The sequence below is a fragment of the Chenopodium quinoa genome, unplaced genomic scaffold (genome assembly GCF_001683475.1).
Source record: "Chenopodium quinoa cultivar QQ74 unplaced genomic scaffold, ASM168347v1, whole genome shotgun sequence".
Taxonomy (NCBI): Eukaryota; Viridiplantae; Streptophyta; class Magnoliopsida; order Caryophyllales; family Amaranthaceae; genus Chenopodium; species Chenopodium quinoa.
Window position 1 is genome coordinate 4,646,589 of NW_018742484.1, and position 72,089 is coordinate 4,718,677.

Here is a 72,089-nt window from a genome sequence, read left to right on the forward strand (position 1 = left end):
AAGACCGACATCCTCCTACATATCACCCAAAAGGTACCCCTCTTTTCACTTCCCAAATTTTTTCTTGCTTCTCCCAATTTCTTAACTGCCATTTTCCCCCCATGCGCAATTAATAATGGTATCTCCGATCCCATTTCCCTGTTACCAAGTCCAACCAACTCCACTCCCTTTCTTGGGCACAGTAATTTGTTAATAAGATTAGTTAATCCTAACCACCCAACTACTCATAATTACCGTGCTAAACCTCCCTATTTAAACTGGTTTAACCTTAATCAAATCACACCAAATCTATTCTCTCTAAACCTTTCCTCTTCTGGCAATCATACCATTTTTAGTAATTAAATCTCCTCCTTTGTCCCGATGGAAAACAAGCCAAAATCAAAAGATACCCTCCTAGATAGGCCACCACCATGAATCTGCTTTTCCCATCAACCTGAACGAGTGGGTCGTACTAAAAAAATATGACAAACTCCTCATGCCAAACAACCTACCTTCTGACCCCTTTAAGCCTCAAACCAAACTTCCAAACTTACCAAGACAGGCTAACCCAACATAGAAAGGAAAAGAGGTATTGATTGTTTCTTCAGAAAGCTCTGATATAGACACTGATGGCACTGGCCATTCGATCCAAATAGCTTGTTCTTTTCCCCCTCTAAGCCTCTACCCCTTCCGTGCCTTGACCAAGACTTCTCGAACTCTCTGTTCAACTCTGATATGCTCATCTCAAATCCCCCAAACTCCCCTACTTCAGAAGAAGAATTCCTCTCATCCATCTCTGATTTCCCTCTCGAAGATGCTTTAGATTTAGACCTGAATAAACCACCAAAATGAGACTTCAACCTCAATTTCCCACCACCTAGAACCAGCTAGATGAAGAGAGGGAATAAAGTGGCGCGAAAACTCTTGAAAGAAAGGAAGGTTAGGGTGCTTCTTAATAAAATTGCTGGTCTGCTATGCGTGACATCCTTGATGAAGAAGGATAATCTAGCCCGGACTATGAAATTTCTAGAACAAGGAAGAAAATTCGAAAGAACTTCCATGGTGCAAGGAAATGTAGCTTCGGTTACTCTGTGATGATGAACCTGACAATGTATTCTCTTTTGACTCTAAGGGCGTGGTGGCTGGCCCTAATCATCCCCCGACTGAAGGATGAGGTACCTGGCGTGGAATTGTAGGGGACTAGCTGCCGCCAACCCCCCTGCAATTCCCTTCCTCAAATGGTTGGTGGACTGCTCGAATTTAGACATCCTGTTTCTGTCAGAAACTAAATCATCTACAATGCATCTAGACCCAATTTTCCATTCATGGGGCTATCAGCATAGTAGTAGTGTAGATTCTCTAGATTCTAAGGGGGGAATTTATCTTTTTTGGAATAAAAATGTAGATGTCAAAGTCTTGTTTCAGGATGTCAACTATTTCTTTTGCTCTATTAATGATGAATTTAAACAGTTTTCTTATGCCTTGTTTGTCTATGGCTCACCTTATATAAATGAAAGACAATATGTTTGGCTTAATTTGAGAGCTATTATCTAGGCTCACCCGGGAAATATCCTGGCAGCAGGGGATTTCAATCAAACCGAAAATTCGAGCCAAAAACTGTGAGGCAATAAAACAGCTATTCATTTTATGAAATGGAAACGTGAGTGTGGACTTTCAGATCTCCCTTCCCATGGGGTGAGATATACTTGACAAACAACAGGGAAAACAATGCTACTATTCTTGAAACCTTAGCTTGGACAGGTCCTATGGGAATGATAATTGGAGAACCCTGTACCCTAATGCTTTCACGCTCAATCTCCCTATCCTTATCTCTTATCACAACCCCATCATCATATCCACTTCTCAAATAGCTACCAAGATAAAGAGACCCTATAAAATAGAAGCCTGGTGCCTCAATTTCAAAGAAATCGAAGATGAGATTGAGGTAAAATGGAAAAAACCCCAGAATGGTTCTGCTATATTTTCTCTCCAACGAAAACTCCAAGCATCCTTTCATTTATCACAATTCAATTCAAACTCTTTTACTAAAGTTGGCTCTTGCTTATGAACTTTTCTAATTACAATATTTACTACAACATTTAGGCTAGTGTATAGTTTTACACACATCACATTCTCCTCCTCAAGTGATTACTAACATAATACACTTGCTTAATCAATAAAATTACTCATACTCCATAAAATATAATATCAACATGACATTTATATTGATTTGCAAACCAAGTTACATTTTTATAATTAAATGAACAAAAGTACTCATATACAGTCTGGATCCTAATACTGCTTAATCAATATGACAATAGCCATAAATAGATATATATAGTAAAAAAAACACATTAAAATATGAAACAACATGCAAGTGTAATTTTACACCCGAGTAAAGATAGGATCTTCTCCCCTCTTCACCATATAGGTCATTATCCATTACATAAAACGCGATTAAGACATGGTTATATACATAAATAATTGTTACAAAATTCATAGAAACACAGGACAAATTAGCTGGGATTTGATCAATTTTAAGTCAATCACAACACAACCTCTTCAAACTCTCTCACTTTCTCTCTCCTCTCTTCTCTCCCAATTTCTCCCCTGTAAGAGTAACTTCACCGACTCGCATCAAATTCAATTCAATACCCACCCAATCACCAACAGCCACTTCATCTTCTTCCTCATATATCAACCACTCTCAATTCTTCTTCAATCCACCGTTAAAATTTAGAGAGAGAAAATCCATCAAACAATCAATTAATTAAACATGGGTAGTAGAGATCCAGAGAAGAGCAGAAATGTTAACGTGAATAACATTAATTACTCAAATCAGTCGAATTACCCAGTTGCAGCATCTGCGTATCTCATTGAATCTTCTGCAAGACAATGGACATCTTGGTTGGTACCCATGATTGTTGTTGCAAATGTTGCCATGTTTATAATTGTTATGTTCGTCAACAATTGCCCTAAAAATAATTTTGGGTTTAATTCTTGTGTTGCTCGATTTCTGGGTCGCTTCTCTTTTCAACCTCTTAATGAGAATCCTCTTCTCGGCCCTTCTTCTAACACGTAATTTTCTACCCCCTTTTTTTTTGGGTTGATTTTAGTTGTTTTTATCTGGGTTTTTGATCTATTGATGTTTTTTCTTGTGATATTGCCTTCTTTTAGCTGATTTATACTGAGTTTAGCTTGTTTTTGGGCTTTTATTGTGATTTTGTTCTTCTTTCAAGCTGATTTAGTGTAGGTTTATGATGAATTTAGCTTTTCTTTTGGACTTTTATTGTGATTTTGTTCTTCTTTTCAGCTAATTTAGTGTAAGTATATATAATAAATGTTATTAGATTGAATTTAGTCAGTTTTTAGCTTGAATTTAGTTTATTTAGTATGTGGTTTTACAGAATTGTTGTGGGGTTTCTTGTTATTGCTCAATCTTTGTAAATTTAATGTGGGTTTCTTATTAATTGATTTGGGGTTTTAAATTTTTTAGTGATTGGTGTGGTTAGTAATCTCAAAGTATTTGCTTTTGCTTGATTTTTACTGCTAAAGTATATGTTCACGAACTTTTGTTTGATTAGGTGTTTGGGAGTATGATTATTAATTCATGGTATGAAGCTGTCACCTTCAAACAGTCTTTATTGATTCAATCATGGGATTGATCCTCAATTTTATGCTTTCATTCCATATTAAAAAGCAAAAAAATCAGCTTTGATTTGTTTTTGACTCGTATATGTGATGACTGGGTTTATTTGCAAATAGAAAACCATTTTGAATATGTCTTGCTTGCTTTTTTGGTTGATATTGTTGCATGTACTTGGTGAATGGTGAGCATTACATAAGTATTATATTGCTTACATATCTATGGACTTTTTTTTTTTTGTTTGAATATTTCTTCCTTGTATGCATACCATTATGTCATTGTGCTTGGCTGGATAATGGAAAAGTTTACTATTGTAAGTCAAGATACTTTTAACGGAAGAAGTGTGTGTTTGTGAAAAGCTTTACTAATTTGAACTGTCAAGTGACTGTAGCATGTACTAATAAGTTAGCTTGTGGGTTAAAATTAATTTCCGTACTCTCTCAACTCCTTGATAATCATAATTTGATTGTTACAACTATAAAGGAGTATAATATTAATATCTATTTTGAAACAATAATAATGATGGCGTAGTCTCAAGGGAAATGAATGAGAAGTTTTAATCAAAAACTCAAAGTATATAACCGAAGTACCAAACTTAGCCGTTGTCATAAACTCTCAACTTAATATCAGTTTGGGATACTTATTAGTCCTTATACTTATCAGTCCTTTTATTCATAGCCCTAACGGCTATAATTAGCAAAAAAAAACTTTAAACAATACTTTGGCATTATAGGTGTTAGTTACCAGTAAAGATGATTGTTTTGATGTGCATTAGTTAACTAAATAGGATCTCACTATGGGTTGTACTGAATATGACTTAGAATGACATTATGGGGTAGCTGTAGTGTATGAGTATTGTATGTTTAATTTGAGAATTCTAGTTTATGTTGGGTTTAACATTGATTTTCTGGAGAATTGTTTTTGAGATGGGAAAGAATATATTATTAATGAGCATTAGAAAGTTTTTGTGAATTTTTATTGTGTTGTATGAAAATTTCTCCTTGGAATTCCATAGCATAGCAGTATTATCAAACTAGTCAACACTCACACAAAACCATTTCTTTGTTACCCTAAAAATGTCCTTATTTTGATTGGTGCGTAATTGACTCCTGCAGATTAGTGAAACTGGGGGCTCTTAAATGGGATAAGGTGGTACATCAGCATGAAGGCTGGAGACTCATTACATGTATCTGGTTGCATGCTGGTGTAATCCATCTCCTTGTGAATATGTTGAGTTTGGTTTTCATTGGTATCCGCCTTGAACAACAATTTGGATTTGGTATGGTCTCTCTTCTATAATCATAAAACCTATTTTATATCCTCTATGTGTGGCTGACTAAATGTAAAAGTACACTATTGGGCACTCAATTTGTTTTTTATTTTACCCGTGGCAGTGCGAATTGGAATATTATACCTGTGTACAGGTATTGGTGGATCTGTATTGTCTTCACTTTTTCTCCAACAACAAATTTCTGTTGGAGCCTCTGGTGCTTTGTTTGGACTACTTGGTGCAATGCTTTCCGAGCTCTTTACTAATTGGACAATCTATGCAAACAAGGTAACAAATTCTCCGTTTCTATGATCCTTTTTTTTTTTTGACTAACCGTTTCTATGATCTTACTGACAAAGTAAAATTGAACAAGGGTTTTTATATTTGTGTGCTTATTTGATACCTAGTTGATCCAGTCTGGGAGTGTAGCTGATTACTAGCGCTTCAATATTAAACCCTATAGAATCAACTAATTTTTGTTATTGTTTTTTTAGCTATTAACATAACAGTATGTTATAAACACCAATAATTGTAGAATACCTAAAATATGTTGAAGTACACCTCAAGTTTATAAGTCTCTGAGTTTCTTTGCATTTTTGTAGGCCGCTGCGTTGTTCACACTTATAATCATGATCGCAATCAACTTGGCAGTCGGGATCCTTCCTCATGTTGACAACTTTGCACACATTGGAGGATTTATATCAGGATTCCTATTTGGGTTTGTATTACTCTTACGTCCTCGATTTGGGTGGCTGGAGCGTCACGAAATGCCAGAACATGCACGTGTGAAATCCAAATACATGGCATATCAGTTGGTGTTATTCGCTATTGCCGCAGCGCTGCTTGTAGCTGGGTAAGCCTTTTCACTATGATGAAACTCTGCTGGATTTTTGTTCTAGAAGTGTTTTCCTTTGGGATCATACATCTTACATACATACTCCCCGTTTATATGAGCCAACCCGCGGTACCCCCCCGACTCCTTGAGAGATCATACATCATACAGAAATTTGTGTTTGCTGCTCATATTTAATGTTTATTGACCCTTATCCAAACCTAAAGCACCACACTGGTCCTTGGTTAACTGTTGTCAATCATCTTCTCATTTGACTGCACACTGTATGTTCTGTTTCATGTTGTTGGTAGATTGATCAAATAATCATCATATGTGTTGTTTGTCACAGATTTACTGTTGGATTGGTAATGCTCTTCCAAGGGAAGAATGGAAATGACCATTGCAAATGGTGCCGTTACCTGAGCTGTGTGCCAACTTCAAAATGGAAGTGTGGAAACTGAGAAGAAAATGTCAGATTCTCTAATCCCCTTCTTTTCTATGCGTTAATATATGTTCGCTTCCACGTTAGTTTCATGTTTTTTTTTTCCTTCTTTCTCCGCTTTCGGTTTTGGTTTTTATAGATGGATATCGGTTATCATTGTACATGGAGTAGTAGATAGTGATACGTATACCTGTTTTTTTTTTTCCTTTTCTTTTTAATCGGTGTGTTTATAGAATGATTTATTAAATGGAAAGGTGTGTAATTGTTGTCTTATATCACTTATATGTTGTGAATCAGCAACAGTGTAACATCTTTTTTATTCCTTTGTTTGTTTGGTTTTTTTTTTTTTTTTTTTCCGTTTCGACTTTGCAATACTTTCGACGGGCTTTGACTTCCCCCATAGAATAAGTGTTAAGACTCTCTTAAATAGTACGAGTACGTGCAGTAATATACTACAATACACGATTTCAATTTAGTATTTCAAGCATAGGAGTTAAGTCTTTCACGTCAATGCTGATTGAGTCCATTATTCACATCAACATTAAATTTGAATGGGCTAGGTCAATTTCAGTTTGGATCAAAATCTTGTAATAGAGTATAATTTAAGATGTTATTTATGTTTAGGTTTTAGTGAGCTCTAGACGGAAAATAACAGGTGACAAACAGCTAAATAAACAGCATTAAAATTCTTAACCAATCAATCCTAATAAAGAAAATGATGTCCTTTTCGCCCGTCCGAAGAAGAAAATGATGTGTGTGGCTTTCTCTTGTACAATATCAATCATAAATAAAAAATAAATAAATAAAAAAAATAAAATCAGTTAGTTAATTTAAATTACATGGTATAAAATTGCTGAATATACTCCCTTCGTTTTTAAATACTTGCTCCATTTCTCCATGCACGGAGTTTTAGGAGAAATTAGAGAAAGTAATAAAATAGGGAAGTAGTGGAGTAGATGGAAGAATAAAAAATTGTAAAAAACAAAAGTAGTTGAAAGAATTGGAGGAGAGAGAATATGAAATTAATAAAATATGATTTATGGTGGGTCCACTAGTTGTGATAAATGAATTAAATATTGTAAAAGCTTTTCAAATAAGGAAATAGAGCAAGTATTTAACAACAGCCGGAAATGAAAAATAGAGTAAGTATTTAAAAATGGAGGGAGTACTCAAATGATCCCATGAAAATAGGAAAGTATTAGGTAAGAAAAGATGTAGCTGGAGTAGTGGAAGTCTTCATCAGTTGATGTTGGGAAATTTGGAAATTTAGGACCTCATTGTTTGCCACTTTGCTGTCCAATCCTCATCATTTCCTTATAATTTTTAAAAAATACCCCATGATGGTGAATGAAAGCCTATGGAATTAATGCAACGCGTACAATTAGCAATGTTCATGTGGGTGAAGTGGTACTTGTTAAGCAACAATACTATTAAGTGAATAACAAACATTACCATAAAATCACAAGCATTTAAGATGGGGTTGTATACAGCTTGGCTACATGGGTTAATGTGACCGTACCCTGACCGGCACTGTGTTGCCAATAATGATTACCACCACCACCGACAACTAACCTTATTGGAATCCTACCTTACTATTATTTGTAACACTTCAATATTATTATAACTATACACAATCTCAACCAACTTCATCTTGGGATTTATAATGTTCCTTCATTCATATACATTTCTAGGGACCACACTCATATCTTGGTCATTTGTGTATTGTACTTCTTTTTATATTACATTAAATAAGATAACATTAGTTAATAAGTAATAATAATAATGACAATCTATGTTCAACAATACTGAATATGAAGCATTAGCTTCCTTCTTTTGGGTTAGCCATATGAGTGGTATAACACTTGATTAATAAAAAGTGAAAACAAACACTAATCCTAAGAAGAAGTTAGACTAATTAGAATAAGAAATTTAAACAAAACAAACTCTGTCCTAGTTGAGATACCCGCTGTAGTAAACTACTGTACTGTCCCTCACTGGCATGCCGAGCCTATCCAATCGACCTGACCCGGGGTAAGCCTTGCTTGTGAAACTTGCATGCATAGCAGAAGCCCTTTGTGCATTTGATCTTGGGTGGTGCTCGCCAAGGCCGTGAATTGAGTACCTTTTAGTCGAACTTGTTCTTTCGTACTGAGGCCTTTGCTTTGGCGCGCTAAGGGATCTCATTTTTGCCTTAGCTGATTCAGTGTAAGCCATGTAGCTAGGACAGTCCGAGTACCCACTAAAACAACCGTCGCTCTTAGTAGGAGTGAATGTCCTTGAACTGTTGCCTCCCTGAGAGGCAGCTGAGCAGTATTGTGGGCTGTTTTCTGCTGTGCAATATGAGTTCTTTTCTTCGATGAAGTCTTGTGGAAGTAAAAGAGGTTTTAGGGATTGAACTACTTCACATGACACGGGGCTTTGGACTGTGTGGTGAGTTGTCGAGTCCTTTGAGGTAGTCTGGCTGTGGCTTAGTTGCTCTGAAGTTAATAAGCCTGAGTGAGAGGACTCAAAGAGGCTTCTCCTTCTAAAGGTGTAATGGGGTTTCCCTGTGTCTATTTCGAGGATTTTATCTGCTCGATCATCGTCTGTTAGGCATGTTCTTGAGGAGGCTGTAGCTCGTGAGTCCCACATTGGGTCAACCATTCGAGGGTCTGACCAGGACGAGCCCAAGTTTATTTTATCCTGGTTCATGGAGTTCATTCGGCTGCCTGACTTTGAACTATTCCTCTGAGGCAAGAAAAAAGAATTGAAGTCAATGCATGTTGCTTAACTATTAGAAAAGAAAAGATTGAAGGCTGAGACTAATTAACTAGATCATAGCACGACTTTTAATTTCTCCGAAGCTTACCCTTAACTCTTTGGCACTGTGGTTCATTAGACAGACAAAACTAATAATAAGCTATTTAGAGTACATGTACCTTAATGTTTGGTGAATGATCCTGCTTTATGCTTTTCGCTCGAACAACTAGCTCAGGTTTATCAGGTGTTGGGGGTCCCTATGAGACAGAATTCATACACATAAGATCACCAACACAATCAAGTTTAGACTACAATCTACATCATAATATTCATCAAGAAGCAGGGAGAATTCTAATGTACTGCCATAGTTTCATGGTCAACAATGATTAGATTTTGATACTACTTCATGCATCTTTAAGATCAATAATGAATCAGGTTAACAATCTATCAGTACGAAAGATCGAGGCTTTGTACATTGTCAAAGCTAAAGCTAACGAAAAAGACTAATGCTAAAATCAGATTTTACATACATCAGATTTACCCATAATAATGAAATTTGGCTAACCAACTGATAAAATGGTCAAACTAAACCTGCAGAACCAAATTGTAAGCAAAAGCAGCTACCAAAAACATGATTGGCCAAGTCTTTCTAGCTCAATCATAAAAATTTCAACTCCAACCACCCCTTTTCTACCTACTAAACAACTGATTATTTTCCAAAAAAAATGAATAAAGAAACAAATCCACACTGCCACCAATCGCACCATTGACTTGAGTAGAAAAATAATGCAAATTGGTCATATTTTTGTCAACATTCCTAAGAAAAATAACTCAAAGAAGCTTCCTACAAATTCAACTTTATAAAGAATAATGCTTACTGGGTGAAGAAGAATTGGGCAAGATTTGGTAGATGAGAAAGGAGATTCAGGGATATAAGCACGGACCGATCTGGCCCGTGCTTGAGCCCGTAGCATAGCTTGCATGCAACGCATCGTTTCGGTGGTTTTTCGTCTCATAATGTGTCCCCTGACAAGAGCCTGTAGTTTTACCAGCCCTTTCAATGCTCGCAATGCTCTCCTGGCCTGCATGTATGATTAACATAACAAGTTGATTAATCATTCAATGTTTTCTGAGCCAACTAAAAACATTACAACCAACATTTCATTTCAATTCAATCAATTAGTTACATGTACAAATTTTTTGGCGCCAAAGAGTAATGCATAAAATAACATGATTTTTTTATTGAAAAAAAAAAGGCAACTAAGAGCCAAAAGAGAAGTTTTTTGTGCACAATTTCCCTGAAAATAAGGGAAAGGACAAAATATTCAAGAAAGACGGAGACAATTCAACTAATACAGAGTTCAGATCTGCAGGCGCCTAAAAAATAACATAGGTCTGACTATAATCCAAACATAAACAGTATTCATGCAATTACTTTACTCTAAATTTGTTCTTTAGTACCAGAGTTAGATCCCATAATCTCAAGGGTCAACACCCTAAATATGAATGTTAAAACAATGTTTACTCACTTTAACCCTAAATAGAAATCTCACTTAATTTAAAGACAAAATTTTATACTCCATATTAAGTAAGACTTTTATTTGGAAACAGAGAGACTATAACGCTTAATAGTGTATACTGTATACACTATGCGATAGAATACAAATGTCTTGTGTAATTGTTACAAGACTAATTACTTTTCACCATTGGAAATGGTGATTCAGAGGCTCCCTTTCACATTTCTCACAAAAAAAAATGTGGGGACTTTGGAGAGAGTCCCCAATATCCCATAAAGCTGAAGAGCTAGAACAAAAGGGATGACAAAAGCCAAAAGGACAGTTTGCCAACTCCATGTTAAAATCAAGAAGAAAAGTAAAATGATCCAATGTATGCATGTTTGTTTTGTCAAAGTCCCTATTTGTCCTTTGGTTATTACCAATGGACAGTAGTTGCCACTAAAGTTTAAGTAACAAGAATAATCACCATTGGATAAAGTTTCTCTATCACTTGTTATATCAATGGAGTACAGAATAATACAAAACAATAATCGTACGTCTATTAGTGATGAGTACGGAGTAAATTATTATGGTTTAATAAAATGACAAGCGATAGAGAAAAGGAGAGATTATTAGTTGAATTAGGAAAAAAGTTACTACGTAAATAACTTTGGTTCTTAAATTGTTAGATATCTTAAAATACGAAGGTAAAGACTTGTTAATAAGTTCGAGTCTTATGAATCAAATCTAAATCACTTGCTCATTATTATCACAATACCTCTACAAGTTTAAACCACACTCAAACTTCTAACAAGTGTAGGATTTTGACCAAAGTATAATAACTCAATTATACACATGACACACCCTTATGAACTATGATTAGTTGATTACACAAACTTCGTGTGTATCATTCATTGTCGGTCCAGAATTATTAAAATCACAACGCACACATTAAAAAATGCATTGTTATCATCAACTAGCATTAATTAATCAGCAATCATGTGGTTTTCGAGGGTCAGCAAGTCCAAAATGTCCAGCTTAAACCCCACAACCAAAAACCAGATGACATTGAGACAAAGAAGTGTTCAATAGAAGTTGACCAATTAGACTATATGTCTCATTTTGCATCTAATTCTCGCCAATTATGACACCACTTTAATCCAAAAACTTACATGTGTTTAGTGATGAGAAGTTGGTTGATCAAATGAACATTAAAACAAAAAAAAAAAAAAAAACATATTTGTCCAAATTTAATTGTCACATTACTAATTGAAATGAAGAGGATGAAGAGGACGAGTAAAACACAAAATGGGGCCGACAAAATCCGTATAGGTACAACGAAAGCACGTACAACAGCAATTGCTGGGTACTTGCTTAGTTGCTTGAGGGTAACAAGAAACAACCCATGAGCTGTATTTTTGCCAAATCCATGTATTGGCAATATCAGCCATTAAACCACCAACTTACAATATACTCCTATTTCTTCCTATATTCATACAACTACTATAGGAGTTCTATTAAATATACTTGTACCACAATATTATCAATGTCCATACATAGATAATTACCAATATATCCCCTATAATTGGAAAGAGCATACCGAACATATAATACTACATATAACATATGCATAATTCTCCTAAATCTCAGTTAATTATTCCCAAATCCCGATTATTTGTCTTCTTTCCAAGTTTTAATAATAATTTAGTACATGAACCAAGCATTAAATAGACTTGTAAAGCAAACCTAATAAATCAATCAAACAATTCAAGACTTGATTTTTATGGAGTATGATCCAACCCTAATATCGAATTTTGTCTATACACCCTAACACCACAGATTAAATCTCGTCTATATCATTACTCCTTGTCAGAGTTGTGACTTTCCATTATACTCTATAGAAAACACCCTAACCCCTAATATGGAACCTTGCGAACAAAACTCCTCTTACTAATATCAATTCTCGTCTATACCACTGCTCCCGTACAAAAAAAATACGTAAAAATGGATAAGTTGGCAAAGCTAGCACAAAATGACTAAATAGCCACTAATAATGAGTTCCCACAAAAATAAAAGCTCTTAAAATTGCACATGCTACTATCCCTACCTTTCCAAACTAACAGTCTACACTCTCACACTCACTCTATTCTCTAAGTGGGGGAATGTGGGTTACCAATTTCCCGCGTTTGGTAGCGTCGAAAACCATTTACTCATACCGACGAAATACATCACGACTTCAAACCAGCTCACTCAATCACTCACAAACAAACAAACACACGGTACGACACCGTTTTATTTTAAAAAATAAAAAAGAAAAAAGAAAATAAACTAACCAAATAACCGCGAAAGTGGGACTGGATGACGACAGCAGCAGAACTCGATTGCTCTCTGCTTTCCTGCGCTGATAGTGCACCACCTTTGTCATTAAAATTATAATTATTACTATTACTATTACACCTTCCGCTGTTAGTCAGCCGGACAACCGCAGCAGCAGCTTGTGCGGCTGCAACAGCGGCTTCCGCTACGGCTGCAGTGGCTGCTGCTACGGCAATTGCGTGTTTATTCGCGTCATCTTCTCCGCTGATTGCAGTCGTAGTTTCGGACAAGGGAGGAGGGGGTTTAGTGGAGGATTTATCACGGTATGATTTGACGAAGCTCCACCTGCGCTTGTCTTTGGGTTGTTTTTTCCGGGTTGGATTCGGGTCGGGTTGTTTTAAGCCCAATAGGGCCCGGAACCATCTTGAAGCTTTGCCCATAAGAGGGGCATTTGAGTTGAAGAGAAAGTTTTACTTGGAGGAGAGAGAAAATGAAGAGGAGATATATAAATGGAATGGAAGGAGAAAAATGGGGTGTAGTCTGTAGTGTAGTGTACTTGAATTGAATAATTGGGAGTAATTAGTGTTTTAATATAATCTTGTAAAGTGGGAGTATGTGAAAGTGACGATTCTATGTCTCTTTCTTACTTCCCACGTGGACCGTCTTATTCATTCTATTATTATGTTATTAATGGAGTTGTTAATCTTCTTTTTGAAGGACTAATCATAATCTAATTGGGTATTTAATTTGCAAGTAACTATGCTACTCGCGACTGTTTATATCCTACGTAGTGTCTTCCTCTCGTCTCTTCAAGTCAAATCTTGATTAGAATTGTATTGTCGGTAATTGTTAAAGTTTGTTTTATTCGACTTTTTGTATAAACTAATCTATCCAAATTTAATAAATTTGGTTGATGTAAAATTATAATGTGGACGGTAAATAGTGATAGTCTATGTAGTTGATGGAAGGCAATAGGTGGGTGTTTCGGCGTTTTTTGGAGCCCCTCGGGATACTTACAATTCCAAAAATATCTGTCGACCGTATGTGCATGCAAAATCACGAAGACTCCGGTTGGGTGGAGTTCCGCCTCCAACGATCAAATTAGAATTTGCACGGATGTATAAAAGTGCGGAATGTAAAGGTTTTTCTCCCAGATTCCAAGAGAATTCTGCAATTAATATTGCTCAGGTTTTGTGAATATATTTCTGAATATCCAATAAATGATGATTTTCCTCTATTTATAGCGTTTGGGGATCAGTTTCCCTTTTATGGGTTGGACTACCGCGTGTCATCAGAGGGTTGGTTCTTCCAGAACCTCTCTGAGGCTGACACATGTCAGCATGCTATTGAGCCACTTGGACTGGATATTTTTACCTTAAACAGTGAGAATAGTAGAGATAGTGATTGGTGACCTGGTGAAATGGTAAGTGTAGTGGTGGTGTGAGAGCCAACTTAGGGTTTGGAAGAATCAAGATCACAAATGATAGGGCAAATATGGGGAAATAAAACATACTTTGTAAAAGTATATACTAATCCAATTTTTTGCACCAAAACTAATATACTAAGCCAATTAGCCAACTAATATGAGAAAGGAGAAATATTAGTCAATTAGTCAATTCCCTCTCCATTTCTCATAGTAAATAGAACATCCTTTCATATGAATAATAAGTTGTAGTTATAAAACTTATAATGCTATATTATCCTTCCTGTTCTGATTTAAACCTTGCTTGGATTGGGGGTTGTTATAACGGATGCAAGAAAGAACAAATATTGAATGTAAAATTGACAAGAAAAACACACACAGATTTACGTGGTTCACCAACAATGTGTTGACTACGTCCACCGGCAGACGAGAGTAATAGTTTTATTGATCTTGGGAAAACAAAATACAGATTCAGAACACATTTGAGACCAATCACAGAATACAGATTGATTGTCTATCAAATTTGTAATGTTATATATCTCAGATCTCATAGATGAGAAATACACACAAGACTCTCAGATTTCTAAATAATCACTCAACTTATTCGGCTAAGAGTAACCCTAAGGGGTATTTTAAAAACTCTCCAAAACATAAACTGATTTTGGGCCAAAACCCAATTAATAATCACACGGACCAAAACCACACGATCGTGTGACATGTCTTGTAGTAGCGGAACTACATGACTATGTGTCGTGAACTACATGGCCGTGTACATTGAAGAGTACATGAAAACACTGACTACACAATCGTGTACAATGGACTACATGATCGCGTACCTACTCGGTCACCGATTCAAGACATATTCCTTACAGAGGTAATATATTAAGGGGGTAATAATAAAAGTTAAACTTGAAAAAACATAAGTAATTAGAGGTGTTGTTGTAGTAGGCATGATGTTTACAAATGAAATAAGGTAATTGTGCCATGAGGAAAAGAGAGAGATGGAGGAATTATTACCCTCATAATGAGATTAATAGTTACCCACCCTCCCCCTAGTGTAACTATTACCCCCAAAATGAGGATATTAGTTCATTTTTTTTCAGCTCATACCACACCATCACTACATAATTTTCTTAATAATCACACCATTATTATCTTCTCCTTTCCTATTTTCACTTTCATTTTGCTTAATTTGACTTTTATTATCCTATTAATACATTTCCCCAAATCCAAGCATGCCCTAAATGTTTCATTTATGTCTGCTAATGGGCTGGATATGTTACAAAATTTGGACCCTATTTCACATTAGATGGAGCTGTTTGAATTAACAAAAAAAACATGCACACTTTAATAAAACTTGTTGACCAACATATTAGCGAATTTCTTCATTTCTGAGCTTTGCGCACTTGAAAACTCATCGTTTTAGTTATTCTAGAAGCCAAAAAACAATATACCCCCGTCTCTTTGTAAGGCCCTCGTGCACACTAGTCAATACCTTTACGGGAGGTTATTTTGTATTTGCTTTAGGATTCTAGATTTTAGGAATATATTTTGGATGGTTTTCATTTGAAAAATATCTATCATATTATTTTAATAATATATAATATAATTGGTTCATTTTTTCACGTTATAAAATGAATATAATTAGTCTTATAATATCTATAATGTAAATATAAATTTTGAAAATTTTAATCCAACATAAAATAAATATTTTTTGAGAAACTATAAAATAAGAATAAAAACTACATAAATGAAACTAAAAATTTGATAAATAAAAAAAATATTGATAATACTATTTAGTACCATTAATAAAGTAATATAACTAATTACTTGGAAAAAATATGTCAATTATGAACCATATAATCATTAAAACATTATGGTAGTCATATTTCAAACAACTAATGTAAAATTTTCAATATATTTTAGGATATATTTTTGGTGGGTAAGATATATATATATTGTTTTCTAATCCTAGATTTACCAAAAAGATTGAGAGTTCTTCTAGAGTTAGAATTTTATAGTTTTCATGGGTCTGTACTCGTATCATATATTAGGATGATGAATTAATGAGAAGGTAAGACAAAGTTTGTAGAAATTATACAAAACTGATTATGTTACTAACCTATCTCATTATATAATCTGTATAATCCCAAGTATCAATAAAATTGTCTTGTCATGTTCGAACATAGCTAACATATTGTTAATAAACTACGTAAATCAGTGTATGTTTTGATTTGTTTTTTCAGATTAATCCTTTTTATTTAACAAAGACAATCAATACTTTGTACTCCGTATTTTTATAATATGGGACTTTTCCAAAAGATTACAAAAGCAAAATGTCCTAATCTAAGACTATAGAGATATCCAAACTCGAGTACTATGAGTAGTGTTGTAGCAGTAGTAGCTGTATCCAAACCTATATAGTTAGGCTCATGCCAAACCCCTAAATTCAGAATATACAAAAATGACAAAAATTTAGGACCAATAAATGTGATAGTCACATTCTTTTTACTCTTTTTCCTATAAAGATCATTGATCCAAACTTAAGCATATCTGCATTCTGCACATTAAACAGTGTTAAAACAGAGAAAATAAAAAATTGGCAAAGTTCTTTAACAATTCCGTGATTCTCTTTGTATTGTTTTAATGCACTTTTTACTGAATTGATATTGATATACACTTTAACAAGACAAGACTAATGATGTTTTGAGAATCTGTACTAGGCATTATTGATTCTTCTTACAAAACAGAAAACGCCCTTCTCTTTTTAGCTAGGAGTGTAGGAGCCTAGGAAAAGTTCATATTTTTGTTAGATAGAACAAGGAGACAATGTAGTACAATTGTACAAATGCTAATACTGAAAGTCACTTCTTAACAGAGGCGTGGCTACAAATGCTAATACTGAAAGTGGCCCGATGCAAATTTGTTAAATTGGGATCTAAAATCAATTTTTTAAGGAAAAGTATGTTACTAAATTAAAAAAATCGGGGCCCTTTTATAGTAGTTTCACTTAGGGGCCCTGTGCGGTCGACCATCCAGCACATGCTCAGAACCACCCCTGCTTCTTAATCATATTGCATAATGTGTAGAAACATTAGCCTAAAATAATAGTATTGTAATTATTTTGTGATTTTTCAAAATAAATTATGCTACTCCGTACTGTTTAACAATACTTGAGAGTTGTAGTGGAAGAGGTACAAAAGAATTGAAAATGAATGTTACTATTGTGCGTCTACAAAATGAAATTGCTTGCGTTTATAGGGTGAATTACCCAATCTTGGCATGAACCAACATGAACACAACTACATGAACCATCACAAAAGGCATGGTACAGCCCAGTGTAGGCATAACCGATTAACCGCATAACACCTTTTGGAACTTCGATATGACATGAGACAACACGTAGCTCATGGGCTGGGCCTAGCCAACTCACATTGGTTCATATTTAAGCTAAAGTTATACGGAGTAGCAAGACATGGCATGACCAAGTCAATTACTAAAGGAGGCCAAGATTGTCAACTAAGCACAGCTAGTGGGCTTTCAAGTTTAATTTTTTCTAGTTACGAGGGGTGCCTTAGAATAATAGAATTTAACATGATAATTTATGTAATCAGGAAATTTACATACTCACTCTGTGTTTTAATAAGTGTTATACTTTATTTTTTGATAAAAAACTATATTTTGATATTATTTCTTTCTCCTTTCACGGTCTCCACCCAAACCCACCATTGTTATTAAAATCCCGATTTAAATCTTAGAATCTTACGATTTTACGATTCATGTATTTTACACGGTTCGATTTACGATTCTATCCGATTATACATATTTCTCTTAACTAACGATATCCTTACAAGTTTAAAACATGCCTATATAGTTATTTATAAATATATATTGTCAATTATTGGTTGCTTAATGGGTAAACAACTATTTTCAATCAATAATCAGGTTTCAAACTCATAATATAAATATATTTAATTAAATTTAGATATGACGTCTTGATTACGCATGTTGGTACAATCTTACGATTCTACGATTCGATTTTACGATTTGATGAGAAATTATATGTCGGTTAAAGTGTAACACTTATTAAAATATGGAGGGAGTAAGCAGTTTTGGAAAGCTCTAGTTCAAAATTTCTCATTTTGATACAACTTCCATGGCTCCATCCAACAAGAAATGTCAAAAAACATAGAATACATTTGTCTCACTAGATTTGTCAACTAGAGCTTTCTGAAGCTAATCAAAGAACTCTATCAGTGAAAATTATGTTGACTCTTGAATAAAATTAAAGCATAGTACTCCGTATTTTCTTGTAATTTTCAAAATCTAACAACTTCAAACAATTATTAAAGTTAATGAAATTTCACACAAAAAAAAGATAAGACTTGTCAATTGAAATTTCAATGTGGATGAAGATAAGGGGTATATAATTGAAATGACCCTTAAAAGTTAATTGTGTTTAGGCCCAGCCCGTTGAACGCCCGTCCAATCGCTTTCTTTCTTTCAAAAACATCACATTGGCCCCCTTGAAGTAATATCATGGTCTCATGGATATCAATCATATCATAATAAATTATTTAATACAAATAATAACTTAATTAATATGCGGTGGTATGCAATTATGCAAAATGCATACTATTAGTATTGCTGACTTTCTGTGCATAACATAAAAAGCATCTTGCTAACATCGCTCTTGAGAAATTAGACAATAATTTAAAATTTTTCTTAAGATTTTAATTTAAGAATGTAGGATAAAGTGTTCATCAGTATAATTAATGTTTATTTTAATTTAAAATTTATTTGTAGTTATCTTATCCCAATACCCCAAGGCGTTTGTTAGCTTTTGCCAACATAAAATACGAAGTATGAGGTAGAAAGGTATTTAAAATAAAGAGACTAGAATCTTCAAATCATAAGACAAATGTGTAACAATCATACTTAAACACTTAGCAATGTAGTCATTGACCCTCCTAACTTCACCCACCCTTACAAATTCAACTACATATTCAATCTACCTGCCGTCCTGCCGACGTTTGACCTTGTGTTTCTATATTTTTTAATTTTAGTTTATCCTCCTCTTTCTTGTATCGAATACTCACAATTTCTAATGATGAGAAGGGACATATTGGAGTAATGATGATATCTTTTACGAAATTAGTAGTGAAGTTGATGTACGTATGATGTGTATTAACATTACAATGTTTAAATTTGGATGGAGAGTTTTTTTTTTTTTTTTTTTTTCTTTCTTAAATAATACTGTTTCTAATCCATTACTTAATCACAATATTGTTTATCATGGAAAACTATGAAAACAATGGCATGAAAAAGGAATGTTAAGACAAGCACAAGTAAGATTAATTAAGAACAAATGAAAATACATGCACAAATTTACATGATTCACTAATAATGTGTTAGCTATTACATAAGCAAGCGAGAGGAAATTTTAAAAAGCTATTCTCAGCTAAAGACTTGTTTAGCATCAATTATGATGGTTAAGTGGTTAACAGATTCATTTGACTGCTTCATAAAAGTTGTTTGAGCAGCTGTTTAACATAAGCTGCCTGTTCAAAAAGATTTTTTAGCCTATTTACGGAGTATTCAACTCTTTTTTTTTTTTTTTTTCATTTACTCAAATACATTCCCTAACTGTTGAAAGTTTGGATCGATCCCCGGACAATGGGGCATAACGTACAATTGCTCCCCGGCCTATGCATATATCCACAATGGACTGAAACGGATACAAAAAATTGCTTCTACATGGAAAGACAAGAAAGAAAACACAAGCAGAAATTCTTCCTAATCGATGATTATAGGGGATGATAATTTAACCAAACAATCAACTAATTATATATTGTAACAAGGACTAGAAACCATAGTCCCCAAAAAAAAATCATCAAAAAATTAAGGAAAAAGAAGGGGAGCAACAGATATTATAATCCCCTAAGAAATCTGCTATAACCTTCTCAACAAATGCCCGCCAATTCTAGGACTATTTTCTGCTATATATGGCACATTTAGTAGGTAGCGAGTGGTTTCCAGTATTTGCACAAGTAATACAGCAGTAATGTGGTATCTGAAGCACAATTTACCACTATATACACTACCACTCCCATCAATCAAATTGTAGCTCAACAACAGCCATAAACAAGATATACACTATGGCAGATTTCGGCTGCAGTAGACAAATACAGTCCTGAACTCCTTTGTAGTAAAGCTCTTGCATTGTGATGTGTGTACTTCTATGGTGGTAATGAAAAACTTTTCCGAACAGGAGGGGTTGCTGAAGATGGAGTGATTTGAACTATTCTGGTCATTTTCTGTATGATGTTTTCAAATGAAGGACGCAGTTCTGGCTTGCTGCTCATTGATTATTGCACAATAGCATTAGCATTGTATAATATTGTCTTTTGCTACTTGCATATATGTTAATAATAATAATAACTAATACAGATAAACTGATATTTTATCAAAAACAACTGATTTTATTGTGATCTACTAGAGTTGGTCGTAGACAGTTATTAATCATAATTTATACTTAAAAAAAAATAAAAAAATTAGAACTTAATTAATGGATCAAGAATGATTCGATCTGAAATTTAAGTTGAAGAGATACAGACACATAGTGTCTTACTAAGTAAAGCAAAACACCTGAAAAGAGTAAAAAAATTTACCTTAGCCAGCATTCCTTTATGATGGATGCAATGTGAGGATCAAGGCCTTCCGGTAAGTCTAACCTTCTATCCATGAATCCTACTACACCAACAACCTTTCAAAATGAAAACAGATGGTCAACAAAAAAATAGTTGAAGTTTTTTTTTCTAATGATTGCATCTGTGTATATATAGCTTCTTCTAGACAAAAGCATATGGAACGAAAGAAGAGAGCAAGAACCTGCAAAGCATTTAGATTATCCCAAGGGATTTTTACAGTTACCAGTTCCCATAGGATGACACCAAAACTGAACACATCTGACCTGTCAAAAATAAGCATGAAGAAAATACTTCAGTATAGAATATAGATAGATACAGATACGTGTTCGGCCAGAGAATATTACAAGAGTAGAGAACAGCCACAAAATATTTTTTGTTTCACCATCTATAAGATGTCAAAATTATCTTTTTCCAAATCACAAATAAAGATAAAAGTTATAAATCAACACCCAAATAAGGGACCTAAATTGGAGAGGAGTCAGAAGGTTAAGTATATGATGGAGAGACTCGCTTTATGTGAACTTGTAGCATACTGGAAAAGTTTAAATGGACTGCTCAAGGAGACTGTATCTAAAGTTAGACCATCCCTGGAAACAACTCAACAAGGGTAGCTAAATCACGTAAATATATTTTCAGTGACTTATTGAAGAAAATTATATATGGTGTGAGCTGTTAAATGGCATGAAGGGCTTATGGTAGTGTATTTCAACAAGCATATACCATAATGAACATAAAAAAGAGTTTTTAAGAATCAAGAATTTACTTTTCATTGGAGGGGTCATTCCGGAGTATTTCTGGTGCCATCCACTGAGGCTGCATGACAATTATAGGCGAATCAGTATACAAACAAATAAGATAGTGAGCTAACCATACACAGGAATAATTACACTAAATAAAACCACCAAATCCTATTATACAGTCAGTGTTCATAGTGGACAACTGGACATAGAGCTGAACTTTGACTTGACGAATATCTTACAGTTCCTCCTCCAGACTTTGCTGTTAAGAAGGTTGCGTGCTTCAATTTCGATAGCCCAAAGTCACCAACCTAAAACAAGAGCTTTAGCGTGAGCGATGTTGACACTTAAATGCTACACTACAATGGAAGGAAGAAGAGATAAGTTGCTTTGATTCTCAATAGATACCTTCACGTTCCAGTTCTTGTCAACCAGCAAGTTTGAAGACTTCAAGTCTCGATGAACTATAGGAGGATTTCTGTGATGCAAATAATTCATGCCCCTAGCCTGCAGCCATACAAAGTGTTTGAGCCATACTTTTCAAGCTGCAAAACAAGAATGAGCAACAAAAATCTAATGTTTTATCTGAGGAGAATCATACGACATCAAGGGCCATCCTCAAACGCCGCTTGAGATCCAAAACCTGATTGCTCCTGTGAAGTATCTTAAAAAGACTTCCCCTATAAAATAAACAAATTTGAATATAAGTAGCACATTTCTTGCATCATCTAAGTAAAAAAATAATTATGGAAGTAATATCAAGGGAGTTACAACTCAAAATTTTAATGCCTGTATTAACATATTAAACATTTCAGCTTTCTCTCACCCAGGCAATATCATTGTTATAATAAATTAACAAGCTATATCTTTAATAGACAGGAAAGAAAGGGCCCAAAAAATCTGCATGCTTTAACATTTCAGTATTACCTTGGAAGAAACTCGGTTACAATAGCAAGTCGTTCCTGTGAATAACATGCTCCCATGAAGAGCAAGACATTTGGATGCCTCAATTTTCTCATTATACAAATCTGCAATGTCATACAATAGGATATTGTAAGTGAGCTCGTTTCGAGTTTCAACTAATGATTCAGGAGTATTTAAAATCCAAACACCCTCACCTCTTTTTTGTAATCTAGTAGAGTTCCTTCATTGTAATCTTTTCCAAAGAAAACTTTGATAGCAACATCCTGCACGACTTGTGTAAAAAAATCAGTTCTTATACTTGGAAGTACCTTTGTTTTTTACACTAATACATTAGTTTGACATTCTAATTTCTAGATTGAAAAATTACTTACCGATCCATTCCAAAGTCCATGATATACAACAGCATATGAGCCTGTACAATGGAACCGGAAGTGAATACTAATAAAATTACACAAAGGTCTATTAATGATGACACTTCAGCGCAAGATTTTAAACTACTGTACCATAAAAAAAAATGGATGAGATGTAGAAATAAATAATACTCCGTATGATCTAGACATCTAGTTACCTTGACCAATCTCCTCACCCAACTGAAGGTCCTCCCATAGAATATCAGAATCAACCATTGAACGACTTGACTCACTGTCACCTTTGCTTGAAGAGCTACCAGGACTTCCAGACAAGTTATCCCCTGAGCCTGAAGAACTTTTGGCTCCTGCTTGACGTGAAGCAGCATCTTCTACTTCTGTAGCTTTAGGCTTTTCCAATAGAGGGTTGGCATCTTTATCATGCAAACCTAATGTTGGCACAACAAAGTTGATTGATTAGGCTATTTAGAATATTCATGGCATACTCAAATTTTCTAATCATAGAACTTCATATTTTCATTCACATGTCCATTACCAGGAAAAGGAAAAAGTCTGACATCATAAGTAGAATTATCTGATGTAATATATTTTGAACCTTCGGTAGAACATGACTCATCATCAGTTTTTTTCGATAGGCTGTTAGGTACAGGGATTTTATCACTTTTTTCAGCATTATTGCCACTGTTCTTTCGGAATCTCGCCAAAAGTTTAGCTGCCTGCATTAATTTAGCATAGGCTACTGATTAGAAGACTTATAGTATTCGGATCAAATACTAACTTTCACCTTAGTACTCATAAAGATTAATTTGTACTTGTAGTAAATGAAATCCCATTTATCACAACACACAGAAATCCATTGAATTACCCATATCATTGCTAGTTGTTAATGACATAAATAGACCTGCCTTACACAAACTCGAAATTTAACCAAACAGTCTACTCAGGCTGTAACACTACTTCCCTGAAAAAATAATTATCACTAAGGAAAACTTTTAGAAAATAAAGAACATATGGTTTTGATACCACACAAAATATTCACATCTAACTTCTTTATCAAGCCAAACATAACAGAGGTTACAGTCAAAGCATAAGTATTGGTTTATTGAAGAACAAGGACCAAGGGAGCGGAGCACAATCATAAACACAAGGGTTCATACTGTGCATCCCCTAGATATTTGTAATGTTTGCATAATAGATTAGACTTGTAGAAGTGAAGTTTCTGACATTTGCAAAAACACTGAAAAAATTCACACATGAACCAGGAATAAGTTCCTAAAGTTGGAAGGCCAATACGTTGCATAACACTGTTAAACTAATACTCTAGTGGCTATAATATGTATATACACGGATTATATGAAAAAGGGCAGGGGTATACCATTTTTGCAGGTTGAGCCATCACAGATTCCTCTTCATGAGAGCTATTACCTTCGCCTGTATTCTTAGCTATCTGCAAGCAAGAATCACCGCTAAAAGCTTAGCACAAAATGTATTTATACATATAAGCATCATCATTATAGACATAGGATATTGACAAGACAAGTACGCATACATCAGCTTCCTTCTTATCTTGATTCATATCTTCAGCTTCCGAAACAACTCCCTCTCCATCTCTGGAAGTGTCATCTCCGCGCATACGCCCAAGGACCTTCGAGGCCTAATTAGTCACATCATCACTCTTTCAGCAACTGGAACAAGAGAAAACAAGGAATGAAGAAAAGCGGTATGTACTATGTTGTAGTAACATATAAGCACCAGATCCGTAATAGATGAAGCCATCTGTGGCACTGATGCAATCTGTGGTCTTTGTTGCCACTGAATCTTTTTCATGTTACCCCGTGGTACCCTAGGCTGGTTTGATCTAATGCTATTAAAAACAGCTGCATCACTTGAAACAGTAACAACGCCAACAAGCTCCCCATCCTCATATAACGGGCTCTCAGTCACTAGTGCCATAAAAACTTCACCGGACCTCTTCTTAAAAGGGAACTGACCTGACCATGAATGGCCAAAGCGCAACTTTTCCCTGATTTTCTCGATGTATGGAACATACTCTACTTCTATAATAAGCTCCGAAAAACGTCTCCCTGTTGCTTCATAGTCCTTCCATCCATAAAGCTTCTCTGCAGCATGGTTCCTGTTACACATTATTGCAGGTCTATATGACACAAATTTATGAAACCATTAAAAAGTACATTATATTTTATGAACAAAAGACTGGTGGTAGTCAAAGTAGAAGAATTTCAGCTGCTGCAGTGCTTTTTGAAACAATATACACATATAAGCACCTTTATTCGCATTAGATAAATTTGTTCCCCTTAGCCAGGAACACGAGTAGCACAACACATTTATGTATTACTCATATAACAGTTAACTGAAATGCCATTGCCAAAGACTTAAGGCTTGAAAAGTATTGAGCCCCTTGAATTCTTCCTTCAACTAGTAGCTAGCACTCCTTAACTTGGCAAAAATTGTCCAAAACCTTATGTACTAAAATCATATATGTCAAATCTCAAATCTAATACTTCCTTCCTTCAATTAGTAACTAGCACTCCTCATCCTTGTGTTCTAAAATCATATCTTAGTGAGAGTACAATCGGAAAACTCGAAAAATCGATCCTTGTTAGTTTTTGACACCAATAAAAGCAATAACATTAATCAGCTACATCAAAGATGTATAGTTATCGCCAAGCTGAAACCTCAAAAACAACATCTCCAAATCACCATGTAATTGAAGTCGTTGAGTACAAAAATATTCATTTCTAGCCCTGAAAATCTGAAATTAATCCTTCATAATATGATTTCGCCATTTCGACATACTACTACAAGAATACAACACAAATATAGAAACAACAAATCACTAATACAATAATCTATATATAGAAATTACCTAATTTCAAACAATACCCAAATTTAGAAACACCAAAAAAAATTCAAACATTCACACTCCAATCGTCGTGTTATATTACCATTATCCAAATCATAAACCAAGTTAACCCACCAAAAAATAAAAACAACATATTAAAACAAAAAAAAAAAAAAGTCAATCCAAATACCAGAAAATGATCTCCCCTGAAGTAGGCGAAGTCACGTGAACAGCATGATTAATCGACTGAAGCACGTGATTATACGGATTACTATCTCTGAAGTTGCCAGGAAACGTCATCCCGCCGGCAAATGACGTCACACCGTGTTTACTTCCCGGAATATTACTATTCTTAATATTAGAATAATTACTAATATCATGTTTAACGACTTCGTGAAGCTTTGATCTGAGACTGGTTTGACCGGCTTCTAACTCGGCACATTTGTTGACAAGAATTCTGAGTAAAGCCGGGTTTGACTCGTCGGAGCCCATATTTTCTCTCTCCTCGCCGGAATATCTTTTACCGGTGATGGTAGTTGTGAAAATGCAGGGAAATTTCTGGGCATAATGACCTCTCTTTTTTTTCACTCTCTTCTATGCAACTTGCAAAAAAATGGGACTTATTTTTTTATGAATAAATAATTTATTTTTAAATAATAATTGTGTTTAATAAATCAAATTGCTTGTTGGATGAGTTGAGAAAATTAAGTGAGACGTACAAATTTAATGTTGTTAAATTTTAGAAGTACATCAACTTGTACTAAAATAAATTGTTTGAGTAGGGAGCCAATTAGAGATTTACGTGTGGCATGCGATACCTAAAAACAAACAAGCAATTCGGATGGGGATGGCCGGATGGATTCATATGGAGTAGATTTAACCTTAAAGGCGGCAAGGTTTGGGAATATTATTATTGTATTTCTACTTTTAACTTTTTTTTTTTTTTTTTTTTTTTTTTTTTAAAGGTAAGGGGGATCTGATCAGACCTCAATGCTCACGGATTTTTGGGAATCCTTACCCCATGTACTCTCACTTGGTAGGATTCGAACCCCACACTTCTAATATCTAAGGTAAAAATCTTACCAAATGAGCTAACACTTTGTTGGTTTTTATGGACTTTGGTTAGGAGTTTTTTTGTTCTACTTCTAAAGTAGATGTTATGTTAGAGGTATTAATATAACAAATTAAAGTCTTTTTGGGTCATTATTTCTCTATTTGAATTCTTTTTATATACAATTAATGTAATTTTAGATGTATTCATATAAACAAAAATAAAGTGAATTAGAACTTACCATTAAGATTTTTAGCAAAAGATGAAACCGACATGATCAAATACTCTCTTAGTTTCTTTTGTTAACCGTGTTTCATGTTTTAAAGTTTCTGCATGTGTACATGTTTTTCTAACATATCTACTAAAAAAAAAACCCACATGAGTCCTTACCTTTAAAAAAATTTGAGATCACTATTATGAACAATGTTGGACAATTATACTCAAAAGGTTCATTCACTTGCTACGCATTTGCCTTCATCGATAATTCTTTCATCAATGCCGCTAACAACTAAATATGTAACATAACTAGATAGATATGACGAATGTTGCGCGTGTTAATTGTACTAATTTCATAATTATGGAGTATTTAAAACCAATTCAACAAAATGAAATGAATGGTGTAGGTTATGTTAGGGTCATTTGAGCTCAGTAATTGCGGGCCAAATACAAGTCATAACACCCACGGAGTACGAGATTGGAATCCAGCTCTCAAGTTGAACCTATCAAACAAACACCAACCATAAGTGGCTGTGAGGCCACTCATATATCAACTTCGGTGTCTCCTAAGTACACGGTTGGCGGCCCTTAATTAAAATGCATCATTCACTTTTTTTTTTCTTTTAATTTGAATCTTACTACTCCTAAAGCGCTTTTGTGCCCTACTCGTATTATATTCACTTCTCAAGACACCTTTTCTTGGTCATGAAGAGTCAAACACTTTTTCACCTCACCTTTTTCATTTTAAAATCTAAAAACCCACAAAATTTTATTATAAAAAATTGTGATTAAGATTAATTTGTTCCTCTTTACTTGTATTTACCCAATAAAGATTGTGCGAGAATTCCAAAGGCTCACACATGTGATCTCTCCCTTACAGAGTACTAATAAGGGAGAAAATAGTTTGTACAATTGTAAGGAGTATTTTTAACGGGAGTAAAGAGACACCAATGGAAAGTTCTACACCAAGCAAACAAAATGAAATAGACTCCTCCTTTAGTCATTGAAAGATTGATTTATTTCACTTTATTTCCATGGTCTTATTAGAATGGGTTCTAAACTTGTATCTTATGATTTATTTCACTTTATTTATGGTTTGATCGTAAGATGTGAAGATGTCTCACGTTGTTACTTTAAAGATTACATTGTAGTGCTACATAAATTGTGTGGATGTGTGATCAGTTTAGGGTTTTTTTTGTGTTTTTTTTGGTGTTTTTTTTTTTTGGAATTATCTTGAAGGATTTTGTTTATTTTAGCTTAATTAGTGTGTTGTACCATCCAAGGGTAGCACTATTCAATTCGTAATATATTTTAAGTAATTTTCATCGAAAATCACACTCAACATTACTTTATACTACTTACAAAATATCAACATACTTTGTAATCCAACAACATTCAACTACCATTGCTTTATGAACCAAAAAAAATGTTATTTTTATGACATAGTCCTCGTTCCCTCAAATTATTAAAATGTGTTTCTATAATTATGAATTATTTTTTAAAAAAGAAAGAAAAAGTAAAATTCAAAGGATTTCAGCAAAATAAGAATACCAAGTATATATTATTATAAAATAGATAGTTAGATACTATAAATTATAAAATTATACTTATCTCAAGTTCTCAACCAAACCAACAAAACCATAATCAATACTCATTAGAGTCAATAAATTAAAGAGTAAAGTATTACGAAAGTATAAAATTATCAAATGAAGATTGGATTTGTGTTGTCATTAGGGATGTCAATGGGGCGGGACGGGGCGGATTTCGGCCTTCCCATCCCCATCTAAAATTTTCATACCCATCCCCATCCCCGCGGCGGGTCTAAAATTCATCCCCATCCCCGCCCCGGCGGGTACAATTCCAAAACCATCCCCGCCCCAACCCCCACTTAGATATCCACCCCCACCTAATCCCCACCTAAGACCCGCCTGATCCCCGCCTCCCAAATGCACAATCCTTCACAATTAATAAAGATTGCAAAAAGAAAAAAATCATTGTTAATAAAACACATTTTTTTGTTTATAATATAAGTGTATTACAAAGTATTATAATATACTATTTTATTTTACATAATTTTTTTTTATAAAATAGTATAAAAGTATATAATTTTGTTTTTAAAAATACATGGATGTGGGGATGGGGCGGGTACAAAGTGGGGTGGATGGGGATGGGGCGGGTACGAAGTGGGGCGGGTAGGGGTGGGGCGGGTACGAAGTAGGGCGGGGCGGGGATGGGGCGGGTACAACCTAAAATCCACCCCCGCCCCATCACCCATTGCGGGTATGATTTTTTTCCCCATCCCCGCCCCATCACCCGCCAAACCAAGACCCATCCCCACCTCGTTGGGGCAGGGATGGGGCGGGTCTCCTATTTAACCCGTCCCATTGACATCCCTAGTTGTCATTCACATTGTCGGCCTCTAAAAGTTATGTCCCATATTATAATTTTACTTCATTAAAGATTGGACAAAATTATACACATTGTCAAAGTTGTGCACACAAGAATAAGAATAAAAGAAAGCAATTAGAAAAACATGCTACCATGTACTTCGTACAGGAGAGATAAAATAAATATGAGATAAATATAATATAATACACACCCAAAATAAATAGGACAATATTTAAGGAACGAAGAAAAAGAATAAACATGTCTTGACCAATTATACTCCGTATAATTGTATACAACTATACAAGTATTGGATAGCTAGTTTAAGAAATAGTAATTTCAATTTTCCAAATAGGGAGTACCTTTTAGGCATTAAGGCATCTTTCATATACAACTACTTTAACAATTTTTACCATTTTGCTGCATACCAAGGTTTCTATTTTCAACTTCCAACGGAAATACAAAGTTTTCATGACTTAGCATATCCTAGCTAGAAGTATTTCCCTTGCTTTTAATAGTACTAGTATATAGAACTAGGGTCTAGGAGTGTTAAATACAGGTCTAGCCGCAACCGTAATTCAGGAGAGAGAGTCCACTTCACAAGTCTAAAAGAAATTCCATCCCAAAACTATATGACAATAGGAGGAGTAACCCCTTAACCTTATAAAGTGATTAACTTTCTTATATTCAACTAACGTGAAACACTTACATGTGGTGATTTTTAAGAGGTCTATTCTTCATCAAGGAGTATTACTAAAAAAATATTTCCTTTGATATGATGTGTGTGAAAATCTATATATAGCCATAAAACATACATTATCCAATACCGACTTTACAATAATATCCGAAAAGAAATTGGACCTAAGGCATAAAGTGGACTTGGTAATCCTCCCACCTCCTCAATTCCTCATACTATTGTTTGCCCAAATTTCATTTTCTCATTTAGCTATCAACTTTAGTTCACTAATTTAAGACGGACGGAGTAATTAATACGTGCTTTCATAATCATCAATCCGCTTAAACTCCTATAGTAAAGTTGAAATTAAGATGTACGTGTTTGTTTCTTTCAATCACCCCTACCCCAACTTAAAACAAACCAAACACTTGAACCATAGACAACGACGATAATCAAAGTAAAGTTTGTAAATAGTACTAACCAGAAAATGATATTTCCCGTCGAAATAGAGCTAACAAGTAAAGCATGACCCAACGATTGTAACACACGACCATAAGCATTATCAAAGTTCCCCGTAAACGCAGGACCCCAAAGCCACTCCGCTCGATCCTCTCTTCTCGAATCATTCTTCTTCTTCGAGGAACACCTCAACTCTTGAGCTAACTCGTAAAATTGGCCTTCAAGCTAGCATGATTCGCTTCGAGTTTCGACAACCTCTTTATGATAACCCGGCGCGTCTGGCTCGTTCGACTCGGACCTCTTCTTCTTGCCTTCTCTCCCTCTTCTGTTGTTATTAGTATTATCAGAGGCGGTCTTCATTGATGCAAATGGGTTTTCTGGAGTATCGGAGTTAATTGTTGTTATTTAAGCAACTTTGTATTACGTGGGTAATGATGAATAATTTTGTATTCCGAGTATATTGTATAGTATATAGTTTTTTATTTGAGTGGTGAAGTTTTATTTAGTTGGTTTACCTAAAATTAAGTATGAGTACGTTGCCCAACAAAAATGTGAGGAGTATATTTTAGAGTGGATTGGAGGGTGTATGACGGTTTGAGGACGCACCGCTTAGTCGCTCTCCACATGTCAAAACCGGCATGGAAGGGTAACTTACAGAGTTACAGGATTGACGTGTGTTTTATAAATTTTTATTATTTATTTTTTATTTTTTTTGTAACTAAGGAGAGAATCCTAATAGGCTGGAATCTCAATTGGTCTAGTCTGAATTTGCGAGATAGGAAGGTATTGCGAAAGTAAGCCTTATTAGTAAACTATTTATAAATATAGACTCGTGGCCAAACTATTTACGAAAATAAGCTTCTGAGGTAAAACGCTGACTCGGTCAGCGTTTTACTCTTGTTATTTTTTTTAAAAAAAAAAATTCGTATTTTGTTAAAACACAAATTTTTAAAAAAAAAATGGAAATACACAAAAACACTGCCTCAGTTAGCGTTTTTGTGTTAGGCCATAACATCCCTTAAAACGCTGACTGAGGCAGCGTTTTATGCTTTAGTATAAAACAGAATAAAACGCTGCCTCAGTCAGCGTTTTATCTGCTGGCTGAAGGCAGCAGCAGCAGCCCCAACAGCAGCAGCCTTCTGTGATACCTTCCACATCCACCACCACCACCTCCACCACCCTCCTCCTCCACATGCACCACCACCACCTCCACCACCCTCCTCCTCCACATCCACCACCCTCCTCCTCCACATCCACCACCTCCACCACCACCATCCTCCTCCACATCCACCACCTCCGCCTCCACCACCCTCCTCCACATCCACCACCTCCACCACCCTCCTCCTCCACATCCACCACCTCCACCACCACCCTCCTCCTCCACATCCACCACCTCCGCCTCCACCACCCTCCTCCACATCCACCACCACCACCACCCTCCTCCTCCACATCCACCACCTCCACCACCACCCTCCTCCACATCCACCACCTCCGCCCTCCTCCTCCACATCCACCACCACCCTCCTCCTCCACATCTACCACCTCCACCACCCTCCTCCACATCCACCACCCTCCTCCTCCACATCCACCACCTCCACCACCCTCCTCCTCCATATCCACCACCCTCCTCCTCCACATCCACCACTACCACATCCACAATTTATTTTGAACGAAATGAGTCAAATGTGGACAAATAAGGAATTTGAAATTCAAACAAGACATAAATTCATTCAAATAATTATTAAAATAATAATGTAATGTAAGTGTTATGTGCAACAAACTAGAGAAGGTCATTACAGCAAATAAATCAGATAATTCTATCCTATTCTGACTCATCAATTTGGTGTAACGGCTCTGTATCCTGTATGTGCACTCTCGGCCTTTGACGACGGCTGTAGTGACGGACCATGGTAAATGGGTTCGGGCGTACTGGCGGAGTCAGCTGGCTGGGCGATGGGTCATCAGGATGACGTAGGGGCGCGGAACTGCGAACGTCGTACTCCTCTGCGCCCGTGGATGACGCGGGATCACCTCCACAGCTACTCTGGCCAGCCTCGAACTGTGAGTGACTAGAGTGGCCGCCATGATCGTCCCGGGGGTGGACGAGATAGGCGTGACCATATCTCTGCAAGGTAGCCATGCCCATATCTCGGACCCGCTCGACCTGTGCTCTGGGCGTCTCAGGTATGCCTGGAAGGACGTCCGACAGTGCGTCAACCATCCCCGTCATATCCAACGCCTGCATTAATTATGGATAAGTTAGTTGAATGATATACAAATTTAAAATTGATAAAAATAAGTTAATCAAATACACTTACATATCCCCTGATCACGTCAAAGGATGGATGGTAATGTGCGGATGGCGGTGTGTAGCTGGGGTTGATGAAACGTCGTGTAATCTGCATGTACCACTCCATGTATGGATCGTATGGATCCATAACGCCGTGGATGGGGTCACCAGTGACGACGAACTCTAACCGTCGATGCCACACGTCAATGTATTGAGCATGCTCCGTCCGCCAGTTCCTGTCGCTCTTTCTCCGACGGTCAATGCGGTGCAGCCGGGCACTAGTGTCACACTGCTGGGGGACAGTCTGGCGTAGTCCAAACTGTCGCATGACTCGATCCGATAGGTGACCCTCGACGACCTCAAAACAGATCAGGGGGACTCTAGAACGCCACTGCGCCTGATGATCTAGCAGATGTGGAGGCATGGCAGCAACTAAATCAGCTTCATACGGGTCCCATGTCATCTGCGATAACACATACAAAGTATTATAATAAACAGGTTAGTGCATATTAAATATGTTAAGAGTATACATAATAAATAACTGTTTACTAAATAAATTAAAGTTTTCACCTGATCCTCGGTGAGTCGATCAAGGGCGTCTTGGTAGTACGGAAGGCCCCTCGCCGCATGTGCATATGTCAGCTTGGGGACCGCCCATTTGCAACCGTACGCCTCGTCAGCGGAAGGCCGTGGTGGAGGAATGTACCTCTTATACTGCTGGTCCTGATCCTGCTGCCCCTGACGATGTATAGCAGGCCTACCTGGCCTGCCTACATGGATGTGCTCCCAAGACCAATACTGGACATCAAACACACAAAACTAGGTTAATTGTAAACTAAGTAAGAACTTTCCGAATTAAATTGTTAACAAATAGGTAGGTTACCTGAAGCAAAAATAACAGACCCGCTGATCTCACGAGAACCCCGACGGGATGCTCTACACAGATGGCGATACAACATCGCCAGACAAGCACTGCCCCAGCTGTAGCCACGAATATGCTCCCAGTCGTGGTCTAACAGCTGCAGGTAAATGATTTGTAAATGGCTGCCACTCTTACCACCGAACAACACACCCGAGATGAGCAGAAAAAGGTATGCTCGAGCATGTCTCGCAACAGTGGCCTCATCGGCACCATCAGGCAACACACGAAAAGTGTCGCGTATCCAGCCGGTCCTCAATTCGCCGCCCCTGATATCGTCCGGGCTTGGCTGAACCCTGAGAACTTGAGCTACATAACCGGGGGGATCGACCAGCGCAGATCCAGACACCGGACTCCCATGAATGGGAATCCGTGTGAGTATCGCCACGTCTCGCAACGTTACAGTCGCCTCCCCAACAGGTAGATGGAAGGAGTGCGTCTCCTGTCTCCATCTCTCCACAAGCGCAGTAACAAGCGCTGGGTCGACTTCTCTGAACGCCATCCGATGTATACCCATGAAGCCAGCGTACTCCACGAAAGGCAGAATGCGGGGATCGATAACCCAATCGCCAAGGAACGCGACAGTGTAGTGCCTGCATGTCAGTATGACCGCCGGATCAACCGACTGACTCCAAATGTCAACGCTACGATGTGTGTCCTGTAGTGTAAGGACAAAAGGGTCGGTGGGTCCGGGTGTCCTATCTCGGGTGTCCATGGTATCTGTTCATAAACAGTTATAATCCAACAATTAAAGAGTAAAAATTACATATAAGCGCTAATAAAATACAGAATTTCAAATCTCATACTTCAATCTAAAAATCCAACTGTTACAATCATTTGAAATGTAGAAATACAATCACCGTACTATTCTACTACATCACTCTAGATAACAGAAAAAAAAACTTAGTGCCCGGTCGATCTAGAGGGACACGATCTCTTGTTGTGACTCTGCTGGTGACAGAGGCCGCATTTGCTCGCGGGACGGTTGGACTCATCCATTTCATTGCGTATGCGCCTTGACTTAGGGCGACCTTGTCCTCGTACCATGCTGTTGTCGGGAATGAGTTTAGGCCCTCCATACTCTCTCCATGCCGTCTCACAAGGGATAGGCCAGAATTGGGGAGCGTATGTGTTTGCGTAGGCCTCTGATTGCAGTACCCGGTCCACCCATGGCCGCTCTGATATCGAATACTTCGCACAAACTTCTAGAACATGAGAATATGGGAGGTGGAAGATCCGTGGTTTATTGCATGTGCACATTCTTAACTGAAAGTTAACAGTATGTCTATGGCCTCCTTTTCTACCAGTTCTATCTCCCCTCTTTGTTTCAACTTGATATATATGCAGTCGACGGTTATACGCTTCCACTTTGTGATATCTAGCCTTTACAATGTTTTTCTCCATAATGGAAGTGACTTTGGGGGAGTATGCAAGTCCCTGTTCAGATCTAGCCTAAGATAATTCCCTTCTATCAGTGAAATACTTATTGACTCTGTGGAATGTTAATTCAACAAGGGACTTGATAGGTAGAAATCGAGCACCCTTCAACACATTGTTAAATGTTTCTGAGAAGTTCGTAGTACATATCCCATATCTGCGACCAGCATCGTGAAACAAAGACCACATAGGCAAGGGCACTTGGACAATATACTGTATGGCCTTGGTACATGCCTGACCGATCAAACTCATATCAGCTACCAGTTTTCTTTCCTGCCTTTGGTACGCAACAGCCTTGAACACATCTCTCATGTCGTTTCTTTGCACGTGACTCTTCAAGTTAGAAGCCAAGTGCCGAACACAAAACCTGTGATAGGCTCGCTGCTCGGTGAATACAACGTTAGGGTCATTCATTGCTGCAATGATCCCAACATGTCGATCAGATATAACACAGAGGCCATCCCGTTGAGTGACATGAACCCGAATGCAGCCCAGAAACCAAGACCAGCTGGAAATGTTTTCCCCTTCGACTAACGCAAATGCAAGCGGAAATACTTGAAAGTTTGCATCCACACTTGTAGCAACCAACAATGTTCCTTTAAATTTCCCGTACAAATGCGTCCCATCGATACAGATGACAGAGATACAATGTTTAAAACCTTCAACACAAGAGCCGAAGGCCCAAAATACTCGTTCAAACACTTCCATGTTGTTGTAATAAACACCGTCTACCAGAGCTTTGTGTTTCCATACAACAACGGTTCCCGGGTTTGACTGTTTGAATGATTCCATGAAGTGCGGAAGTCGGCCATAAGAACTCTCCCAATCTCCAAATACTTCAGCTATGGCTTTCTCCCTAGCATACCATGCTCTTCGATAAGTAACGTCGAACTGAAAAGGCTTGGATATGAATTCCTGTATAAATTCAACTTTCAAGCATGGATCTTTCTACACAAAAGACTTCACAAAATCGGAAATTATGGATGAATCCAAGTGTGCATGATCTGTAGATAACACTTCAGTGACACAGGTGTCCTGGTGCGGGCCTTTGTATGTGACTATGGTAAAGCCGTCTGAGTGCTCACTTTTTTTAGTGCCTCGTAGCGACCAACCACAATTCTTCTTGCACCGCAGATGAAGGACCTTCTCATTCGAGGTCACTGTGGTGTAGAATTGGTTCCTTTGTATAGAATACTTCTTCACCATTTCCTGAAGCAGTTTCTTAGATTCAAAGAACATACCCTTCTCAAACTCCCTCCCGATCACAAATGTTGTATGACTACCTGATTCGGCCCAATATTGATCAACCTCATAATTCTCATTTACTTGACTTAACCAAGGAATAGGAGTTCTAGCCATGGCCTCCCCACCTTCCATGTCTGTAGAATCAACATCCATGTTATCCAGTCCATGTTCCTCCTCTTCGCTCTCAGCCTCATCATTTGTTTCCCGGAGCGCATCATACAGAGACAACTCGTTATTCACCATATGTTGTAGATTTTCAAGATGATTCACCAATGGTTGAGACGGTGATGTATGATCATCATGCTGCGTAGGTGAATAACTTTGGAGTTGCATGGGAGAAGATATAACTGTGTTCGATGTGGAAGGCCCAGATTGGCCAAACATTGTCGTAGATGTTCCACCATATACAGGTGAAGCTATATGTGAACTCAACGGCATTTGGAACCGATCGTCATGAAGCAGTCTGCTGAAGGACCCCATCCCATATTCAGTGGATGGAATGTCTTGTGAGGGCATTCGGAAGGACTATGTGTAACCGGAAAAATAGGTAGTTTGTTGATCTGGTCGAGTACTTTGTTGCGTACACGTAGACATTATTTCTACATATATCTCATGTGGATAACCCCTCATTAAAACAACTCTCCTCAAAGCTTTCAAATGTCTATCGTTAGAACAAGGTAACACTTGAACCGCATTATTAGTCTCAAACCTCATTTGAATGTTAAGTTGTACATTCATTCGGTTTAAGCCAATAATGCTATGAACCTCGTTCATCAGATCGTTGAAAGTCATGTCTGGTCCAAGTGGCAATGGTTCCATATTTCCACCACTATACTGGACATTCGGTCCATCAGACACAAATTCACCCCCTATCGGCATAACAAAGCTGCGTTTTGTGCAGCCATATTCTATACAACAACCAAAAAAACATCTTAATTGCATGCAATCTCCACCAATTCGCACAATAACAACCAACAAATTCACACTACAAACATAATTAACCATCATTGTTCCAATTCACATAACAACCAAAACAAAGTACACAACGAACATATTCACACTATAACAACCAATGTATTCTACATAACATAATTTTCGTAATTAAACAACAATGTAGGCTATTTTATCAAATTAAAACAACAATTTCATCAACAATATCAACAATTTCATCAACATTTTCAACATTTTTACCAAACATTTTCACAATTTCATCATAAACTTTCTTACTAAACTAACATCAATTTAGGGATTTTATACTAAACTATTATCAAATTACAACAAAGTAACTTAGAATTATCAATTTACATCAAACTAACTTAGAATAATCAACAACATTATCAAATTAAAACAATGTACTATATAATTATCAAACTAACCTAGGTTTTAAAATTTTAAAAACAAAGAGAAGTACCAACAATGTCATTAAATGAAGAGGAAAGTTTGAGAGAGAGTACCAACAAGGCGGCGACGGCGGCGACAGCAGCACACATCCCGGCGGCGGGGAGGCCAAGTACAACGAGGGAATATCCGTTTTAGAGAGTTTGAGCAAGTTTGATAGAGTTTGAAGTAGAGTGAATACTGTGATGTCGCGGTTTTCCGTGGCAATATACCAACGAAAACCGCTGACCGAGGCAGCGTCTTTTCCTTGTTAATGAAACGCTGCCTCAAGCAGCGTTTTAGGACCTACCTAAAAACGCTGCCTCAGTCAGCGTTTCATTGTATTTCATGTTTTTTTTTTAATTTGGCATTTTAAAATACGAAATTTTGAAAATTAAAAATAAAAAGGAATAAAACGCTGACCGAGTCAGCGTTTTACCTCTGAAGCTCAGTTTCGTAAATAGTTTTGGCACGCGTCTATTTTCGTAAATTGTTTTTCAATTAGGCTCAGTTTCGTAAAAAATCCTTCATAGGCTCTTTCCAAGCAGGGGGAAGGGCAAGGGACAGAAAATAATCCCCGTCCCAAAGTTTTGACATGTACATGTGTATAATGCATGAGGGTTTCATTGGGTTAAGTTTGCTTTTATACTTCTTCCGTTTTTTAATATTCACGGTATACACTTTTTTCAAGGTATTCAAGAAAAATGAGTCTCACTTAATTTAACACAAATTGAGGAGTTTATTTAAATAAGTCATGCACATTAAATAAGGGTAAAAGAAAAGCTTTCTAACTATAGTGTGTTGCAACCTACAATTATTGTGACACTAAGGTGGCTAACGCGCACGCCATATCTTGTAATATTCAGGAATTTCTCTTGATTATACCTTACGTCACAATTTTAGTTGTTAGTAACAAATGAGTGATAATAAGTAAACAAATATTTTTAGGGATATAAATGTCCGCACACTATATTTTTAAGAGTTTGAAAAAGATTTAATTAACATTAATGGGGGTATTAAGTAAATAAACATTTTTTTCAAAAAAAAAGTAGATAAACATTTTAGAGGGTATAATTGTCCAAACACTATTCATAAGAGTTATCTCATACACTGTTTAAAATGTAGGGATTTTCATTTTAAAGAAATATTGTAAATATTAAAAAGCCGGAGGAAATGTCACAATACTTGCAACACTTTAAAGAAGCTTTGATGTGGCTCCACCACTTCTACTCAAAAATCCCTTTCACCTTAGAAGTTTTGCTTAGCTACTAGGCTATGTTTTCATCACCTTTTTCTTAATACTTACTATGTTTTACTTATTCTTATTAAAATCAAGTAATCATATCAAACCAGATCAAATCAACAAAATTCAATCCAACATGTATATATCATACCAAAACTAAAGAAATTCACATCAGAGCACCTTAAATAAGGTGAAGAGAACATACATAACCTTATTTCAGATAGTACTTATTACTTATTCTTATCAATTAGAATCAAATCAGACTGAAAACATTCAAATTGAACAAAGCCATATCCAAAATTATAATTCTCATTTACTTATTGGCTTATTGCTAAATATCTATAATTGTGTATTAAAAAATTGTGAAAATAACATATTTGAAAAGTACATAATGGTAAGACAAATATAACAAGATGCACTTTGATAAGTTATTTTCTTATAAATTAATGTAAAAATATAGTCAATATTTAGTTAAATTGATACATCAAATTAAACCAGATTAAACTTTATTAAATTCAAATCAAATCACCTTAAAAAATTCTGACTAGATCACCATAGAAACATCCTTATTTAAACCCCGGCCACATGACCCATTTAGCTGCCTCAAATATTAAGTAAACTCATGTAAATAAACTAATAATAAGGTTGGTGGGATTTCACACTATACATGACTGTTTTTGGTAAAAAGTAAGTAGATATACATTAACTTTTAAAAGTAGCACATCTAATAATGAGGAACAAAATAGGGAAAGAACTTTGTACTCTAGCACATGAATTACAATACGTTTATCTATTTATTTATGTAGTTTTGTGGGCAATATTAAAGCACGTGAAATAGTGTCTATCCTAAGATTTGCATGTCGTAACTCGCTACCTTCAAAGCTATTCAAAAAAGAATACTCCAACATTTATTAAAATGACGATTGAACAAGTGAAAAGCAATGAGTTATTAAATAATGATTTGACTTCGTTACATATCTTACTACTTTCATTACCTATTAGTTAGTTATAACTTTGGGAAATTATTTATGAGACATGAAATATTTCAAAAATATGTAACTGAGGTAGTACATATAAAAAGTTAAACTTAAAAGTGGAGATAAAAAGCATCAAATTAAGCATTGATGAGATGATGACTGATTAAACGTTTACTGATCATAATTTTTTGTGTTAAGGAATTGAACTACACATATACTGTAGTTAATTCAAGTTCAATATAAATATAAATGGAGAAAAAGCGTTATGGGTACTCCTAAATTATGGTGGGCAATATAATGATCTCATGATCTAAGAGCATATGAGGGTAGAATTTTGGATTTGAACGGCTGAACATGAAATTTGGAAAACTTTTTTGTGTTTTATTTAATTTGTTTTTCCTTTGAGCTCATCCATAAAGTACGAGTCAATTAATATAATAAGACTATAAGAGTAGTGATTTATATATTATATTCAAAATCACACAAAAAAGAGTTGATGTAATTTTTTAATTTCCATTTGTTTCAATGTCACTATAACAGATTAAAGACAATTAGTATTTTGAAACTTTCAAATATTTATAAAACAAAACTAAATAATTTTTTTTTTTTTGAACATTTATACCAACATAGCCAACATGTATGATGTAATACGAAGTACTTCATAATATACAAAAATATATACCTAAAGGTAATATTGGATAAAAGTTTTGTTCTTTACTTTTAAAATTCTCTTAATATAGTATATGAACTTACGAATATTCAACTTTGACTTAGAACCTAAAACTTTAAATTTTTGATAGCCCTAATCGGCCTAAACATAACTAAGAAGTGTTGATATGTTCATTAGGTTTAAATTTTACAAGTTTATCATAGCTTTTTAGCGCAAAACTTACGGTCGCTTTGGTTAGCTGATTCATTAAGTTAAGTTAAAAAGACAAGATCAATTAGAGCGTCCTCATGCAACACTCGCTCACCTCCATTTAAAGCAACTTTTGAGCTTCCCTCCATTAAAGCAGCTTTTGATGCATGGCCTGGTCTGTTATAATTTCTCAATATAGGGTTTAAATCCAGGGGCAGAACCTAAGGGGATAGGGTGGGCCATGGCCTCTCCCTTGATTTTGGTTATCTATTAAATGTTGGTATAAAATTATATTGATTGATTTATAGTTGAATTGATTTTGGGTAAAAGTTAAGTTCTTTAGGTCCCAAGTTCAAATCTTCCCCTTAACACGGAAGAAGATAGGGGACACAGTGAATTTTGTGGTGGGATTTTTTTTAATTGTCTATAGAAGAGTAATATGATTGCTTCTAAAAGTTGGAGTTTGCCTTCTAACTTCACGAATTGGATTTCTACTTACTATTTTTGTGGTTTTGAGTTTGGGTTTCAAGCTCACATTCTCTTTACAATAAGCCCATTTTACTTATCTAAGGATTATATATTTGCGTAGATATTTTAGAAAAAAATTTCTTAGCCATTTATATATACTCAATACTTGAAACTTTGAGAGTAAGGGATAATTCAAGTGGTTAGAGGTTTTCTGATCTCTCGGTTCCAAGAGATGATCTTGGGATTGATTCTCATCACCTGCTCTTGAGGCTCTCTAAACACCAAAAGATATATATACTTAATATTTTTTAATTACTTAATATATTTTTGTAGTCAAACCATCTAAAATCATCAAGGAAATCCAAGTTACTCAATAAGTAACAAAATATGTTTCTCAAAGGGGTATTATTGTCTTTTCTATACTACCATTCAACTTTCTCTCTCCTCACTCCTCTTCAACCTCGAGTACTCAACCATGGCGCCGCACCCCGACCTCACTTCTTCACCACCACAACCACCATTTCTTCGCCAAACACATCACAATAGCCACCATCATCATCACTTCTTCGCGCATCATAAAAAATTAAGCTCAATTGAGGGAGCTTCAATGGAGGATATGGTCACCCCTTCCCTTTGGGGTTGACCATGCCCTTAATTTCACCCTTCATTCATAGGGTTTTCGTTTTGTTCCGATGTGGGTGGAGATCGGGGGAGGTGGGTGGAGATAGGGGAAGGTGAAGATGGAGAAGCTTGAGTTTTGTTCCACCGCGACGTTGTGGGATTGAGAAAGGACGAAGAAGAGGAGGTCAACTGGGGAAGAAGAAGATCGGAGATCAAGGTTTGAGAAAGGACGGAGGTCGACGGGAAGAAGAAGATCGGCTTGAGAGATGGTGACTGTATTCGGCGGAGAGATGGTGGCTGTGATGATGGTGGTGGCTGTGGTGATGGGAAATTGGGAAGAAAGAAGGAGTCAGCAATAAAAATAATAAAATATTGTCAAATTTACAATTATTTATAATTTTTGCCATTTGAGTAACAAATGTTGTTACTCAAAATGAGTAACTAGGGTTAGCCCAAAATCATCCGCCTGTCAAATAAGAGAATGTAAAACACTAAAACTTAGCTATGAAAACTAGCAGTTAAAGAGAATGTACATCATATTCTATGTTGGTGTCAAAACTTCGTGCAAAAAGTTACAACATATCCTAAAGTTGGTGTCAATTAGTGTAATTTTGATATGCAACCTTGCAACTAAAGATAATGTAAATTTTAGCTGATGTTAGTTTTTAAACTTATGAAAAAATATTACTCAATGTACATCTTCCGTTTCTTTTAAGTTGCATCACTTTTCTATAACAGAAGTTTTAATTTAGTTGCATCATTTTTCTTTTTATTCCGTGGTTAGTATACGTTTTTCATCTCTTTTCTATCACGGGAGGTGATACATTTACACTAAGTGTACAAAAGGATCTTGCACACTCCTTTGTGATTGGGTGAAATAACATCTATTTTTCGTGGGCCCAAATATTTTTCATTCAAAATCAAATGAAAATTCCTGAAAATTTTGAAAGGGATTTAATTCAAATTTCAAACTGAACTTGAACTTCCAACCAACTAATTAAATGATAATTTTCCTTAAACCAATCCCCACCCTGTTATATGCCGGAATTTTTTTTAATATTCACCGGAATACTTCCAGCTATAGTCCCTTGTTCTCCGTCAGCGTGTTTCCATGTTGTTTAAATCTTCAGTTGCTGGCGATGTGGGTATTAAATGCGGATTCAGTAGCAGATTAATGATCCTGAATTTATTAACACCTTGAATTCAGATTTGGTAGAGTGGCTGGAAAATTTTCGTGTTGTTGCATTTGGTAAAATAATCACCACCGTGAGAGCGTCTGGTGGAGGGTTTCTTTAAAATTTGTACCGTTCAAATCTGAAACGTTAGTTGAGCTAAGTTTGGTTGACGATCTCACCCCTTCATACATCACAATTGACCCTATGCTCGATCCCTTTGTGCAAGTCAATTACTATGTAATTTTTTTTTATTTTAAAAAAACCCAGTGTTGTTAATTAGTTTACAACATTATTTTTTTGATTTTAGTATTGAAAAAGTCGACCCATACCCATTATTTCTTGTGATAAATAAATTTGTTTTATTAAAATGTGCGTGATGATACCCCTATCTAATTGGTAATGATAGTGGTCTTCGTTTCCCTTGTGCTCGGTTCAATCCCTGGATTTGGAGAAAGTTTTTACAATTTTTAAAGTATTGTTCTTATCCCGCGTGCTGGGTTAGAGTCCTGGTGCGGGGTGTAAATTTTTGTTTTACAAATACATCCCAAATGGGCTTAAACAATGTGTTCCTCAGATAGCCCAAATTACAGGGCCCTATACTGTGAATTTTGAATTGTAATTATTTTTGTTCTTCCCCTGACAAATGTACACTGATGCATTGCATCACTGTGCTCCACTTAATTTTTTTCAGTTTTTGATTTGTTTATAATTTAATTTAAGCTGGTAGTTGGTTTATTTTCAACAATGGTATTCAAATTTTTCAATTGAATTGAAACAACTTCAATTTCAATTTTTTCTGTAAATGTTCAATTATTGGTCGATATAGTCAGTGAATTTGAGGTGTAGATGGGTGAAGTGACTAGTGCAGTATTTAGAGTCTGTCATGGGGGTAAGCTTATATTTCATTCAAAACTGCGTTACAAACATTGTGAATCCTTCACCGTTGAATTGATTGAAAATGAGTTCGCGGTTGAGTGATTGAAGGCATTAATTGATGGGTGTGGGTATGATGTTTAAGGCATAAAATATGGTCCCCTGAACTGTAATTCTGTCGATTTGCTGGATCTTGTGGATGGTGACGGTTTCAACAAATTAAAAGAGGTGGCATTCACCAGAGGAATGGTTAATGTATTTATCATACATAAACAACCATTGAAGGCGGAGGTTCATAGAACGAAGACGCACGTGCCCTTTCGTAAAAGGCCAAAACATGTGGTAGTAAATCAAATACAAGAACACTCGGAAGCTAATGCCGTAGCATTGCCAAAGGTAATCCATGTTAAATTGCTTTGTATGAAATTTGTTAATTGCAATTTTTATGGTATGTATGTGGAAAAGGGTTATTTAATAGTTTTTTTAATACTGTAAATTTTATTTTCATCATATTATTAATAATCTGATTCTATTAATAAATTTTTGATCCTAGTCATTTGATACTATAAATTGTGTTATGATTTCATCAAATAGTTTTAGTTCATTAATTTAATTAAACATGCTACTTGTGACAGCCTGCTGGTGTCCACAAGAACCTTAGTTCGTTTGTTAAACTAATTGAAAAGTTGAATGAGGATCAAAGAAAGTGGGTTGTGGAAATGGGTTTTGGCAATTTGCTTTATCTCTCCGTTACAAATATTGATCAATCCTTTATTAGTTGGATTGCTTCAAGGTTTGATCTTGTAACCCGTTCACTTAAAATAAGGGAGGACTTGACAACTGTTTTAGATAGTGAAATGGTCGGATAGGTTTTAGGAGTTCTGGGTGGAGACATTTGTTTAATTCAGAAAAAGCTTATTATGAAGAATTTAAACAATTGAAAAAGTTGTACAAGAAGAATTCACTGCGTGGTGCCATCAAACGGTCTAAGGTGTATTAGAAACTACGTTCATATAACAAGTCAATGCTCAGCAACACTTTCTACTTTACACACTAGGTGTACTGCTCTGTCCAATGGATACTAGAACCTGGATAAGTTCTTCCCATGTATATTGTTTGCATAACGCTAGTAATGCGTATGATTATAATAGGGGTAAGTACATGTTGGACTAGCTTACCAAGTATAATGATAATTGGGAGGGTCTAGGTTGCGGAGCACTTTTACTCGCGGTAAGTTTCCTTAACAAAGATATCTTGTACAATGATTGTTCTAAACAAGATACAACAGAAAATTTCTTTTTGTTATTTGTTGCAGCTTATTTACCTAGACCGGATAAGGCATGCAAGTACCGTAGAGTGGAATGCTAATGGATGCAGGATTTGCGAATGGAGACAAGACAATGTTGATACGACAAAAAATCTGACCAAAGTCACCAAGGTTGTTATGGAAAAGCAATGGTATTAACAAGATTATTGCAACCCTATTACATTACCAAATAAAGTTATTAATTAGTTTCATTTTGAGTTCACAAATAATTAACCATACACCTATGATTTAACAAGGTGTTGTTTATGGAAAGCCATAACCAATGAATTAAGGGAATTACACGCCACAATGTTGATTACGACAATTTTTTTTTTATTTTTTCTTGGTGTAGTTGCATAAGATTATACCTTCAAAGTTATAGTTTTTTGTTGTTGTATAAGTTATATGAAAACTGTGTGCAATAATTTATTGTATTAGTTGTATGTGTACTGTAAACGGTATAATATATTGTTAATGTAAAATAATACTTAAAACACCAATCTGATTCGTTGTATTATGGGAATAAAAGTCACTTCATTTATTGTAATATTTGAAATAACAACGCTCAAATGGATTTTCTATAAATTTATTCTATGCTACACTTCAATGACATTAACATATTGTAGACACCTGACTGTGTCTCTGCAAAAACCAAACCCAGTGATGAGTACCTTTCACGTTTTGATTAATGAGTTCAGTGAAGAGTTGAAGAGTCTCGTGAAGCCTTGACCATAATCCTAACCTATCTCATAATTTTTTAATCCAAAATCATTTATTTCGTGTCTTTAACCCAAAATCATTCATTTTGTGCCTTTAAACCCAAAATTATTTATTTCGTGTCCTTAAAATCATTCATTTCGTGTCCAATCCATAAAACGTCCAAACCAATTTATTTTGGTCCATAGTCCTGGTCCAATTGTTGTTTAGTTTGATGGGGATTGAAAAGAGATTTCCAACGATGTATTATAAGCCCAAATTCGACTTAAAACGAATAAGTTATGGCTAAAATACTAAACCGAGCCCAAACGGAGCCTAGGCCCATCTTACCTACGACCCAATGTTCATGTGGAGGGTCCAAATACCTTAATCCCAATCCTAAACCAATTAAGATTTATTAGGAGTTTCTAGAATCCTCTAGAAGGTTCTAATTTATCCTTTCCCCGAAAGATAAAGATTAAAGAATTCGAAGCCGAATAAAACATCTCTTTTTTCTCTGTGCATAGAGGTCGTTTCACCCCGTTGTCAATCACCAACAATCATCATCATCACCCCTAATATCTTAATAATCTCTTCTCTCTTGATCCCATATTCTTAGCCTTAACCTTAATGCATCCTTGATACTCATCCAAATCATCCACCATTCCTCATTCACGAGTTTTGAATACTCCAAGCCATCCTCAACTTTTCCTTCAACCTCAACGTGAAAGGTTGATTGTTCTGAGGGTTTGGTCCCTAATATATATTTCAATTCATATTTGATTTATTTACGTTATTAATTTAATCTTTCTTGAAATTACTAATGTGTTTATTGTTTTAATAGCAAGAAGGTTGAGGCATCAAAGTGACACTAGTAGAAAAAATGAAATAGGCACCCCCTCTTTAGCATCGGTTCTTGAAAACCGGTGCCAAAAGAAATGGGCGGGATTGAAAAATTCGGTTTTGGCACCGGTTCGCCTTAAACCGGTGCCAACTATGGTAATTAGCACCGGTTCAAACCGGTGCGAATTAAAAAAGACAAAAAACCAAAAAAAATAAATCGAATTGCCACCGGTTAACCGGTGTCCCTTTAGTTTTATAAACCCTTAACCTACCCCCCCTCTCTCTCTCATCCGCCTTTAGTTTTTCATCTCCTCCTTCTCTCTTTGTTCTTCTTTTCTTATCTCTGTTCTTCTTCTCTTATTCGCACTCTCTTCTCTTTTTTTTTTTCGTTTAATCTTCTCTCTCATTTATTATCTGACTTCTCTCTTCAGTTCGTTTCTAACCATCGCCGCTGCCGTCAATTATAACTACCATGCAAGGTATTTTCTTGAATTTTTTTGGTTTTTTCTGTGTTTAAATTTCTAGGTTTTTAGGTTCGAAATTTTTTCAATTTTTTGGGTTTTTCTAGGTTCGAATTCCTTTTTTTTTTTCCTTGAATTTTTTTTGGTTTTTTCTGTATTTAAATTTCTGGGTTCGAATTTTTTTGGGTTTTTCTAGGTTCGAATTCCTTGGTTTTTTCTAGCTTTTTTTGTTTCTAGTTTTTTGTTGGTTTTTTTCTTGATATTTCTTGGTTTATTCTTTGTTCAAATTTCTGGGTTCGAAATTTTTTCGGTTTTTTTTTGGGTTTTTCTATGTTCGAATTCCTGGTTTTTTGTTTGTTTATTCTCGGTTTTTTCCGGGTTTATTAGTTTCTAGGTTTTTGTTGGTTTTTTCTTTGTACAAATTTCTGGGTTTCTGGGTTTGATATTTTTTCGATTTTTTTGGGTTTTTCTAGGTTTGAATTCCTCGGTTTTTTTTGGGTTTATTAGTTTCTAGGTTTTTGTTGGTTTTTTCTTGATTTTTCTTTATTCAAATTTCGGGGTTCTAGGTCGAAATTTTTTCTAATTTTTGGTGTTTTAATTGATGCAGGTAGTATTACAAGTGCAGCGATTTCACATAGATGAAGGATTCAAGATTCAAGGATTTTGGTGTTTTGTTGTTCATTGTTACGTTTTTATTTATTTATTTTTTTTATAAATTGTAAAATAACAATTTATTTGATATATATATATATATATATTCATGTATATTACGATTTTGGTGTTCATTGGTGATTAATGCTGATAGGATTCTGGAAACGATTTTGGTGTTTTGTTTCTGTTGATTTTGAAGTGTAAAATATTGCAATTTTTTTTTAATTTTTAACGGCAGAATAGGTACCGGTTAACCGGTGCCAATTGTAATTAAAACCAAAAAAAAAAAGCGCGGCAATCACCTTTAGCACCGGTTAACCGGTGCCAACTTTTCATGGATTTGGCATCCCTCAAATCCCCAACGGTTCAAAACCGGTGCCAAAGGGGGGGGGGGTTTGAACCGGTGCCTTTTTACCTTTTTCGTCTAGTGTGAGTAGATCTACTATCTTTATTATTTGCTTTTGGAGTAGAAATCATGTTTATAATATTGTTTTAATTCCTAGAATCATGTTAGGATTTTTTTTAATGATTTTTAGTATCATGTTTAGGATAATGTTTTTATTATGATTTTTATTAGTGACATGCTAGGATTTGTTATTAATCCATTTAGTATCATGCCAGGATCTTACTATTAACGATGTTTTGATGATTTTGATTGTAATGATGATTGTTGTGTTAATCATATGTTGCTTGATTATTCATGATTTATTGTTATTGCTTGATCACGCCCTTTCTTGCAGGTTTAAAGGGAATTTGTACTTGAAATCACGTCTAATAAGATAATTAATAATTTGATTTAGGCTTAATGATTTTAATTTAAGTGATCACCAATAATAGATTTGATTGTTTATTAATAATCAACCAACGTGGATTAAACAGGTTTAGGGCTAACTTGATGTATGTATGTTGATCGGAAAGCGCACATGAATATCATAAGAATTGAGTAGAGGCCAATTTAGGGCAGGTTCAATCTCTTTTAGATTGGATTCGTACCATCATCAACGAATATTTAGTCATGGTTCCGGACCACTATGGAGTTATAAATCTCCGTGATTGTGAATGGGGTGTAACCTTTGCACCCGTGACCGGTTTATAAGTTCCTAAAACTTGTTAGTGACTCTTCTATCTCTAGCTTCCTTCCTTGGAGCGCTACCATGCCTAAAGGCATGAACACAATGGGCTCAAAAGGTTGAGTTTGAAAAATTCCCTACAGTTTTTGGCGACTCCACTGAGGAGGATTTCTAGATTGATTCTTGAAATTTATTTTGGCAATTGATTTAGAATGAGTGGATGAGACTTGAAAGATTCTAGATATTCATTGTGCGTAATTTTGATTAACATTGTGGCATAAGCAACAAAAGGTTCGTATTGGAAAGACCATCCGTAATGCGTCAAAAACATAGGAATATACACGTAGGAAAAGCCGAAAATATCTTTCACAACTAATATCGAACAAACGCTACGAAAAATTAGAAAAAATATCGAACATGGAAACTGCCGCAGCGCGCTAGGACCATCTCAGGACGTTAGAAACTATCGCCAGACGATAGTTCTATCACGCCGCGATGGAGCTATCACTGCGCGATAGTTCCTGCCTTCCGGCGATGCGATCTGCCGACATTGCGCCAAAAATCTGTCTTCTTGTTTTGCCCGATTCTAGTACTATCTCGATGATTTTACTTTGTGATTGAGTTTTTTCGACTTTTCTGAACCCATATGGGTTCTACATATGGTTTTAGCCCTTGGTAATTCACGCTCCATCCACCCTTATGAACACTCCGTGCAACAATGGATGCATCCGAGTTTGTGAATTCACCAAACCATGGTAGCGAGTTTAACTTACGGGGTCCCATCCATCGTGCCAACCCCTATAAGGTAAGGCTTCCGCGCGATGCATTCGGACTCATAACCATGGACCCTCTTGGACACCATAATCCTTGACCTTAGAGAATTAGAGCCATGGTTAGGTGGCATACTCATTGCATCATTTATGACTACTTGTGCATACCTTATTTTTTAATAAACTAACCCTTTGTGTTGACTTGTTTTCTTGTAAATAAAGTCTAATGAACTAACCATGGACTAAAAAAGGACTTTGCTTAATTAAATTGGTTAATTAATTTGAACCCACGAAGTCTAATTATACTCGACCTAGCAGACTATAGGATTAAACCTTCGAAAAAGTCACCGAAAACAGGTCAGATTTGACGTTCCAGTATCAGCGCGAAAATCTGGTCTGTGGCGCAGGACGCTGGTTTTTCAACCCAATAAAAGTACGAGTCAACTACAGTTAAGTCATTAAAAGGGTCAATGGTTTGATTTTTACAGCGCTTGGTCAAGGAAATAAGGGCGTTTGATTGGAGACAACACTTTTGTTCAAGTACTCCTTTTCCAGAGCCCGGTTAGAACAAGAAGAAAAGCAAAACCAATGGCAGCTAAGCAAGAAGATGTCGAAAAACTACAAAAACCGTGGAAGGTCTTTCTAAAATGATCAAGGGACTTAGCACTCGAATGGAGAGGGCTGAAGACACTAATAAGCAAGTACCGACTGAGACAATCAAGTGCATCGAAGACAGCTTAAGTTAAATCTCCAATTACTGCAAGTACCTTGGTATAAGCTCTAAAGGGATCTCAATGGATAAGGACCTTCTTTCGCAGAAGTTCTCTACCAATGACATCCCTAAATTCAAAGCTACTGACAATCCTTACTTTCACTTGCAGGCTTTCGAGACAATTATGGAGATCAAGGTCATCGACAAGAAAGTCTTCCTCTCGCTCTTCTCTCTTTCACTTGAACTATTATGCCAACAATGGTTCTTTTCTATAAGTGCTGAGAAAATTGCTGATTGGGATAATATTACACATGCTTTTATTGAGGGATACATATGTAATATCCAAGTAGAAACTGATCATAGAGAACTTGAAATTCTAAAGCAAAAAGAAAATGAAGGCTTCACTGCATTTTACAATAGATGGAAAGGAACTTCCGCTAAAATGATTGAAGTCCCAAATGAAAGAGAATCTGTGAGAATGATCATCTGAAACCTTCAAGAGAAATATCAAAAGCATCTAAAATATCAATGCAATTAAGTACCTTCAAGGCCGTTTATAAAGTAGGCATTGAAATCGAAGATGACCTTATAAAATCAAAAGCTGCTAACAATAGTAATAACAGTGGCTGGAAAGGAAAGAAGAACGACCATCCTTCTTCTTCCAAGAACACCCACTCCAACAACAATGTTAGCATTAATCTTAATGATGTCTTAGCCATGGATAATCAAGGGCCAAGAAGACAACTAAGGGAGTTCACCCCTATTGGGATGAGCTATGAAACCACCTTTGATCGTCTCTATGCCAAGGGACTCATCACTCCTATTGGACTTATCCAAGATCCTGCACTTGAGAAGAGGTCACCTAACTGGAATCCCAATGCCCATTGCAAGTACCATCAAGGTATGGCCACACTACTGAGAGTTGTTGGAAGCTAAAGGAAGAAATTTAATATTTGATTGATAACAAAAAGCTTCCCGTGCCTCATGTCGGCAAAAAGCCAAGCATCAACAATTCTCCAATTTCTAACACCCTGGCTATTTCTAATGATCAAACCTTACTCGATCCATCACTCCTTATTAAGCCTATTGAATATGTGTCCATGAAAGGGGTTGTTTCCATTGAAGAAGAAGAGGACCTCTTCTTCGATGCCATGACCGATTTCCAAAGCGATGACACCAATAAAGACATTGCTAATCTTAATGAACACATTGATGCAATCCAACTCGTAGTTTAAGATCTTATTATAAGAATGGCAATCATAGAATGCTATCAGGACGAAAGAAAGTCTGCCTTTCAAGACTCAATGATAAACCATGAACGTCAGTATGACCCTCCATCTTCCTCTCGTAAACCAAATACCGTTGAATGAAAGTCATTCATCTTCAACGTTATTAAGCCACAAGAGGGAAAGAAAAGAAAGGCTTACACACCTATAGGCACTATCTATGAAAGAGCCTTTGACATGCTCCATAGCAGGGGTATGGTCAAGCCTCTTGTACCACAACCATTTGAATCCCTTATGAAGTAGATGGCCTTATTTCAAATACCATCAATATGGAAGCCACTCAACTGAATACTGTTTTTTCTTTAGAGAATATGTCCAAAATCTCATAGACGAAAAGAAGCTCTTCATTAATAGGACAAATATCCCACCAGAAGATGACACTATCTCAACCTCCAACAAAACCATTGTTAATGGAATATGGGACAATGATGATTAGGGGTGAGCATAGACCCAGGGTACCCAGTACCGGACCCGAAACCGGTTAGGATCCGCCGGGTCCGGACTCGGAACTTGTCGGTTCCGAGATCGGGTCCAAAATGTCGGATCCGGTTGTAACCGGTTTCGGGACTAGGTCCTGCAATTTCGGACCCAGTACCTACTGGGTACCCGGTTTCAATTATAAATTTAATTTTTTAGCTTCAATACCCATATAAAAATTAGGCCCATGTCTTATTCCTAACCCTAGCCCATGTATATCATTGTCATTCACCGCCCTTCCCCTCTCTTTTTCTTCTCTACTTTCTCTCTCCTCTTCCCCGTCTTTATTCTTTAATTTTCAGACTCTTCACTGTTTAGTCTTCATATGCTTCTCTTTCCTCTTCCCTTCTTCTTCTTCTTCTTCTTCTTCTTCTTCTTCTTCTTCTTCTTCTTCTTCTTCTTCTTCTTCTTCTTCTTCTTCTTCTTCTTCTTCTTCTTCTTCTTCTTCTTCTTCTTCTTCTTCTTCTTCTTCTTCTTCTTCCTCCTCCTCCTCCTCCTCCTCCTCTCTAAATCTCTATATTTTTCTACCTTCCCTCGTCATCGAATAGACAGCGTGATTGCAAACGGTATCAAAGATGAAAAAAGCTTTCTGTCGCCATTACCGACCTTCAGCAAAACGCCTTCCACATGCATCGATCTGTGGTACTCTCTCTCTCTCTTTCTCTTTCTCTCTCCTGTAATTTTCCCAATTTGATTTCCAAAACCCTAAATATTGCGCATCGATTGATTTTTTTAGGATTCAAATAATATTAAAGATGCGATGACTGATCAGATGCGCAATAAGAAGCCGTCGAGCCAGCGCAAGGCCACCGTCGAGTTGTTACAATTATCAAATTGAAGATCTAATTTTGATTTAGGTTAAAATTTATATTTATTTTTATTTTATTAAATTTTCAGATTATTTTTGTAAGTTTAGTTGTAATTTTAGATTTTTAGATTGTAATTTTTAGAATTTCATCCATTTTTTTTTAATTTGGTTTTTTTTAAGTAGGTTTTGTAAAAAAATACATTTGAAATAAAAAGAACCGGGTACCCGGATTCGGGATTGGTTTCGAGCAGTTTCGGGACCAGTTTCGCCACTACGGGACCCGGTTACAACCAGTTCCAGTTCTGGTTCCAAAATCTCGGACTCGGTTATAACCGGGTCTGATTCTGGGTCCATTAAAACTGATAGGGTACCTAGTTTTGCTCACCCCTAGTGATGATGAAGATATATACCTCAAGGACATGATCGAATCACCCTTTGTTGCACTTTACAAATACAATGACAATGATGATATATGGGATGAAGATTCCCCAATTACAGTGCTTACAAGGTCTGGAAGGTTACAACAACCAGTCACAACTGTGCCTCTACCTACGACTCAACAAGCTTCAACATCCATCATAGAAGACAATGATATAGTCAAGCAACTTAAGAAGACTAAAGTAGTGATGAATGTTTGGAAACTTCTAGCCTCATCTCATGAGCATAGAGTTGCAGTGATGGATGCTTTAGCAAAAGTAGGAGTAGATTCCGAAACTACTCCAGAAGGGTTGACCAACATCCTCACAACTGAGCTCCCTAGTCCAAATAATTTGTTCACTTTTTATGACGACTTACTGCCGGAGGGTGATAAGCACAATAAAGCCTTAAACCTCACAGTCGTATGCAAAAGGATGGATGTGCCAATGACCCTTGTAGACAATGGTTCAACAATTAATGTATGCCCATTTCGCATAATCAGAATGTTGGGAATAAAGGATGAGGACTTGAATCCATCCACACAAGGCATAAGGGCTTATGATAGCTCTCGTCGCCAAGCCCTTAGAACCATTACTATGAATGTCACTGCATGAGTCATTGAACACAGCACTACTTTTCAAGTAGGGGGCATTCAGGCTTCATTCAACCTATTGTTAGGACGCCCTTGGCTCCATGACCTCGAGGTCATTCCTTAATCTCTCCACCAACAAGAAAAAGGCTTTAGTTGGAGGAATTCCTATCATAATCGATGCCTCCCCCATGAGAATTAAAGCGGTTGACAGGCCAATCATTCATGTGAAGCACGATGAGTATAACGAAGACTTATGGGGCTTCAACGCCGAAGAGGTCTCTTTTATCAAAGAAGATGAAAAGACGCCTCTTGACTATAACCCCCACTCAAATCTCGTCGTCAATGTTATCCTTAAAAGACAAGGATACTTTCTCGGAATGGCTCTAGGAAAGAAATAGCTAAGCGCATGGGACTACCTAGCCTCCCTAAAAGGGTTACTTTTGGACTTGGATTCGACCCAACTCCAGAAGACCTTAAGCGAGCCTTAGAAAAGTCCAATGCACGAAGAAGAGCTCGTATCCAGAAAGACGCGATACCAATAGATCCATATCCCCTCACCTTGAATGGACAATTTATAAAAGAAGGAGAAGATTACCCATGCTATGAATTCCCTGAACCACTTGTCAAGAATGGGATACGCCAACCTAGGTTTGAGATCTTCACATATAGCAACTTTCTAGATGAAGTTCCCAATCCAACCTATAAGGAACGAATACCCCCGTGCTTTAACTTTAATGTCATGGGTCTCCTATTTGGGAACGAGAAAAAGGAGCCTAAGTGTGTCGACGACAACTCCACACTTATACAGACTGCTTTACAAAGCGAAGACTTCGACCCCTCCAACCTCATCACTCCAGCGGAAGGACTACTCCAGGGATGGCGCAAGACCGTGAAAGTGACTACGCCGAGCGGAAGAAAGATATCTATAACTACAGGAGAAGGCCCCATGTTTGATGAGTTTAAGTCTGAATCTATGTCTGAGTCTTCTTTAGAGTCTTCCACCCTTGAGTCTTCTAAGTCTTCTGTAGTTGCAACTCTTACCATCAAACCTAGCTTAAAACCTACCCCTAGAATAGTTAGTAGCCAGGTCCCCGCAAACCTTTCTCTTTTTGATGTAATGGTTCATGAGTTTAATAAATAGACCCCACTAAGATTAAGTCTATCATTTCCATGCCACCGCCTAAGACCGAGAAGAAAATTCTAGGATTCATGGTCGGTTGCAATACAGAAGTAGCTTCATATCAAAACTCACCACAGTATGTGAGCCAATATTCAAGAATTCAATAAGAATGTACCAGTAGTATGGGACGATGAGTATCAAGAAGCCTTTGACAAGATCAAATTCTATCTTGCAAATCCTCCTATATTAGCATTAGCTCTACTTGACATTCCTCTTCGTCTATACTTGACAGTCACCAAGGAAACAATGGGGGCTATGCTCGCATAAGAAGTAAAAGGCAAAGAAAACGCCATTTACTATCTAAGTAAAAAGATTCTTGAATATGAAGTTAGCTATGCACCACTTGAAAAATTATGCCTTGCACTCGTGTGGGCCACAAAGAAGCTAAGGCATTACATGCTTGTTCACACAGTCCATGTGGTATCTCGAATGGATCCTCTCAAATACCTCTTTGAGAAATCCACACTTAATGGAAGAATATCAAGATGGATAGTCACCTTGGCTTAATTCGACCTAAGGTTTATGCCTCAAAAGTCTATCAAGGGATCAGCCGTTTCTGACTTCTTGGCTGACTTTCCACTCGAAGACTCAACGCCAGTACAAGAAAATGAGTTCCTAGATGAATAATTATAAGTCATTGAGGACGACACTTGGGTACTATACTTTGATGGTGCATCCAATAAAAAAGGGATGTGGCGTAGGAGTCTTATTAGTGTCACCTAATGAAGAGCACATCCCAATCTCAATAAAACTTGACTTCGACGTCACCAACAATGCTGCAGAATATAAAGCTTGTGTGGTAGGCCTTGAAATAGCATTGGCAGAGGGAGTCAAAAAGCTTCGAATATTTGGAGACTCATCCCTTATCATCAACCAGATTTCCAAGAGATGGAAGGTGAGGAGTGAAAGTCTAGCTTCATACCAAACCTATTTGGAAACTCTCACAGATCAACTTGAAAAGGTAGAATATACATACCTACTAAGAGAAGAAAATCAATTCGCCGATGCCTTAGCAAGACTAGCCTTAATGGTTAGGATTGAAGTCGAGCAAATGCCTCTAACCATAGAGAAAAGGCATGAACCTGCCTATGTTCAAGCACTTGAGGATGAATAAGAAGTCCAGGAGGACGAAGAAGAACCATGGTACACAGACATTCTCAACTATGTCCCAAAGGGGAATATCCCCATAATGCTGACAAAAGAGCAAAACACGCTTTGAGACTCTTAGCCTCACAGTTCGTACTTATAGATGGTGAACTCCATAAAAGAGTACCTAAAGGTAGAGCTCTCCTATGCTTAGGCAAAAAGGAGGCTCAAAAGGCAATGAGAATTATCCACGAAGGAGCATGTGGAACACACATGAATGGTAAAATTCCACTACAAGAAAACAACTCTTTACCAACCGAAAAAATCAGTTGATAAAACTTAAAAATTGGTCGCTAAAAGCTTTGTTGACCGAATTCAGTTGTTAAACAGCGGCCAATAAACATTTGCTCGGTAATTCAAGATTTACCAATTGAATTTCGGTCAGTAAAGTTTTACCGACTAATTTCACGATTTTACTGACTGATTTCAAATCAGTCGCTAATTACCGATAGAATTAATATTTGGTCGCTAATTTCCCACTATTCAGTCGGTATTTAACGACAGTAATATAGTCGCTAGTTAGTGACCGAATATTATTCTGCCGGTAATTAGCGACGAATATGCGGTCGGTAAATTCTCGGCTAAAATAATAAAAAAAAAGATGAAGCCTACAATGCTGCAATTATGGCACTTTTTAGGCATTCTAAAAAAAGTTTATTCAATGACTAGCACAAAAATACTTAACAAGGAATATTTTTTCAAAGGGATACAAAGTATTTATAAAATACTCAAAATTTGTAATCTAAAATAACAATTAAAAGTACAATTAGACAAAAAAAAAACAAAGATCTTGATCTACAACATATTACAACTTTAAACTTCAAAGATCTTCAATCTTGGATTTGGAAACTTGAACTTTTTAGCGATCTGAAAACTTCACCTACAACGACAAATATACACATCAATTAAAAATAAAAAAGGAAAACTATAGTGAAATTATTGAATTAAAAAATCAAAGTTAAAAAGAAAAAAATATGAAAATGTATACCAAAATCAAAGTCAAAAGAGTTAAACAAAAGAGATCTAAATATGAAAAAAATATGACTATTAAAAACGAGATCTAGATGTGAAATTGGTTAAAAATTATGATTAAACACAAAATCGAAGCAAGAAAAAAGAAAATGACAATTTATTTAAAACAATATTAAATAAAAAAAATCAATTTAAAAAATGATCTATGTACGAATTCGTCAGGAAAACTTAAAAAGAAATTTAAAATGACAAAAATAAAAAATATCAGAACAAATCTAAAGAAAGAAGAACATGAAAATTTAAATAATAAAATAGAAAAAAAAATATCTAAAACGAAATATGGAAATTGAAAACGGAAAAAACCATGAATTTAGATATATAAAGAAAAAAAACGAGATCTTTATTTAAAAACGATGTACATGAGATATGAAATTAAAATCGTTAAATCTGACGATTAAACACAGCGGAAAAAAAAAACAGATACAAAATAGAGAAAAATAAAAATTGAGTGTAGTAAACAATAATGAGAAGATTTACCTTGCCCGACAATTGTAGATCTTGCTTCAATGAATTATAGAAATAACTCAAATCATCTTCAATGGAGGAGTTTCAAAGGCAAGAACAAAAAGAGGAATAGAGAGAAAGAGGAGAATGTGAAGAAAGAGAAAGATGAGGATGGTAGAAAGAGAAAGAGAGAGAAACAGGAGGATGGTAGAAAGAGAAAGGGAAGAAAGAGAGAAATAGGGGGGGGGGGGCGGCAAATGTGAAGATGAGAAATGAGGAGGAAGTTAGGGTTTCTCTTTATATAGCGTGAACTTTATAAAACTGAAACACTAATTAAAGACCGAATAAACAGTCGCTAATTAGCGACCGACTAAAAATCAGTCGGTTAATACCGACTGATTTTCAAATCAGTCGTAATTAGCGAATTTTTAAAATCAGTCCGTAATTAGCGACCGAATTAACAAGTCAGACGTTAATTATCGACTTATTTTTAATTAGTCGCTAATTTACTAATTTAGCGATTGATTTGATGTCGTCAGTTGCAAAAAAAACGCGTTTTTTTTTGTAGTGTGCTAGTCTAGAAGGTCATGTGCCAAGGCTATTATTATTGGACAACCATGGAAAGAGATTGCCATCAATATGTGAAAAGGTGTGCAAAGTGCCAGATATATGCCAATTTGCAACACGTTCCACCGTCTCTTCTTTACACTTACACATCTCCATGGCCATTCTCAACTTGGTGAATAAATATCATTGGAAAAATCACTCCACCCGAATTAGGGGGTCATGAATACATCCTCGTTGCCATTGATTATTTCACCAAGTGGGTTGAAGCTGCATCCTATGCAAAATTCACTGCAAAGCACGTGGCACTCTTCATCGAAAGAAATATCATATGTCGATATGGAGTCCCACATGAAATGATAAGTGACAACAGTACTCATTTTCAAGCAGAATGTGAAGACCTACTGAAAAAGTATGGTATCCAACATCATCATTCCTCTCCATATAGACCTCAAGCAAATGGTGCAGTAGAAGCAGCCAATAAAAATCTAAAGACAATCATTGAAATGATGACGGAAAATTACAAGGATTGGCCTGATAAACTCCATTTTGCTCTTTTGGGTTATCGCACGTCAATCCGCTCATCCACAGGAACTACGCCGTTCTCCTTAGTCTATGGAATGGACGTCGTACAACTTGTAGAGTTAGAAATACCTTACTTGCGCATAGCTTTGGAAAGTAAACTCGATGAAGTTGAATGGACAAGAGCACGGTATGAAGAGCTAATTCTACTTGATAGAAGCCTTACATCATGTCCAATGTTATCAAGATCGCATGGCTAGACACTTCAATAAAAAGGTCAAGATAAGAAACATAAATGAAGGAGACTTGGTGCTAAAAGCTCTTAGAAAGAATATTCTAGATCCAAGGGGCATATTTAGGCCTAATTGGTATGGACCATACATTGTAAAAACCATCCTATCTGGAGGCGCAACTAAGTTAACAGATATGGACAACAATGAGTTTTCAATTATGACAAACCTTGACCAACTCGAGAAATTCTACCCATGATCTAACGAGTTCCGTACTCAAGAGAGCTACGTCTGGCCTGATTCCTTAATACTAAGGATACGTAGGCAGCCCTTCTGTAGGTTGCGGCCATTTAAAAATCTTAAATTCTACCTTTGAATACAGTAAATCGTTACAAAGTTGCAAAGTCGAGTCAAAGCTTCAGCACTGCAAGGTATCAGGTTCCAACGCGCCGCGGTAGGACCATTGCGTCGTGTCAGCACCATCGCACCACGATGGACCCATTGCGCCGCGATGAAGTTTTGATTTCCGTTGTGAATAAGTGCGATACTTTGCGTTTAAATCGGCTAAAAAATTTCCCGACTTCCATACTCGGGTTATTTTGAAATTATTCAAGTTGTTTTCATTGCTTGGAAAATTATTTCTAATAAAAAATTAAATTGGGTATAAGCTTAATTTAATTAAAAACTAAAATTGCATTGATAATTAATTAAAAATTAAAATTACATTATTGATGATATAAAGCTTAAAAATAAAATTAACTTCGAATTGAAAATTGTCTAAAAGAAATTAAAGGCAAAGCAATACTCTAAATCTAATCTTCCTTTTCCTTTCGAGCCCATTTCCAGTTTTTATCTACGTCTTCATCGTCTGATGATTCCTTTACCAGAAGTGAGCCCTTAGATGAACGAACTGAGACCTTAGAGGAGGAAGTTTCCCCTTTAGCAAAGACCCCCACCTTTTTCTCAACCCAAACCTTCTTTTCCTTCTCTATAGGAGTACTTTGCTCTTCCCTTTGCCCTCCATGACACCCATTTTCTTAGGCATGATAAGAGTCTTGAATTCAACTCTTGAACTCAGACGATCTTTAGGAGGAGCCTTCTTGTTCCCTAGGCGATCTTTTATGTTACTCTTCCCTACACCTTTGGAATTTGAATTTTGAGCCTTGTTCTTGTCATTTTGGGTTCGAGTAAGTAGCCATTGTTTATATTCTTGAGATAATGGAGGAGGAACTCTATCAGATACAACAGTCCATAATGGTCTACCGTACCAATAATTGTCGAACCTGATACAAAGTACTCATGAGGGTGACGATCATCACCAGAAGGTATAGTTTGAGCAATTTCATACTGCCTCATCATTCTAGAAGGGAAATAAAAAGTCAACTTTCATAGGCTTGGGATGCGACAGAAAGCTTGAGTATTGACTCCATTCATCTTCTCAATCTTCCACCATGGCACAACCCACTTGATGGGGAAATCACGAGTTTCAAATATCTTGCTCTACTCCCGACGTCCCATCTTTATAGAAAAACGCTTTTTCCTTCTCACAAGGCAATTGGGAGTGTATTTTTCAACATCATTAGGAGGATTGATTAATCATAATCTCTCCATTAGCCAAATTTGCACGCATAAAAATTAATTGCTTTTACATTACAAAATTAAATATTTTTTATTACTGTAATTAAAAGTATTGATTTTCTACCTGTAATAATATGGGAGATCCTCGAATAGGTGCTTTCGGATCCTTTTTCGGTTCATCTAAACTCATCATTGTTTCTCCCACAATTAAAGGCATGAGATTTCTTCCGGCGTCAATTTGTTCCATAACTAATGTTAGTATAGCTTGACCAGTATGGCTACTACCATTAGTGAGCAAGAATTGACTAAACATGCAAAATAAAAAATCTCTTCTTCTATATATGTGAAAAGAACTAGACTTAGGTCTATTAAAGAAAAAAGATGAAAATTTTCTTAAATTTACTTCTTTTCCATGAACTATAGATTATAAATTAGTTTCCCTAAGATTATAAAAACACTCAAAACCCTTATAATAATATTCACATATTGTGGGGATTACGACAAGATGCAAAGAGGGAAAGCCAAAAATAGCTCCAAATTCTTCCGGTAAGGGGCTAATTTCATCATTTCCTAGCCTAAAACAATGAGTTTTGGGGTCCCAATATTCTATTGCAGTGTGAATAAAATCACTATCAAAATCTACACTCTTAATACCCAATAGGCCATTCATGTTGAGACATTCAAGCTCTTTTCTCTCACTGTTGGACAAAGACCGACACCACTCACGAGTGATTTCACAAAAGTTCTTAGACATGATTGCTAGAATATGAAAGCTAGAGAAATATGAAAGCTAATGACTCGAATTATGCCGGATGTGATGAATTCAGAGGCTTTTTATAAGAAAAATTGAAGTAAGAATTGATTTTTATTCAGAGTCAATTTTCCCAAAACCATCGTGTCGCAATAAAGCTATTACGCCGCGATGGTTCCTGGCGTCTGCGATACAGTTGCCGCGAACAACACTCTTTGATTTGACTTCTAATAAAACTCGTACTTTGATAAATTCCTTTATGACCCAAATTTGTTTTCCTACCTTAGCTTAACCAACAAAAATTCACCTTTTCCTATGATAATTCAACCTTTTCGATTTAATCCTCTTTGATTTGTAATTTCTCTTTTAGGAAATTCGAATTAATTACACACTTATTTTTTTCTCATTTTCTTTTTTTTCTTTTTGGGGCAAAAGCCGGATACCCTTTAATGATAATAAAAATGGCAAAAAAATTTCGCAAAAAGTTGTCACAAAATCACACACTCATACGCACATAAAGCAAGTGTAAAATTGAACAAAGTCTAAATAGAGAGTACATAAAAAGGATATAAGTCTGAATAATGTACACAAGAGTCATAAGAGTCGATAAAGTATACATATACATAAAAGCAAAAGTCTGAATAGTTCAGAATAAGATGCAGGTACAACTAGGGCGCTGGCGAACGAGGCTCCGGAGGAAGGCCCAAGTACTCGTAAGACTCCCGAGTACGAGGAGTCACAACCTGACTAGAGCCGGTACCACTTGTCGCGGGGATCACAATAGTAGGACCGCTCCATTGTGTGTACTGTGGACACCCCTTGAAAGTCATACTGATGGAAGGTCCCACTAACAAAAGGCTGTTGTGACGATGAGCCAACCTCATACGTCCCACCAGCGAACCGAGGAGGAGGCCTGATGTGCTGAGACGATGAACCAACCTCGAACGAATCCGACACGACATGAGGTCATACCACCCCAAGACCAAAACCCGGTGGGAACACCTCAGTTGACGAAGAATCGTGACTCGGGCTATCACCATCATCGCCCTCCGCCTGGCTAGCAACCTCTTGTCTGCCGGGGATCTACAAGGAGGTACGGTGGCGCGCTTCGCTCCCTTCTCTCTCAAGCCCTCTGGCCTCGAACGAATACGCAAACGAGGACCTGGCTGAAACAAATACAAAGAAATATGAGTTAGCCATCAAAGCAAATAAATTAGACAAAAGAAAAATACATAAATGCATAAACACGTACTGGCTCAACGCCATCCGAACGACGACAATACACCCGGTGGCTCCACCTCTCCATTTGATACCGACAGGCATCAAGAACATCTGTTATCCGCACCGTGCTCTCTCGAGAAAAATGCAACGAACAAAGAGGGTCAGAAAACAAAGTGATATGTGCGTGAAATTAAATAAAAGATGAACACTTACCCATCTCATCGACCGAGGGATGGATCGCTCCACTAACTGCCACTCCGCGGGAGCTGGGGGATCGTCTCCTCGATGGGGCCATGAAACCCCTGATTACGAATGGACATACGTGGGGGCTCGAACACCTCAGGCCCCCTCGCCTCCTGCAAGATAATCCAATAATTAGCACTGTTGGGGGCTATAGAAAAGATAAAATGAATGGTATACAGACCTCCTCGCAGTAAGGCGAACGAGCCAGTCGAGGGAGCAACACCTCCTCGTAAGATCAATCGGGATAGACGTGCCCTCGGAAGTCTGTATCCAAGACGCCATCCATGGTATACACCCTGAGCGCCTCTTGATTCATCATCAAGGGAGGAGGATCCTCAGGAACTAGAGGAACATCAGAAGAGTGCTGGCGAGCCACCCTATCACCCAAGTACTACACCGCCTAGAAGGTGCCCAGAAGACGAGCCTTTGAGCTGTCATTTGAAAAGCCCGTTGAAAATCGCCCAAGTTAAGCCACTATAGATCAACAGTTGCAAGGGGTGAATTTATAACCACCAAGGACCTCGTAATGGATATATGTATGAAGCTAATGCAATGCAAACCATAATATAAGGGAAAGGGCATGATTCATAGGGCTTTGAAAGTCGGCATAATGAGTTGACAAGTTGGATGAGGACTTCAAAATGTCCAAGGAATTTATATAGGAATGGTAATTTAAAGGAGAAAGAGGCAAAAGAATTAATGAACAGTGAAGGCCACGCCTAATTTTAATTGGCAAGTGTTTAAGGCAACCACTTAAAAAAAAATGGTTGCTTGTCCATGCTTGTTATAAGAAAAGGTATAAGAGTTATAATGGATTTGGAAGTGAGGGAATTGTCTTTGACAAGAATAACAATTGGAGTTTATTGAGTTGATAAGAGTACACTTGAGGAGGTGGTGTCTATTAAGGAAGTCAGGATGAATAAGTAAACAAGTTTAGAAGAAGATTGAATATGGATTTCAACTGAAATTGTTGGGGTAAGTCTTTGAGACTTGGATGATTTGTATGAAGAAACATCTTGTTTATATACTCTTAGAAGTAAAGGTGTTAAGTTTAAGGATGAAATAAGAAAGAAATCGCTTGGGAAGTCAAATGGTAAAGACCTATGAGATGGTCAAAGGAAATTTATGAATATATGTACACAAGAGTATTAATATTTTTAAGACAAAAGCATGTAATGGAATGAATTGATTCTTGAATTGAACTTTGGGAATTTCTTGAATTGTTAGAAAATGGTAAACTTCAATGGATGAAGATGGCTTAATTATGAATTTGAGATTTCATGGGGAGGAATTTTAATGTCAAATTTGATGGAGAAGATCTTGACATGATGTTAAGGGTTATGCAATTACATTGAGATTCGGGGTGAATCACAAAATGGTATATATATAAGGAGCATTAAAGGAAAGCTTATGACTTATTGAAACTGTTATAGTGTTAAGTACTGGATTTAGGGATAGCAATATTAAATGGATATCCGCTAACCCGCTCCACCTGGTTCAAATAAATGGACGAAAACCCGAATTAAATGGATGAGAAGTGGGTGATGGATGAAGCGGATGATGGATCGGATCGGATGTGGATGATACTATTCTTCACCCGCTAACCATCCACCCACCCGTTAAACATATATTAATTTTTTTTTCTAAAAATTTTAATAATAAAATATGAAAAATGTGCAAGAAATTTACTTTTTTTTGTTGCAAATTAATTTTTTCAATCAACATGTTGTTATTTTTTCCTTTTTTATTAATAAAAAAAAATAACATTGTATAAATAATCGAATATTAGAGTTTATGAGAATTTTTTTCACTTTAAATACTCATCCATTAATCATCCGCTCCACCCGTTTCATCCGCGGATGATGGACGGATGGATATGGATGATGGTTGAAGCGGATGACGGATGGATGTGGAAGAAACTCCACCCGATCCGAATTTGATCCATTGCCATCCCTAATTGGATTGTGAGAAGCATTATAATCCTGGAATTTAAAGGTCGTGAGTGAGTCTTGGCTATGACTATAAGTATGCAGTTGTATAGATGAAATGGTTAAAGCTTTATCAACTAATGAGAAATGAGGGGGTTGAGAAGTGAAATTGCCAGGGATTGTTAAAACGAAGTTACATTGCCTTGGGAAGCGTATGTATAGGTGTGCTTGATTGTTTAAAGGATAACGGTGAAAGTAAGTGGTTGTGTGGGAGTTTAAAGGAGTTAAATAAGGTGATATCAAAGGAAGAATATTTCTACCAAGGATGATCAATTAGTTGATAAATGGAGAAAGACAACGATAACTTTGAGGATAAACTTAAGGTTGAACATTAATTGACAAAACGAGTTAAGTTTAATACTATGCTTTTAGATTGACTATCGCACTTGCATCATTTTGACATGAGAGAGTAAGTATTATCATTTTGGGATTAATTTGTAGTAGTTCACTGGGAACATTTTGATGCATTTTAAGGATATGGAGGATCGTGTATAGGGATGTAATGGGTTTTTATGGAGAAAGTGAAATTCCTATAATATTTTATGTAAGGGGATGACACAAAAGTAGACAAGGGAAGATGATATGTCGATGATTGACCTAACTTAAAAAGTGTTAGAGGTTCAAAGTTCTAAGTTTAATAAGACATTATGGGAATAGAGAGGAATTATGTTCTGAGACGTTATAACACGAAGTATAAGTTATATAAGGCTTACAAGAATTTGAATTGCATTTTTGTGTAAAAAGGACTTGAATACTTGTTAAGAGAGATGGTTGGATTTGGATATGATTTGGATAACCCATATATATATATATTAAGGAAGGAGTTATATAGTGGCGGAATTACATGTTGGTTGAAGATGATCTAGGTCGAAGGTTGAGTCATGGAGTGAATGCAGTGATTGTAGCTTGGGAGTTTTTTAAGTAATGGAAAGGTTGAAGATTGAAATTGTGGGGGACGGAATCGTTAGGAATCGCAAGAGAACTTCACATAATTGAGGAGATAATGGAAAGCTAATTTCGAGAGTTGGAGTTGATCGAAATTGTGAAAAAGTAAATAAAGGAAGGGTGACTACATTAATATTAATGAAAATGGAACCTTGGTGTAAGAAGGTAGGGGGTAAATGCGACGAATTTAAAGAGAAACCTGTGGAGGAAGGACACAACTCATCATAGTTGGGTGCAAATACAAGGGGTGAAAGGTATAAAGATTTGAGAAGTGATTTGGTGTCCTAGAATGATTAATGAACTAGCAATTAGGTGATCAAATATTGGATTTGTCAAGAAGTAAAGATTGAGCATAGGAGAATCAAGAGGACAATACATCCACTCAAGATACGAGTTAAGGAGAGACTTCATCTCAATGGATTTTAATGCATATTAATTTGAGTTAAGAAACGGGAATGATATCAATGAATTGCGATGGACAAACTTGTAAGTAATTACGTCAATGTAGGTGAGGCTCCATGGAGCACCTAAAAATGTCGTTTTCAAACTACAAGAAACTTTCGAAAGTTTGAGGGAGTGTACACTAGTACGTTGGGTAAACGATTGGAAACGCGTATAATGATGAAATACATGTAGAGAGTAATTATTTTTTACTTCCAGGGTGACTGGAAAGGTATATTGGGTTAAAGGTTCCACCCACATATTAATCTTGAACTTTAATATCAATGGAAGTTGAGCCATGCCACGACCTTGGTAAAGTACAAGTGTTCTCGTATACCCCAAGTTAAGGGAGGTATGCCATAGATGGTGATGCGATAATAATCTGGAATTTATTGAGTTAGACCAATGTGGACCTTTGAGGAAATTTGTCAGAGTTTTGACACAAGGAATGCATTGCATTTGTCTATTAAAAGGTTGTGTGGAATGATTTAAGTAGAATTGATGTATTGATTATTCCATGAGGATATTGTTAGTAATTATTACTCAATCATGACTTCATAGAATGATTTGGGTAAGGATTGGTTAGTTTGGCGACTACATGCAACAAGGATGTAACTAATATGGAAGCGCTATGGTCTAACCAAGGATTAAATGAGAAGGGAATGCCTTAAGTTGTCTGAGTTGACTTGAGTGGAGTTACGGGGTCTTAACTCGTTTTCTTCACGGGGGTAGAGTGCGGTAGAACTTCTCGTTTTTCTCCTTAATTTCATTGCTTTTAGTACTTTTTCAGTCAGTTTTACACCGACTATGTTGTTTTTATTTGGGCATATTACACACTAGTTTGTAAAAGTTTGTATTTAAGGGTTTAGAATACACAGTAGTTTGTGTAAATTTGGTAACAAATTCGTTATCTTACACACTAAATTGTGTAAGTTGGTTAGTGAGTTGGTTACTTTACACACTAGTTTGTGTGGAAATGAGTAGATGAATTAGAAAGTAAGTATCACAAGAGTACAACAACTACAAATATCAAGGAATTTATAGAATTTACAAGCATTTATTAGTTTTCAAACGAGATTTTTTTTCTAGTTTTCGTACCTAAGTTTCGGGGACGAAACTTCTTTTATGAAGGGTAGATTGTAATACCCCGTATTTTTAATATATTTTTTGTATAAATTATTTATTTATAAAATATATATTTTGGGTCAAATTATTTTAATTATGGGATTTAAATAAAACGAGTTTTAAATTTGATCTATACTTACTCAACCAAATTACAACTTATATCTACAACAAGCCCAATCATTCTTTTTATTTATTTGGGACAATAATTTCTCCCTCATATCACCTCTTATGAGGCCTAAATAATTCTAATTTACCCTACTCTATAAATACTCTTTCAACCCCAAAATTATGCCACCCAAAAGATCAAATGGTTAAGAAAATTATTTTTCTCCCTTATTTTTCCCTTTTCTTTCTTTTCCTTTCTTTTTCTTCTTTCTTTTTCCCTCATCCTTACGTGAACAAGATTTTCCATGGTGGAGTTGTTTTGCTGTACTGTTGTTGTCCGCCACCCACCGCCGGCTGGTGCTCCAGCCACCCACTGGCGTCGCCGCCCAGCCGACCTCCCTCTATTAGCGGTCCTCTCTCCCTCCTTTCTCCTCTCTTATTTCTTTAATAGATAATTATGTATACATGTTGGTATTGATTTTTAATTGTTCGAAACATGTTTATTTAGTATCAAATAATATTTTAATGGATTAAAAAGTATAATTTCATATTTTAGTATGGGTTAATTTTCAGATTTTCAAAGATTACAAAGTTAGGGTTTTAATTTATTAAAGATGTGATTTTTAAGGTACTTTTGTGAATTAATTTGGGGCTTTTATATACTCAATGATTCTATGGATAATTTAAGTATAAAGATTTTGATGAAGTTTTAATGGGGTTTTTTTTTTGTTAAACTATAATACTGGAATTTTGCTTAAGGTACTGCTTTTGGTGTTTTATGAAAAGGTTTTGATTACCCATTAAAATAGAGATTAGTTAAGGGTTTTTTAAAATAATTTTCAGATTATTTAGAGTGAATCAAAGTGAGTTTAAGTTGCTTGAAATTTTGTATACAAGGGTAATTGATATAGTGTTATTGTCCTTCTATGTAGGACACTTTGATTTGGATTAGTTGGGCAAAGTTGCGGATTTTGATAGCCTTTCGAGGTACTACGCGTACTCGGAATTTATTTAGCGTGTAGAATCATGCTAGGAATTGTTTTAATTGATTTCAAGTTAGTATCATGCTAGGAATTGGTTGAAATTGGTGAATTGAATTGGATTGTTGAATTGAAATGAAATTGGTGAATTGTTTGTAAGGCATGATTGGTTGGAATAAATTACTTATTGAAATTGGTGATATTGGAATATTTTTATTGAACCATAATTTTATTGTTGGCATGTTTGAAGGCTTGTTTAATTAAACTAAATGTTTAATTTGGTTTGGAATATTGAAAAAAAAAATTTATTATGGTTCATATAATTTTTATTGATCCTTTTAATCATGGGAATTGAGCTATTAAGTGTCTTAGTGCACAGGAATAAAATATATTGCGGTGCCTACTTGCACTTAAGGTGTTTAAACACCGAGGGATAGGATTTGCGGTGCTTTATGCGCTTAAGGTGTTTTTACACTGAGGTAGTTTTAAAAAGGGTTTAACATTAAATTAAATGTGATAACTAATTATTAAAGAATTGAATTGGAATGTTTGATTACTTGAATCATTCATGTTGATTGATTGTGTTGTGGATTAAGAGTCATCACCAAGTCTAAAAATGTAAACAACGTTAAGTGAAAGAGATTACACACCAAAAATCTTGGAACGTATATACCTCGAGTATGGACATATGGGGGGAGTTATGAGATTTTATATTTAACTATAACTTCTACTGGGAGTACATGATGCTGTATTTTCCTTTTATTTTATGTGCAGGACATCCGTCACTTTCATGTGACATCTATGCCTACCCGGTTAGCTCCCGGAGTAGTTTACCCCAATTCATTTGGGCAGGAATTTAGTGGGAAACCCGTTCGATGCGTAATCAAATAAATTAGCAATTTAATTATCTATTGTTTGAGTTGTATACATGTAAACAAGTGAAACAATGTAAGTTGTATGATGATAGGATGTAGGGATGGCAATTCTAAATGGATATCCACAAACCCGATTCACCCGAAATAAATAAATGGAAAAAAATCCGCGTTGAATGGATGAAGGGCGGATGACAGATGAAGCGGATGACGGATCGAGTCGGATTCGGGTGGAGCTCCGTTTCATCCGTCACCCGATCCGTCATTCGTTTATCACCCGATCCGTCATCCATCTGTATAAATATAATATTTTTTTCATATATAGTACTACGTACGTATATTTCTACAAAAAATCTAAATTTTATTTAATTTTATTTTTTTTAAAAATATAAAATTAAAACCCACCCCCCCCAATACATTGTACTATCACTACTATATAACAATTGCAAGTAAGTTCATGATTTTTTTATTTATAAATTATTGCTGTAATATAGAGTTGAAAGTTAATATTAGTTAAGTAGGATTATATTTGTCACACGCTAAGCATTCGATCCACCCGTTTCATCCACGGATTACGGATGGATCGGATGCAGGTGATGGGTTTTGCGGGTGGCGGGTGGATCGGGTGGAGCGGATGGTGGATTTAGGTGGATGCGGGTGAAGCTTCATCCGACCCGAATCCGATCTGTTGCCACTACTGATAGGATGTAAGCATGTTAGTGTGATTCGTTTATGCTTATGTACTCAGCATTGCTGATTGTTGTGTTTTGTGTTTATGTTGGCCTTATCTTTATCTTGGCCCTACGACGACCCATTTCTTATGATAAGTAGTAGGGGCAGTTAAAGAGAAGTTTTTAGGTGATGCGGCATATTCATGTTGGGGTTTGAGCAAAGAGTGAATCTTGTTTTAATTTTAATTCGAATATGTGATTATTATTGTTTATTGGTTTATTACTATTGATTGATGATACTAATGAGCTGGTTTTAAATACATTTGGTTTTGAAAAGGGCCTACAATGGTTTCAAGTTGTAGGTTTGACTTTTCTTGACTTTGACTTGACTTTACTTTTGATTGGCCTGTTGGACTTTGACTTTGTTTTGGAAGGTTTTGAAAAGAGCCTTCCGCTGTGTGTCTGTGATAAATGCCTTAGCCGTTATCACGGTGGCTGTAATGCCTTAGATTTTTTCTATTTCGTATTTTAAAAAGAGCAAAGCAAGTATTTTAAAGAAAGGAAATTCTAGGGTGTTACATTATAGCAGATTATTAAAAGTTATTGTTACAACATAGAAAGAATAGTTTTTTTCTTAAAAAAACAAACAATTATACACAAATTGATTTTTACGGTTTTCTTCTTCTTTTTCCGCGGCCGTTTCTCCGATTGATGTTTATTTCTCTTCGTAGGAGCCCTTTTATTGCCTCGTTTGTCAACTGGATTCTTAATCTGGTCATCACCCACAGGCTTTGCCACACGTTCAAGATGCCTTTGATTATTCTCCTCAGGCCTTGACCTTCACCAGCCAAAAACTCTATTCATGGAGGGGTCACTCCAATTAATAACATCAACATTAGCAGTCCTTCGAATACCAATAACATCTTCAAGAGCAATACGAATTTTGTTAGTTGCTTCATAATACATTGAAAGTGTCTCATCATTTTGGATTGCTAACGTTGAAAGGTTTTGTGCCTCCTTTGAATTTCATTGTTCTGAGCTACATATAATGAATCCTTACGATCGTAATACGATACCTTGATGCCCTCATAATCCCTAACGATATCCTTCCTCCATCGGTTCAAAATGTACTTTGGGATGCAGTCAATATATACAATCTCAATCACCCGAATAATGTGCCGGCACAAGATACCCCGAAACTCAAAAAGCTTGCAGCTACAACTAATTTCGCCTTTTTCTTTGTCCACGAAAACCTTAAACGTCCGCCTCGTTGCTTTCCATACATGTTTCGGGATCTTCTCTTTTGCATCATACAAAATTGTTAAACCAATGTTTCCTGTTTTTATTACATTGGTGTGCTTTAGCCCTATCACCTCGTTCCTCACCTCCATAAACTTCTCATTTGTGTAAGCCTTGCTAAACACCACCTCTACTAGTATAGTGTTGTCATAGTAAAATGGATTACGCTTTGTTTTATAATTTAGGTCTTTTTCCCTTTCCACTAAGCCACCATAAAATGCATTAAATTAATCATGAATTGCATCAACCCAGTATTCAAACACACATATACTTGTACACCACAGTCCATACTTTCACTACGTTGCGTTGATGACATGCCAGCCCAAAATAAGCCACGCCAATAGCCAGGAGCCCACCGATGCCTATTAGCATATGCGTCACTTAACCAAGTGTTCTTTTGTAACTTGTACTTTATAACCATAGCCTTCCATGCATCCTCAAACTCTTCTATGCAAAAATTATCGTGGACAACATGATCCAAATCTGCCTCTATCTCCTTCCATCTCGGTAACTTCCCCAAGTTCCTTGCTGCGTTTTGCTTAATGTGAAATAAACACAGCCTGTGCGGCATATAAGGGAATACTATTTCCACTGCCTTCCCTATAGCCTTACATTGGTTAGTTAGTATTCCTTTTGGGGGTTGGCCC

The 72,089-nt window shown here is 36.2% G+C and overlaps 5 protein-coding genes across 5 annotated transcripts in view; 1 reads left to right on the forward strand and 4 right to left on the reverse strand.

Annotated features, from left to right (window-relative positions):
* Positions 1–2,474: 2,474 nt before the first annotated feature.
* Positions 2,475–6,488, forward strand: LOC110719491 (RHOMBOID-like protein 2). Its single transcript, XM_021898448.1, has 5 exons — positions 2,475–3,057; positions 4,741–4,904; positions 5,020–5,183; positions 5,498–5,748; positions 6,077–6,488. Exons 1-5 carry the CDS (start codon positions 2,756–2,758, stop codon positions 6,186–6,188), a joined length of 993 nt encoding a protein of 330 aa, XP_021754140.1. The 5' UTR covers positions 2,475–2,755; the 3' UTR covers positions 6,189–6,488.
* Positions 6,489–7,805: 1,317 nt separating this feature from the next.
* Positions 7,806–13,342, reverse strand: LOC110719492 (protein IQ-DOMAIN 14-like). The gene is made up of 4 exons (XM_021898449.1): positions 12,738–13,342; positions 9,787–9,990; positions 9,088–9,165; positions 7,806–8,896 (listed from the first exon to the last, which is right to left on the reverse strand). The coding sequence occupies exons 1-4, from the start codon at positions 13,158–13,160 to the stop codon at positions 8,120–8,122; spliced, it is 1,482 nt and encodes a 493-aa protein (XP_021754141.1). The 5' UTR covers positions 13,161–13,342; the 3' UTR covers positions 7,806–8,119.
* A 6,591-nt stretch (positions 13,343–19,933) lies between these two features.
* On the reverse strand, positions 19,934–26,979 carry LOC110719493 (probable tyrosine-protein kinase DDB_G0283397). The gene is made up of 16 exons (XM_021898450.1): positions 25,936–26,979; positions 24,635–25,016; positions 24,432–24,536; positions 24,258–24,329; positions 23,418–23,598; positions 23,083–23,310; positions 22,886–22,926; positions 22,709–22,777; positions 22,518–22,618; positions 22,192–22,270; positions 21,999–22,097; positions 21,833–21,901; positions 21,617–21,666; positions 21,035–21,116; positions 20,815–20,909; positions 19,934–20,500 (listed from the first exon to the last, which is right to left on the reverse strand). Exons 1-16 carry the CDS (start codon positions 26,235–26,237, stop codon positions 20,383–20,385), a joined length of 2,073 nt encoding a protein of 690 aa, XP_021754142.1. The 5' UTR covers positions 26,238–26,979; the 3' UTR covers positions 19,934–20,382.
* A 5,375-nt stretch (positions 26,980–32,354) lies between these two features.
* On the reverse strand, positions 32,355–34,456 carry LOC110719179 (serine/threonine-protein phosphatase 7 long form homolog). Its single transcript, XM_021898082.1, has 4 exons — positions 33,706–34,456; positions 33,393–33,592; positions 32,851–33,285; positions 32,355–32,771 (listed from the first exon to the last, which is right to left on the reverse strand). Exons 1-4 carry the CDS (start codon positions 34,454–34,456, stop codon positions 32,355–32,357), a joined length of 1,803 nt encoding a protein of 600 aa, XP_021753774.1.
* A 36,679-nt stretch (positions 34,457–71,135) lies between these two features.
* Positions 71,136–72,089, reverse strand: part of LOC110719180 (protein FAR1-RELATED SEQUENCE 8-like) — a 1,772-nt gene continuing 818 nt past the window's right edge. Inside the window, exons 3-4 of the mRNA XM_021898083.1 lie at positions 71,734–72,089; positions 71,136–71,644 (exon numbers count right to left, since the gene is read on the reverse strand). The exon at positions 71,734–72,089 is cut by the window's right edge and continues 103 nt beyond it. Coding sequence (XP_021753775.1) covers positions 71,136–71,644; positions 71,734–72,089 — 865 coding nt within the window. The remainder of the gene's footprint in view (positions 71,645–71,733) is intronic.

Coding starts and splice junctions, on each gene's coding strand:
- LOC110719491 (XM_021898448.1), top strand. CDS start 2,756: ATGGGTAGTAGAGATCCAGAGAAGAGCAGAAATGTTAACGTGAATAAC. Junction 3,058..4,740: donor CTCGGCCCTTCTTCTAACAC/GTAATTTTCTAC, acceptor TGACTCCTGCAG/ATTAGTGAAACTGGGGGCTC. Junction 4,905..5,019: donor TGAACAACAATTTGGATTTG/GTATGGTCTCTC, acceptor TACCCGTGGCAG/TGCGAATTGGAATATTATAC.
- LOC110719492 (XM_021898449.1), bottom strand. CDS start 13,160: ATGGGCAAAGCTTCAAGATGGTTCCGGGCCCTATTGGGCTTAAAACAA. Junction 9,166..9,786: donor GCCCAATTCTTCTTCACCCA/GTAAGCATTATT, acceptor TCTGTCTCATAG/GGACCCCCAACACCTGATAA. Junction 8,897..9,087: donor ATCATTCACCAAACATTAAG/GTACATGTACTC, acceptor TTCTTGCCTCAG/AGGAATAGTTCAAAGTCAGG.
- LOC110719493 (XM_021898450.1), bottom strand. CDS start 26,237: ATGGGCTCCGACGAGTCAAACCCGGCTTTACTCAGAATTCTTGTCAAC. Junction 22,778..22,885: donor ATGGACTTTGGAATGGATCG/GTAAGTAATTTT, acceptor CAAGTCGTGCAG/GATGTTGCTATCAAAGTTTT. Junction 21,902..21,998: donor ACAAGAACTGGAACGTGAAG/GTATCTATTGAG, acceptor CTCTTGTTTTAG/GTTGGTGACTTTGGGCTATC.
- LOC110719179 (XM_021898082.1), bottom strand. CDS start 34,456: ATGGACACCCGAGATAGGACACCCGGACCCACCGACCCTTTTGTCCTT. Junction 33,593..33,705: donor GTCTGTTATTTTTGCTTCAG/GTAACCTACCTA, acceptor ACATCCATGTAG/GCAGGCCAGGTAGGCCTGCT. Junction 32,772..32,850: donor TTGACGTGATCAGGGGATAT/GTAAGTGTATTT, acceptor TAATTAATGCAG/GCGTTGGATATGACGGGGAT.